Source organism: Ambystoma mexicanum, chromosome 12 (genome assembly GCF_040938575.1).
Source record: "Ambystoma mexicanum isolate Mex_15411 chromosome 12, UKY_AmexF1_1, whole genome shotgun sequence".
NCBI classification, from domain to species: Eukaryota; Metazoa; Chordata; class Amphibia; order Caudata; family Ambystomatidae; genus Ambystoma; species Ambystoma mexicanum.
This window is the reverse complement of record NC_090936.1, coordinates 536,606,462-536,678,550: the sequence shown is the minus strand read 5'-3', so window position 1 is coordinate 536,678,550 and position 72,089 is coordinate 536,606,462. Positions and strand designations below refer to the sequence as shown.

The window sequence follows — 72,089 nt, the reverse complement described above, 5'->3', positions numbered from 1 at the left end:
CTATTTGGGGGTTACATTAACCCCGAAGCATGATGGACTATATAAAGCAAACTTCCTGGCCCTATTTAAAGCTTGTGAACAGGACCTCCAACAATGGGAACAACAACAGATCTCCTAGCTGAGGAGGATCACAGTGGTGAAAATGTCGATTGTTCCCAGGCTGTTATATGCCTTTCTGTCATGACCACTGTTAGGGGGCACAAGTTGTGCCACAAGCAGGTTCCCACCAGAACCTTGAGGGCCTTAAAACCACTACAAAAGGGCTCCTGGAGCCAGTCCTGGCGCCTTTGGCACCAGGCTCATATGTAGGAAGGAAGGACTGTTCAAACTAGGTCCCATTTATGTACATGGGCCTTTAAATCCAACATGGAAGCACCCACACAGTCTAGTTCTAAGAACCAAGCCATGCGGTGTAGTGTTTTGGGTGTGGCAGGCCTAGAACTGCTTTCCCTGGTACTACTTTACCTGGGCTATATAAACCACACCTGCTGATTGGAAGGAGCGTTTCATTTCTCCTACGAACGCTCGTGCTTGCAAGGTCCATCCCTCACAGCTGCACTGCGAGCAGAGCTCTTGCAGCCCATTCTGCTTCCTGGAGGGGGCGGACCCCTTCCTGAACACGTGACACAGCACGTGACTGCCAGCCTGCACAAGTTGCCGGCACAGCCGCCCTTGCGGCGTATTTTCTGCTGATTGGAAGGAGCGTTTCATTTCTCCTACGAACGCTCGTGCTTGCAAGGTCCATCCCTCACAGCTGCACTGCGAGCAGAGCTCTTGCAGCCCATTCTGCTTCCTGGAGGGGGCGGACCCCTTCCTGAACACGTGACACAGCACGTGACTGCCAGCCTGCACAAGTTGCCGGCACAGCCGCCCTTGCGGCGTATTTTCTGCTGATTGGAAGGAGCGTTTCATTTCTCCTACGAACGCCCGTGCTTGCAAGGTCCATCCCTCACAGCTGCACTGCGAGCAGAGCTCTTGCAGCCCATTCTGCTTCCTGGAGGGGGCGGACCCCTTCCTGAACACGTGACACAGCACGTGACTGCCAGCCTGCACAAGTTGCCGGCACAGCCGCCCTTGCGGCGTATTTTCTGCTGATTGGAAGGAGCGTTTCATTTCTCCTACGAACGCTCGTGCTTGCAAGGTCCATCCCTCACAGCTGCACTGCGAGCAGAGCTCTTGCAGCCCATTCTGCTTCCTGGAGGGGGCGGACCCCTTCCTGAACACGTGACACAGCACGTGACTGCCAGCCTGCACAAGTTGCCGGCACAGCCGCCCTTGCGGCGTTAAGCCCTGGAGACTGTAAGGGCTGGAGATACTGTTTTGCTGTTTGGCTGTGATCTGTGAGTACACTGTTCTGGGCCTTCCCAAGCCAACCCAATTGAAGTTGTATTCTTACTACGAGGGTTTGGGGTGGAGAGTCGGACTCTGGCAGCTCCACAAGCCGTCGGGCGTTCCCTTCCCAGAAAATGACTATTACGCTGACACAACTCATTTACTAAAACTTTTATTTAATTGAGTGTGTAACATTGCTTTTTATTTTAATTCGCTCTTAATGCTAGGTTACATATATACTTCATAGGGTTTTTAGACAATGTACTGGTCTTTCAGAGTTTGATTTTCGCTATTTGTGCCATACTCTAACACTTGCATTTTTAAAATTTAAAAATTGCCTAGTATTTTTTGCTGTGTGTCTCTATGTCTAACTTCCCCTGACATCTAGGCTTATTTCCAGTGTATTTCTGGGTACCTTCTCTGGCATAACTCTTATTTTCTTTCTCATTCTGCCTACTGTCAGGCTGAGGTTTTATCTGAATGACACGTAAGGGACTTAGAAGTCAGACTGCTATGGAGGTCTCACCTCCTTTGTCCCCTTCGCCCATTGTCAGTATGCCCTCCATGCCATCTACAGTTATTGTGCCAGAAACCCCCATTTCTATTGCTATGGGGAGTTCTGATGATGCTCCACTTCAGGCCCATTATAACCCTCTCCTTTTAAGGGACATAGCCCAGGCCCAAATTCATTTGAGAGAGAGGTCTGAGGTTTGCAATGCTATGGGTATCACTTTACATAATACAGCTCATAATAACTGTATTTTCAATGGAATACATGACATTTCTATAGATACTCAGGAAGAACGTCTAGCTGCTACTCTTGCCTCCAATCTTTTGGTCGGGGTCAGTTTCTCAAAGACAAAAAGCAACATGGCATATGACAACAACCCTTTGCCTAATATCCCTCTTCCAATGATTGCCTCACTGAATCCTAGTATGCCCATACCCCCAGTCATGGTGGATGAATCAGAAGTTACTGTACCACAACTATTAGAGAAGAAGGACAGTGGGAGCGTTGTTATCTCTCACACTCAACCCTCTTTAGGATCCAAAGCATTACTCAGTGATATTAAGCACACATCTTCTTCTCACGTCAACCTTTCTACTAGTGTGGTGGGAACTCCCTTCTCCCCTAATGGGATCTCTTTGCCGTTCAAAACCCCTCTCCACAAGCCCCGTAACTCAATATCAAAAATAAAAATTAATCTAGGTACCCAGGGTAATCCAATCCAGGGGAAAAACATCACACATTTTTTTGGTAAGAAATCTGTTTCTAGCACTCTGGCTAAATCTCCTCACCCTCTTCCTCCAGTACATACCCCGGCCCACACTAACTTAATTAACGTAGCTAAGAAACTGGATATTGAAGATCTCTCAGTCCAGGATATTGACGATATCAGTATCATAGAATGTGCAGATAAGGCAATTGCTGATAGCCACTTGGACTCCCATTTTAACAAAACAAATAATGTAACACAACAAATTTGTGATGAATCATGGGCAGGTTCCCCTTCAGATCTCACTAACTTTATTGACGAGTATACTGAAAAACAAAACTGGTTAAAAGAAAGAGGTCTTCTTCCGGACTTCAAAACTGATCCGCCCAGTGAGTCTATTCTACATCATACCCTTAAAGATGTTGATGATAGAATTAAACTCTCCCATCCAACTATCTCTGCGTTGAATATGGTTCTGAGTTCCTTTGTGAGTCTCTATGATAACATCTGGTCAGAGGTTACATCCCATTCACGTATACTTTCTGAAATATATTCTAGGCTGGAGGGCCTAGATAGATTTGAAGATTTAGTAAAAATTATAAAAGAAGAAAATCAATTTTTGAACACTCAAGGTCTTGACCCTACCTCCTTCAATCCACCTTTGGCCCCTATACACGATTTTCATCAGGGGCCTACTGGGACCACGGCAACTACTTTAGGGGTGGTCCCCAATGCGGCCCCGGGTCTTCTGGTTCTCCAACCACTAGATCTTGATTCCCGGGGCTCTTCCTCTATGACTCCCCGAGCTGCCTTTGATGGTTTGCGAGAGGCTGACGACCCTACAGATATACTTCCCAGTGTCCCGACTGTATTCTCTACGGAAAGAGGAGAGGACAAAGTACAGGAGGATCTGCCAAGGGTATCCCTCAAACCCTCTATACAAGATCGTTCATGTGCAGGTGGGACTGCAGAGTCGGCCGTCCGTTCTAAAGGTGACCATATCGCATCCTTAGGAGAAAACATGATTATCCTAACTCCAGAAATCGCAGCAATTTCCTCTGAGCCCCCAGAGGAAAATTCCTGTCCAAAAGTCCTCCCCTGTCTAGGAAAGAAAAGGAAAATGAGCCAACAAATGAAGAAAACAAAAAATCAGAAGAATGTCAAAAAGATTACTTCGTATACTAATCAATTTTTCAAAAACCTCTTTATGGCAAACTCTTTAGTCCCTTCAACCACTGTTGCAGTTCCACAGGGGACTGATAACTCTGTTGAACCAATCCCCTCTTCCATCCATGTGACCACTCCAGATACCACCAATGCTCCACCTATTTTACCACCTGCATCTGTTTTAACGGATGCGGTGGGTATGTTGATTAATACCTCTGCTTCTATAGATGCGGGGCCAAGGACTGTTGGTACTGGTGAAATTGCAGTTTCTAGCATTCGGATAACACCTCTTACCGTACCAGCATCCACTAGTACCAACCCTGTAGCACTGCCAACTGATATTGTTGCAGCGGAGGCTATGGACTCTGCCCCAGAAGCAATTCTCCCTTCTACTTCTCTGGAGTCTATTTCTGGAAAAAGCCTGAATCATCCGGACACTTCTCTAACTACGCCGACTGTTAATATGGTTAACATTGATATGGTTAAACATTTATTTCAGTCACTACTTGTTCCCAAGATCAGCAAGGTGACAGTGTCTAATTCCAACGTAAGCTTGTCACAGGACGAGGTTCCTACTACTCGGCTCTCTCCTTCTGACCCGGCATTCTTGTCTGCTCCTGAGGAGCCCCCTGTTAATATGGACTGCATTAAGAGGGATGGAGATATGACAGATCGATCAGACAATGTCTTATCGACTCTCCCCCCTTTTAACCATGCTTCTCTTAGCATCTCAAATATGCGCATGTCTGCGGCTCGAGAAGCGGTCCCCTCTGGGTTTGACTTTGCCCATAATAAGAACGTTTCCAAATCTTGGGAAAGATTTCCACTGGGGCCAAATGTCAACCATAATAGGACTATACTAAGAGGGGCAAGGGGTTGTGATCTGGCGGCTGACCCCCTTGGTCACTTTACCAAAAAAATTACTGAGTCCTTACCTGTCTCTGCAACAACAAAAGTTCCTGGTGATGTTATACAGCTTTCCAGTCTTTGGGGCGAAGATATGCCAATCTGTTTAAATCGTGGTAACATACTTAAAATCTTTCACCAACTTCCTTCGCTTTCGCTTATCTCTAGCTATGACATAGATTGCATTTTATTCCCTTTCCATGATCGGGTAGATGTTAGTAATATTATTCTTAGATCGAAGGTAGTTTTAAACTTGATCATGGGGCATATGGAAGGGTTGAAGCAACTAGGATTTGAAGCAAAAATAGTGGACTCTTCTCAATTTGCCAAAAATAAAGGAGAGGGGGCTGAATATAGAGGTAATCTTACAATGGTCTACCATCCAGAAAGAACTCCCCCACCCCAACGGAGGCATTTTTTGCCCAAATCTAATGGAGACTCCGCGAGCTGGGCACATGTCACCGCAGGCTTATGGAAATGATTTAATTCCCGCTAAATCAGAATCCTCTTCGAAGGCCCGCCCTCTAAATAGCTTCAGTTTCTTTTCTTGGAACTCTAGAGGTAATTCCCATTTGCTCACGAACCTAGAAACGGTTGCCGTGATTAAGGCTTCGCATTGTTTTTTTCTCCAAGAAACTTGGCTACTTTCAACTCCAGTTCTTGATGGATTCGATATTTTCTCTCAATGTGCCAAACCTAGCCTGGGAGGCCGCGCATCGGGGGGACTCATTATAGGGGTAAGAACCTCCTTCGGCTCTGTTGCTAAGGAGCTTTCGGATACACCTTTTGGCTTTATGGCCTTAGAGGTGTTTTTTCCGGATTCTAATTGTTACTTTCTCTTGGTCAATGTTTACTGGCATATGGGAATCTCTCCTCTCGAATTGTTTCTGGAGAAGTTAACTGATATAATCCTTGCCTGGAGATATCTGCACCCCATGGGCAAACTCATTCTGGCGGGCGATCTAAATTCAGACTGCACTCTCTGTCTGGAATCCAATTATGATGACCTGGGCTTGGTTATGGAAGACGATCCACGTATAGGACTAAAACTTACATGGGGCCGATCTTGGAATCTGGCTTTGGATTCAATTGGCCTAACTTGTCTTAACAGCCATTATGATGCTACTAATCCTTCCTGCCCAACCTGGCGTAGATCGTCCTCATCTTCCACCTTAGACTACGTCTTTGTCGACCATTCCCTGATTCCATTTTCTTCTAATGTCGAGGTGTCCTTCAACTCATGGAGCGACCATGGTATTCTCCGGGTTCAATTTCTATGCCCCTTTTTCACCAAGCTTCTGCCGGAGGGTGGACCCACTCAGCTTTATACTGTTAGTCAAGGGACAGGGATAAGGTGGTCTCCTTTTAACATCAGTGTTCTTAATAACAAACTGATCTCTTCCCTTAACCACACCTCGCTCTGCTGGAAAATAGCAGTCTTTAACACCTCTTCTTTTGATAGTTTTCTCAATGTCTTACAGAGTAGTATTTATGGCCAGCTAAGGAAAGGAGTCTTCAAAAAATTTCACAACCATAGTTTCGACCAACAATTGGCCAATGTTAAGGCCCTTACTAAGAAACTTATTAGGGATGTTCAAGCCCTTGATATGGATTGGGCAGATAAAACAACAAAAATTAAAACCATTCGTCAAAAATACAAAAACTACTGTAAGCATAGAAAAATTACTATGATTCAAAATGACGCACAGTATATGCTTGCAGTACTAATAAAACGAGATGTGAGGGCTTTCTGGGCTTCGGTTTCCAGCCTTGATAACACATTGATGGCTGATCAGCTTAATGCAATCCCAGAGGCCAAATGGTTTGACTATTACTCTAAACTTTTTGATATTGGGGAGGAAGACTTGGCTTCCGATGCATTGATGATTTACCCATCGAAAGACGCATGGAAACCAGTTTTTGATCTGGAGACAGTGTTCTGTCTTATTTCTAAGGCTAAGAAATCTAGGGCGCCAGGCCCAAATGGCCTTACGAACAATACATTCAAAGCCGAGCCCGAGATTTGGGCCAATCTACTCTTCCTGCTTTTTCAGGACGTAGTAAATTCCGGGAAGGTCCCTATGAGTTGGCATACGGCCCATATTGTCCCAATCTTTAAGAGAGGCTTACGCTCTGAGGTAAAGAATTATAGACCGATCTCTCTTATAGACGCGGACTGTAAGCTTTTTGCTTCTCTGCTCCTCTCCCATCTTAACATATGGATTAGGGACAATCATATTCTCCCCAAATACCAAACTGGCTTCAGGGCCGGCCACTCTACCAATCTCAATGGTCTTATTATAACTGCCCTTCAGACCTCTTCTTGGGGAAAATCTGATGGTCCTTTGTATGTCGCCTCAATTGATTTATCCAATGCATTTGATCTGGTCATTAGATCCAGATTATGGGAAAAATTAACTAAATGGGGCATCCCGGCGGGCCTCCTTTCTCTCATTATGGCCCTCTATGAAAACTCGGGGGTACACATCAGGCTCGATTTGGCTGGTACTCTCTCTAGGAGGATTAGGACGCGTATCGGGGTGAGACAGGGTTGCTCGTTAGCTCCCTGTCTATTTATCCTCTATTTGGCTGATGTGGATAACTTCCTGAAAAATGCAGGCATGGTGAGTGCTAAACTTGGGGACCTGAGATTCTCATGGCTGGCATATGCCGATGACTTTCTCTTGTTCGACCAGACCAAAGTGGGCCTGCAGAGGCTCCTGTGTAAATTTGAACAGTACGCACTGCTAAATGGGCTGAAGATCAATCCTGGTAAAACACGTATCATGGAATTCTCAAAGGGGAGAACCCGAAACAACAAAGTATGGAAAATGGGGGGAACAAACATTTCTCGAGTTAACAAAATCGTCTATTTGGGCTTTTTGATCTCGGCCCAACCATCGGTGATAGAACTGAGACGATTTCTTAGACAGAAACTGCTCCCTCTCATCTCCCAATCACGTACTTTGGAGAATAAATATTGTATGTTTTCCCTCAAACCCGTGGTAGACTTTTTCAAGGGTAAGGTGACTCCAAAGTTATTGTATGGTATGGAACTCCATTATTTTACACTTCTGCCCTTCTGGGACTCTCTTGAAGGTATTTACTGGAGGAAAGTTTTAAAACTGCCCAATTCAATTCCTACTGTTGCCATTAGATATGAGTTGGGTCTGGTTTCTCTACGAGCTAGGATTCTTTGGAGGGTTCTCTCATTGTTCTCAGCCTTGCTTTCCCCTAGACCTGATACTTTATATGTTGATGTGGGCCACATGATTTTTTCCCAGACACACTCGGGCCACAACATATATCTCCATCTTTTCTCCACTCTCTGCGATAAGACCCTGATGGACATATCCTCCGACAGGGATACATTACTTACAAACCCTAACAAGGTAAAGGAGTCTCTGTTCAGCCATGATTGGAGCAACACTATCGAAAAACTTCATGGTTATTCCTCACTGAGTGATCTTCAATTTGATCATAAGAAGAGAGGTGTGATGTCCTTTATTTTGATCCAATTTCCTAATAGACACTACCGCTCTCTTCTTATAAAACTCAGATGGAACCTTCTTCCCACTCGGGAAGTCCTACGCAAAAGGAAGAAGTTTTCTGATTTGGATCCCACCTGTCGTTTCTGCAAACTTTTGGGGGTCACTGAAACTTCTCGGCATCTCATTCTTGACTGCAAGGCTTTGACCTCTTTAAGGGACAAATATCTAGGCATTTTTAATGTTATGGGGCGACGGGGTAGACAATTGGATTTGGTCACAATGTCTCTCAATCTCGAACATCAAGGTTGGTCTGGCTGTGGCGGGCTTTATCAGAGCCCTTGACCTATATGCCCCTTTGGTCTGATTTCTGCTCCTATTCTTGGAACTATGAATTTTTTACTATATGAGCACAGTGTTTTTAATATGAGCAATGTATTTCATATTTTATACCTTGTATTTATTCTATGTTATTCTCTGTAACTAGTACTTTATATTGACTTGACTAATCTTAGACAATCAAATTTCAAATCTGAAACCGGTTGATTATCTATTGTCTGTCCCTTTTTTGTAAAATTTGCAAACTTTTGCAACTTATGTAAATCTGTAATTTCGTATTTCTTTAGCGGGCATTTTCTTTTTCTTCTTTTTTCAAATGCAAATGCAAAGCAATGAATGTTTATCTTTTTTTTTTTTTTTTTTACTATTTTGTTTTTAATTATAAAGTTTGTTCTATTTGTAAAGGTTTTTTGTAAACCATATACAATAAAAAAAAAAAAATAAAAAAAAAAAAAAATAAACCACACCCTGAATGCAAAACGCGCTTCGTGTTATTCTGTAACCCGCAGCGTGACGCTCACCGTGTCCAGCTCCTGGTCCTCAGCATCTTCCTGTAATCCTGCAAGAACAAGAACAAGATTATTCTGTTTTACCTGAGAAAACACCATCCAGCACTCAGCATCTCAACTGGGCTGCAATCTGAGGAAACCGAAAGAAGAAGAAACATCACTCACCTGTGAGTACTAGCTTAAGGACTTCCGGCGAAACGCTACCACAGCTGCTTTTCGAACATTGCGACCTGCAATAATGAGAAAGGGAAAAACAATATTAGAACGCGCGCTTCCAAAACATCGAATTCCAACAGTCTTACCTGAATTCCATTGCGCTACGACACGCTTCCATCCGGAGCACCACAGCAACATCTGGAAAGGAAAAGAGACATATTCAGGTTCGCTTTCAATATTAAACAACGCACAGCTGTACTTAACTTAACGCATTCCGGCGGCCTGTTTTTCATCATGCTTTCAGCCACTCGCAGCACCACAGCGGCCTGTGAGGAGAAGAAGAAGAAAACACAGGTTAGCTTTAAAAGACAATAAAGGCGCTGCGTTTCGTGCTTTTTCTTACCTAGAAAACGTGCCTCTCCCTCAGGCACGCCAGCATCAAGACATTCGCACCTGAAAAGAAGGAGATAAAGACATTAACGTATTCCCACCATAAACAGAACAAAGACTTACAATTAACAACCCTACCTGCCTACCAGCAGATTCGGGGTCACAGCAGGCCTGGGCCCAAGGAAGGCGTACTGCACCAGTGAAGCAACTCGGGCAGCTCGCCCGCAAACGTCAAGCGCCCCTGCACAAGAAACGCAGGACGGATAGCTCACCCTACAAATAACTAAGATTCATTATTCAGCACTGGGCAACTACGCATCCAGGGTTCCAGATCTCAGAGCCTTCCAGACGCCCCCGGGGATATCAGGTGAGCGTAACACTTTCACTCTATTACGGTAAAGATTCCCTCTTGTCCCATTGCTCAGTTACAGGGAGCTTTGCTGAAATTTATATGGGGGGAGAATCCCACGCTTTAAAAGACAAACTCTCTTATGCTTACCTTGGCAGGGTGGTGTGGGTGTCCCATCATTAAAACGATATTTGTTGGCTGCCCAAATTGGGAAGTTCTTTGATTGGTTTGCCGCAAATCCGAAAACAATGGGTGCAGCTGGAGCCGAAGAGGATGAGCATTTCATTGGAAACCTTGCCGTTTCTGTCCCCCTCAGTCGAGAAAAGGGCAGTCCATTATTGAGCACCTCAAAGGCTTCCCCTAATTATTGGGAAATGGGGAAACGAATGGTGAAGATCCCGGGAGGTGTGGGACCCCAGCCCTGATTTTGGCAAACCCTGGTTTTAGTCCTGGAATGATGAAAGGTGGCTTTAGGGCATAGTAATCTCAAGGGAAACTTAGATTGGAGTTTTATACAAATTAAGAACCCCTTACATTTGAAGATATAAAACTGAATTCAACCTAGGGGAGAAAGCACGGTTTCACTACATACAAATTCGCCCATCAGATCTCTAATAGAGAGATAAGGGATGGGAGCACGAGGGAACCCAGAGGCCTAGAATTAACCTTCTCAGAAGAAGTACCTAAAATCGTACATCAAAATGGTAAAGACTCCAAGACCCAATGCAGGAGATTGAACCCTTACTGTATATGCAAAGATGAGAAGAGGACTTGGGAGTGGTTCTCCAACATGCTTTATGGGCTCATATTTGGGAAAAGATACACAAGGCTTCTTGCTTCACGAGTCTCAAGGAATGTGCATACAAAATTATTTGCCACTGGCATACATCGCTAACTAGACTTCACAGTATGAACACATGTATTCCTGATTCCTGCTGGAGGAGGTGCGGAGAAAAAGGCACAGTGGGGCATTTGTGGTGGAAATGTTAAATCTCACAGGTTTATTGGAAAGAAATTCTATTGCACATTAAAGACCTCACTGGGTTGCGCCGCAATGGGATCCAAGGGTGGTGATATTGGGTGACATGGATGAAGATATGATATGATTTGTTATTTATAACGTGCTTAATACCCAAAGGTTTCTAAGCACGGACCCAGGGATCGAACCTGTGTTGCTCTGCGTCGTCTTGCTTCCAAGGCGAGCACGTTGCCACTGAGCTATCCTCCCAAGACGACTCGGACTCACACTCGTATTGCCCCTGGGTAGGATCGAGAGCAAGGGTTGTTACCCAACTTCTCCTAGTAGCCAGAGTCATCTTAGAGCTGCTTGGAAGCAACCTTTGTGGCTCAGTGGTGGCTGAGAATGTGGTTGCTAGCAGCTATGGAGAAATGTACGGCTATCCTGAATGGCACCGTTCCAGCCTTTTGCCAGGCATGGTTCCCTGTGATTGATTTCTTACTGGACCATGAACATTTAACCCACAAACCCCAAATGTTTCGTAATTTTAATCTGTTGAGAACCTGACATTGCCAGTTGTATTATTTCCATGCTGTGACAGTGTTTTCTTTCATTTGAATGTTAAAATGTTAAATGTTAAAGATATTTGTACCGCGCACCGTCACCAATGGCGTTAGTCCCAAGCCGCTCTGGCGGATCTGCAAACGAGAAGGTGCGATGGGTTAGTAGGGTGAAGAGGAAGTAGGATAGTGGGAGGAGTGGTGTTCTGTTGGCAGCTTCAACTCGGTATACATTGGGGGCTGAGCTTTTGGTGCAGGTATCAGGGTGATGCCAGTCCTTGTGTGCTGTTGGTGCGGTTTATGTATTGTAGCAGTGTGGTGAAGTGGATGCGGATTGTGGTGCGAGAGGTGGTTGTGTTAGTTTGAGTGAGATAAGTATGTAGAAAGTTTTTAGATTTTTTGTTTAGTGGGTTAAATATCGTGCAGCTAATCACTGTATGTAGAAAGTTTTTAGCTTTTTTGTTTAGTGGGTTAAATACCGTGCAGCTAATCACTGTATGGCTGAATGCCTGGGTTTTGGGAGTGTTGCCTGGTGTGAAAACAGCTGGACTCGGGACACCGGCATAAGAGTAAGAGTGGGGGAGAGGCCCACGCCCAACTGAGCAACTGGGTATAGTAATTTACTTCACTGTGATTGAGGAATAATTGAGTAATTTAGTGCCGTCCTAAAAATGACGCTAGAATAGAGAGTCCCGCGAGGGGAGAGAGGGGCTCACAACTGACAGAGATTCGATTTTGGCACGATGCAGGAGTCAGGGTCTCCTCTGACCCTACCATCTAAGTCAGTATGTCTGCTTAGAAACATTCGGTGTGGGACTGGCCTTGATGTTGTGGAAGAGTCGACTTAGTGGTTTCGTCTTGGTCTGACTATGTGTCCGGCCTGTAGTGTCCTCCTCAGGAATCAGGAATTATCAGGAATACAGTTATACACATCGACATTCTGCTGTTCCCACAGACCCAAGGACACTAAAGAAACACTGGCTGAGACTCCAATGGGGTCTTCAGCCAATAGATGAATGTTTGCACTTGCTATATGTACTTCTCCCTCAGGGATGAAGGTTAAGAAGGCAGTGTGGACCCCTGAAGGTTTACCCTTGCATCTGGGATTCCCTTTCACATGGTCAGTAGACCCACAAGCATAACATTTACCAAATGTTTTCTGGAATGGGGGTTTCTGCTGACCTCCCTCTAGTTTGGCACCAGGGTTTCACTAGACTGACATGGTTTCCCATATGGTTTACCCTTCTTATGTTTGTGGCCCTCTTTTGGGTGAGAGGTTTTAGAATTCTCTTTGTCATCTTTCTTGTGCTGCTTCCCCTCATCCTTTTTGTGAGTGGCCCCAGAATCCTTGTGAGTAGCCCTGTTGGCAACCCACAAGACAGCAGTCTTTGCATCAATCTCATTTGAATCAGCCAAATGCTGCCTCAGCTCAGGAGAGCAGGCATCAAAAATAGCGTCCAACAAAAACAGATCTCATTCCTTCAAAGGTAGTTACTCTGTAAACCTTAACCCATTAATCTAAGTTTTTCAAACAGTCACACACCCAGGTAGCCCAGGGGTGCCATCAGTCTTTTTGAGGGTCCTAAACCTCTTAGGGTAAGTGGCAGGAGTTTTCCAGAATCTAGCTATCAAAGCTTGCTTCACATTCTCATACGCCAATCTTTCAAGTTCTCCCACCTCCATTACATCATTGGTTGCAACCTGGGGAAGCCTAGACATAAGCCAAGGAATCAACTGATTCCCTGTGGGACCTTGAATCCCATGATTGTGTTCAAAAGCACTCAACCAATCCAAAATATCAAGTTTTGCATATTACCTACTCGCTGCTTCTTTGGGCAGGCAAGGCTTCTTTGGACTGGAAAACCCAGAGGACTCTGGGATAGAAACATTTTTAAGAGACAATTCTTTCATTTCAAGAGCATGTTGCATTTCTAAATCCCCCAGTTTGATGTGCCAATGTTTTGCTTCAGCTTGAGCCTGTATTCTTTTGAATTCCAATTCAAGTCTCATTTTTTCAAAAGAGACATACTCTGCACTCCGTGATGGACCTTGTGGGTTCCAAGTGGACAAAGGTTGAGGCAAAAGGGCAGGCATAGAGGGGTTCCTATCCTAGGACTCCTCTCCCTCCACTGACTCTTCTAAGACAATAGTGTTAGACTCTGAATTATCCTCATTTTTTTAATTGCAATTGGTTTATTAAAACCTTTACAAATTCAGACTTAGATTTTGAAATACAAAAAAGAAATTAGCATATTTAAAACATAAATACAAAGTAATAAGAACATAGCATATATAACCAATATAAAACCAAACCATCACTTCCTTAGATTACTTATCATAAAAAAGGATAAAATCGGAAAAAAGAGAAAAACGTATCTATACCAATATTAGAAACCAGCATACATCGTTAGACCATCTCAGAGTTAGGGCTTCTCAGTCAATCCCACTTATTTGGGGTCAGGTGATTGAACTCACAGTTTGCATACATTCTAAAGATACCTGAAATAGGAATAGGATACCTGCTGTCTGTAAACAATCTGTAAACAATTCAACTGCTGTTACCCACTTATTACTGGCGTTTGTGATGATATAAGAAGAAAATAGTAAATACAGTTTGTTTAAAAAAAATCTGCATTGTGATTGCTTTATTTGCTGCAAGATTGTGGTTACTTGTGATTAGGATGAGAAGGTGCCGGAGCTCCGGTCCGCCTGGCAACATATCCCCGAATCATGACATCATCCAGGAGCGGTGTGCGCCGTGCTGAGAACATCTGTTATGACGTTGACCCGTTCTATAAATTAAAAGAATGTGGAGTGTGGGCACAGTGCCGGGAAAAGATATAATGACCCGTCAGACAATAGAAAGAGAAGATTGCCTGACTTTCCGATCGGAGGAACAGAGTCAGCCATAGACGAACCCTGTCGGCAAGGGGCACATGTTGGGTTCATCCGGCGGTCACGTGCACTAGAGTTAACGGTGGCTTTGCTGTTTCCCCTGCATTAGGGTTTTGTTTTCCATTTGGCAGCAATTGAAGGGACTCAATACTGTTTGTCCTGCCTAATGATTTATGGGGAAGTTGATTGTGTTTGCGCCGTGGGCAATTTTAGTGACATCAAGTGCATTTAGGGTATTATGGAGTGAACTGATTCAGTACAATGTGTTAAGGATAAGGTAAACTAACATTTATTTTTCAGTGAACACTATTTATTCTGTAAACTCACTATGCTATAACATGCTGTAGGAGAAACTGTAATTTTGAAAGTTTGGCAATGAGTGGAAGGATTGGTTGTGGACTGTTTCATAATTAATAAGTAGTTGATGTGTCATTATGGTGTAACATATATGTTATTTTTTTTAAATTTTATTTATGTTTGATTTGTATTTAATCAAAATTAGATTTTTACAAAATTAGAAGGTGCTGTCATTCAATCACAAACTGTCTTTGTGTTACATTAAAGTTCTTTCGTAAAAGTTGGTGACAAACAAAGCTGGAGTTTATCTTAGACTTCTCACAGTTCAAATTAAAGTGGCTTACGTCAAAGTTATTAGATCAAAACAAGTTGTAACTGACTCTTTTTGCAGACATGGTTAGCGTCAGATCATGATGGATTGACTCAAGGAGAATTTTATATGCTGCATAATTTTGTAGGTCACAATTAACCATTTTGTTGAATCGCCACTGATCAATTTAGACCAACATGTCGATTTGTCTATTAACACAAAGTCTGAGAAAGTGTTTTTCAAATAATGCAATCTAATCTGATGGTTCGCTGGGCACTGAAGTAGCAAATGTCAGACAGCTTCTTTTTCGGTACTTGAGTTACACAAGCGACAAAGATTAGTAGCCGCAAAGCCTCTGATGTCCAAGATTTCATTTGTAGGAAGCAAGTTGAGTCTGGCTCACAAGAGGAGATCTTGTCCTTGTTTGCTTGGGAATTTTTTGATGACGCTCTGCAGCTCATTTAATTTTTTTGTATTGGGTGGCAGATGAGCTGTCAATTTGTTTTTGTCTGCTGCTTCCAGTGTAGATATCCAACCTAGATCCTTCAGTTTTTTTGGATTCTATCTGGGTTATTGAATAAGGTGTCTTCATCGCACCCAATAGACTCCAATGCAGCGGTGTTTGAGTTTCTCCAAAGAAAGAAGTTTTTTGCATCGCGAGGCCTCTAGTTCTTGATTAATCAAGTTGTAAATAGGAGCATAGGCCATCCGACACTTTCGATAGAACATCAGATTACTAAATTTGACCATTCCTTGAAGGGAGGACAGACTTAGTTCACGCTGTATGGACGCTACTGGGGTGGAATTGGGCAAGCAGAGAACCTTTCTCCAAAATAGAGCTTCAAGTTTTGGCCAAATTTCTTGTGGAATGTTTGGCATCGCATCTGCTCCATAAATCAGTGTTGGAACCACCTTCTTTTTTGTAAAACTCTATCACTGGAACCAAAGAGAAGTGGCCACATTTTTTGTCCATAGCTTTCCCTTTAGCTGCCAGTTTGGTTGTTTTCGATCTTAAAGACGCTTGCATAGCAATTTCATTTTGCGTGCTGTCGAGCATGACTCCTAGATATTTGAATTCTTGCACTTTTTCAATGCATTTGTCATCCAGTCTAAGCGGAATCTTTTCATGTTTTTTGTTTCAGATCTCTAGAGTCATAAACTTGGTATTTTGTTCATTTATTTGTAGTTTGTTTGACTGGATGTATTAATGTAGATTATTTAGCTGACGTTGCAGACCGATTGGGGTGTGGTCAAGGAGAATAAGATCATTGGCATACAGTGGACGGGAAATTGCTGTTTTGTTTAGTTTTGGAGGAAATGCCCTTACAGCGGTTTCTGACTCCTTGAGGTCTCCCAGATATGCCAAGAAGAGCGCTGCGGCTAATGGACACCCCTGCTTCACGCCTCTTGCCGTAGGAATCAATGATGATAAAGCTCCTTGTTGATCTAGTCGCACACGCATGGTGGTGTCAGTATAAAGTGCCTTGACGGGTGCTAGAAGAGCTGGTGGACAGTCCCAAGCTTCAAGTTTGTTCCAGAGGCGGATTATGTCTACTTTGTCGAATGCCTGGGTTAAATCTATAAAGGCGATAAAGATTCGAGGTCCTCCCACTAACACCGTATTATTTAGGACATTCAACAAGAAGATGTTTGCTGCCGTTCCCATGTTCTTTTTAAAACCCATTTGAAAATGATCAACACATGGAGCTTGTTTGGCCCAGGCTTTAAATGTATCTAATAACAGCATGCCGAAAACTTTCCCTATCGAGTCCAACAAAGCAATTGGCCTCTAGTTTGTGGGTCACTCTTATCTCCTTTCTTAAAGATCGGTACAACCAATGCGGATTTCTATGAGGGTGGAATGGATTTTAGCTCTGCACATCTCTCAACTATTTTGCTAAGAAGTCTTGACCACTCTTTTGGCAGGATTTATGTTATAAATATGACAAAGCTTGCAAAGGGGTAAAAAAGTGTTGAGGAAAGGATTACATGATTGAATATAAAACTATGGTGGAAATGTAATATGTGGAAAAAAGGGTGTACAAAATACTTATTTGAAGATCACTAATAGCAACAAAGGTTGCATGGTTTTGTAAAGTGACACAGGTAACGTTGGAAAAAGGGGAGGGGCGTTACCAAATGTTCCAGGAGTTGCAGTTGAAAAGGCCACCTGGGCTGTGGGGACCGATGGGTCTTCTGCTTCCCCTATGCTTATAATGTATGTGGCTAAGACCTACATAAAGGAGCCTGCATGTACCCTGAGCCACAGACTTTCATTTACTACACTCATCAAAACACATCTTAAAAACAATACGGCAGAAAGCGCTTTAAATACAGAGGATGTGCCACCTGCAGCAGTGCTTCCACAGTGCTTACAGGTTTCTTACCCACCCTTGAATCACATATTCAGGAGTTGCAAATGGAGATTCTAAAATTCCGGAATGTCAAGCTGAAACTCTTGATTTGAATCTTTGCCTTTACGGGAGAAAGTCAAAAGAAATAGCAAAATGTATGCCGATCTTCTAAATCCTCTTATTTGCACTATAAGACAATGATGTTGATACATTTTACAGAATAAAAAAAACAATGGAGCCGGCAAGTACAGGTATGTCCAACACCCGTGCATGAGGCATCTAAAAGGAATGCTCAGTTAAGTAAATCAGGAAATTATCATAAGCCAGTGTGTCACGTAAGAACTATTGTGTAACGTAGAAATGTCCCTTCTGTGAGCTTGCATGGGCATCTCCTATCCTCTTCCTCATTTTCTCCAAATTCTTATTCTAGGAAATAAAAATAGATCTCAGAACGGCAACAGCGTTTCCAGGCATAGTTTGCATAAAAGAAGACAGTGATGCAGCAGCAAAGGACAGAACAGGTCTATCGCTTTTCTGTGACGGGAGACGTCCTGGGATTAATCCATCTGCAGATCCAGTTGTGCCAAGTGCCTCTGCCAGTAGCAGTGGAAGGATAACATGATGCTGCAGTGAGGGGGGAGTTTTCTCAAAACAGCGGAACCATTTTCTGTCAAAATGCAAGAGAGGTATGGTACACAGAACTCCAGAGCTTTCCTGGGATTAAATGGCTATAGTCTGTGATTTCTCAGTCTGACAATTATATACCATAGGGGTTTGGCGGATGCGTGTGTGTGTGTGTGTGTCTGTGTGTGTCTGTGTGTGTTTTGCACGTGAATGCAAGTGTACAAGCAGAGGCAGAGGCATGCCCACTTTTGACAGTGGCTATTTGTAAATAACTGCTCAGGTGCATACTTGGGCGTTAACCAACTTGTGTTCTGCAGTTTATTTATGTGTCGCTGTTAACATGCACGTGCGCTTCTATTTGTATGTACACACCATCTTTGAGAGTATGTCTATGTATGAATTGATTAGCTTTTTGTCCTGTTTATGTGTTTGGAGTATGCAATAAGAGATGTGCATTGTTATGCTCTGTTGCCTACAAGTCAGTGTATGCACCTCTGTGCAAGAGTGCATTTTGGTGTTTGCTTGTCTTTACTTGCACATTCGTGGAAGAAGGGCGGGGCAGTCCTGCACGGGGCTCGGATAGACCTGCCAAAAGCTTTTGACTGAATAAATACAGACCGGCTAAAGGCGAAATTGCAGGCATGGGGCATCCCTACGGTTTATTGGCGATCATAATCAGTCTCCATGAAGATACCAACCTGCGAGTCAGGCTCAAAAGCCAAGGCCATTTGTCAGCTTGCATTCAAGTCGAGAGGGGGGTAAAGCAAGGTTGCATTATTGCCCCCATGTTGTTCAATCTCTATTTAGCCGACCTTGGGAAATATCTGGCGCCCCATGCCTTAGGCCGTCCTGCCCATTGACATGGATGGCCTACGCCAATGACATAGTCCCCTTGGATGACACTGCAGTCGGCTTCAGACTATTGACAGCAATGAGCGAATGTGCACAAGAAAACAAATTCAAATTAAACCTGCTAAAGACGAAAATTGTGTCCTTTAAGAGACCCGGGAAGCTGGGCTCAAGATTTGCATGGTCCCTGGAGAGTGAGGCCCTATCCAGAACCAAAGAAGTTCAATACCTCGGGTTTAGAATACACTCATTCACTACAGTGGTATCATTAACGCCGGAACTGAGGGCAAGAGTGTTACAACTCTCTTGCCAAATGAGGAAAATGTTCATCTCGTACTGCAAATCCAATTCTTAGTTATTCCGCTGATTAAGTTCAAATTTGGGAAACTTCTGTCCCGCTTATTGTATGGCATTGAACAAGCCCTTTAGCTATGAAAATAGATTGGAATGACATTGAGGGGTTAATTTGGAAGAGGGTTTTTTTTCCCTCCCACAGTCGCTCTCAATAGCCAGTCTGAGGTACGAGCTAGGCCTCCACTCCCTACTGATGTATGCGGAGGCAGGGTCATCTCTGTATATCGATGGATTGTCTGCCCCAGAGACAAATCCAAGAGGCAGGGTAGTATGGTGGAGCGCAAGTGATAAGCGTATATGTGAAGAAGAAAGGGAAGGAGAACAACAGCAGAGAGGAATATTTCACAAGCGGGAAGATAACTTAAGGGTAATACCATGCAGAATATGTCAGGAAGTCCAAAGACAGTGTGGGCAAGAAAACAAACATGCCTATCATATTTCTATGACTCCACAGATAACCTTAAGGTTTGGCTGAGAAGAAACAGGATGCAACTGCATAAGGGTAAGAACGTCTCCTGCTCAGTCCCCCACACTGACCAGGGAGCTGTCTCTCTTCCTTCATCTGCTCTTGCTCATGTCCAGCATATCTATCTCCTCAAGTTCAGTCCGGACTCTTGGAGTTCTGATGGACTCACTTATCAACCTGACCCTTCAGATCAACAACATTGGGAAGGCAGGGTTTTCTTAATTAAAGGGATTAATGGTAAAGGGTGTCTAAGAAGCTGAGATTACTAGGCAACTATTGTCGAGCCTCTAGTGAATTACAGAACTACTGCAACTCTCTATGCACAGGACTTCACACAACCATATCAAACTTGCAGGAATCCCAGAATGGCATGGTGAGGCTGGTTCTTGCTCTCCCTAAGAAGGATCACACTACTGATAATCTTAGGTCCCAATTGCTGGCTGGTGAACATAACTGATTTATTTGCAAATTTGGAATAATGCTCCAGTGATGTTTGAGAATGTTCTCCTCATGTTTTACTGTTCCTCCGTGATACAGCGGATTCGCTCCCGAGGGTGATGGCTCTCCTAGAAGAATGTTGCAGGGGTCTCTGATTTTCCCATTAATTATTCCAAATCAAAAGCGCCTAATGTTACAGAAGACTCGACAATGGTAGCATGCTGGAGCAGGACCTTCCCCTTAATCTGGGAATGTGAGGCAATGGAATATCTGGGTGTGAAATTGACTTCCACATGTAAGGGACTATTGGCAGCCAACATTCCAGGGCTTCTGAAAGGCTTGCAGAGGGAACTCAAGAGGTGGGAGATGCAGGAGATCTCATGGTTTGCCCGCATAGAAGTCATCAAAATGACTCTTTTGCCTAGTTTCCTATATGTAGCAAGTTCCCTCCCAGTCTGGATTCCGTTACAGATGATTCATTGTTTACAAAGGGAGCTCACACACTACATTTGGGTGGGAAAGAAACCAAGGGAGTCGGGCAGATTCCTTTACCGAGCCCTGGGAATGGGAGGCCTGGGGGTTACCGAGATGGCCCGATACCTAATGGCAGCGCAATTGGCCCCTATGTTACATTGGTCCCCGCAGATTATCCATAAAGGTTGTTGTGAACTGTAACAAAGCGCCACTGACATTCTGCTGGGATGAATGGGCTTCTTAAGATCGTCAGCTCGGGGGGCAGGTGGCCCACCGCTGGATGCAACAATGCTGCTACTGGGACAAGGCATTAAGGGGTAAAAAAAATGCAAACCAGGGTCGGGCTCCCTCACCCCGATGGGGTACAATATAGATTTCGCACCAGGGAGATACCCAGAGTTTTGGGTGAACTGGTCTGGGCAAGCCTCATTACCCTGAGTGACTTATCATAGCATTTGGTTAGTTCCCAAATATGAGTTTGCAATGGTGAAATGGGTGAGGGTCCCAATTCCTGAAGGGGCATATAGCAAACAAAGGTGACATGTGGGGCCACATGTCGGATCAATGTGATTTGTCTGCGGGTAAATTACCCGCAATGGAAATGTTTGCATGCGAAATGTACGCAATACAAAATGTTCGTACATTTCCCATGCAAACATTTCCATTAAAAAATCACACAGATACAAACACACACCCTCACACACACCCTCACTCACCCCCCCAGCACGCCCACCCTCCTACTTACCTTTCCTTCAGACGCGCTGTGTCCCTGCAGCGCCGGTTCCCTCTCACTTCCGTGATCGGGAACCGGCACCGCAGGGTCCTTTTTCATTTTTTTTTTTTCTTTTGCTCCGGTGAGCTGCGGGGGTGTCCCCCGCAAGCCCTGGCACCTATACTGTATTGGATAGTGAGCGGGATGTTGCGGGGGACATCCCTGCAGCCCAAAGCTTTTTTGGTTGTTATTTTTGTTTTTTCGCTACAGTGAGCTGCAGGGGTGTCCCCCGCAACACCCCGCTCACTATTTTACTTATTTTATTTATTTTATTTGTTACACGCCCAGACCCTGGGGTATCACAGCGTGATTACAGACATCTTAGTAATTGGTCGAGGGGGCGTGGCTTGGACGGCCATGTAAAGGGTCGCACTCTGGAGGAGCTCCGTTGATCCTGTCTTGATCCTGGTGGAAAGGTGCGTCCACGGGGGCCGGCCGACGCTGGAAATCGATGTCCAGGTGTGGGAATGCCACCACCACACCCGCTGAAAGTTTGTGATGTCTGTGAGGCCCGGAAACCGAAATAAATGCGATTGACTGGGATGAGCCCTGAGTAGGCGGACAAGACAAAATGGCGGCGACACTTTAAGAACTCCGAAGGCCGTGAAGACATCTTCGCGATCACGGGCGCATGACCTACGGGTCCCCTTGTGTGGGGACCAGTACACGACGAGCTGGAGGGCCGAACAGATGTAGCTGCGACGACGAGACCGTGGGCCCGAGAGCTGGTGTGTTTTGGGAGTGTTGGGTGCCCCATGGTGTGGTGGGCCAGGCTCTGCGCCCGCACTGAGTGGCGTGATCTCCCTTCGGCGCCTGGCGGGACGGGCTCCTGCCCGACTCATGCAACAGCATGACCACGAGAGGGGTGAGACCCAAGGCCAAACAGCCCACGATGGAGGCCTACGCCAAATCCCCCTCAGGGGCGGAAGGAGGCAAGAACAAAGAGACCCCCGTGGCGGTCGCAGTGTCGCCGGGCACGATACAGGAGGTTCTGGCGGCGATTGCGGACTTAAAAGTGTCATGGGAGACCAAGTTGGGCCTTGCCATGAAAGAGCTGCAGGAAGGCGTAGACCTCAAGATCGGTGCCGTCCAGGAGGAGGTAAACCTGCTAAAACAGGATGTGAGGGCGATCTCGGAGCGCACGGGGACCACTGAGAAGGAGACGGCCACGAACACGGCAGACTGCGCTGCTCATAAGAGGGAGCTCCACGCCCTTGTGCAACGGGTGGGCAACCTGGAGGACAGAGCGGAGCAGGCGGAGGGACGCGCCAGACGCAACAATATTCCTATTGTGGGCCTACCTGAAGGAACGGAAGGATCAGACCCCACGGAATTTGTGGAATCTATGCTTCTGCAGGAGATTACTGGCGGGGTGCTGACCCAGGGGTTCGCAGTCGAGAGGGCGCATAGGGCCCTAACCAGGAGGCCGCCTCCTGGGGCCCCCCGCGGCCGGTGATCGCAAAAATTCTGAACTACCGAGATCGCGAAAAGATTCTTGAATTCTTTCGAAAAGGGGGAACGATTGACACAGGATCGGCCAGGATCACGGCCTACCCCGACTACACGCTACAAGTACCGCGGAGTCGGATGAACTTCGGGTCGGTGAAAAGGAGACTGAGAGAAGCTGGCCATCGCTATATGCTGCTCTACCCGGCCAAACTGAAAGTTTTTCACAGAAACAGATCCCTGTTCTTCGAAACACCGACTGAAGCAATGGATTGGCTGGACACGCTGGGCAGTCCACAGGAACCGGGCATCCAGACGGAGACTACAGAAGATAAGTAGCTTACGGCTGTGTCGCCTAGGGCAATAGGGCCGAGACATTGGGACTTGAATATAGTCATTTATACGGCACATGGTGCGTGTGATGTGGTTTTGACTGGCTGGCCCATTGGGCGTGCGTATCTTTGGTTACATGGCTAGGAGCTCCGGGAGGCTTCCTTTGACCCCAGTAGTAACATATCTAGTTAGTTAGGTCGCTGTTAGATCGGCGACGCCCCGCGGGGTCCTACTCCACGTATAAGGGATAAGACCAGACGCGGGTGGGCCTGAGATCCAGGGATGGAGCTGGGCTTTGGTTGGGGTGGGATGGGTTGTTTGCTGTGGTGTGTAGTTGGGAAACAGGGAAGGGGGTTGGGGATCAAGGAGGGGAGAGCCGGCGGAGAGTTAGACATAGGGAGCATTGTAGGGAGGGCGTGGTTGAGTACAGACCGAACTGATGGCATTGGATAATCTTTGCATAGCTACCTGGAATGTCCAAGGCCTCAATAGCTACCTCAAGCGGAACAAGGTAATGCTATACCTGAAAAGGATGCGGATAGATATAGCCCTGCTACAAGAGACCCACCTCACTAGGGAGAAATTGGAGGTGGTCAAGAGAAAGTGGAAGGGTAATGTGGTGGGTGCCACGTACTCGGCGTATGCTAGGGGGGTTATCACCTGGGTGGTGCCGCATGTGCCGTTCCGGGTGCTTGACTCGATAGTGGACCCGGAGGGCAGAATGGTGGCGGTAACAGGGCTCCTGGAAAACAGGGAAGTGCACATCCTCAATCTGTATGCCCCCAATCATGATACAGCAGCCTACTTTAGATCCCTCTATGGCAAACTAGGCCCCCTGGTAGGGGGTGCGATGATGTGGGGTGGGGACTTCAATTGTGTCTTGGATCCCAGAATTGACCGGTCCGCTGATACAAAAGGCAAAATGTCGCCGGCGGCCAAGGCGCTCAGGACATTGCTGGGAGACCTGGGACTGGTAGATGTGTGGAGGAAACTCCACCCCACAGATAGACAGTATTTGCACTATGCGGCACCATATGACTCATACACGAGATTGGATTATGTGTTTGGGACTGCCGAGATAGCGGGAGAAATAGTAGGGGCAGAATACAAAGCCCGAGTATTATCAGACCATTCGCCCCTGGTGGTGGAGTGGCGACACAACCCCATAGGCCTCGGGTACCTACATGGAGGCTTCGGTCGGAGGTACTGCAGGATGAGGGGTTCCGGGAGGACTTGAGGGTTGCCATTGGGGAATACTTTGAGATAAACACGGGTAGCGTGCGCTCTGTGGGAACTCTGTGGGAGGCCTTTAAGGTGGTGGTGCGTGGAGTGGCCATCTCTAAATCCAAAGGGCTTCAAGGGGGTATCGAGAGGGAGCTCCAGGACACGGAAAGGGAACTGGAGAGCCTAGCTCGTCTCGAGAACGCCACTCATGAGGACAAGACTAAGGCGAGGGACCTTCAGGTAGCGTGCAGTGCTCTTTGGGATCGACTATGCAGATTGAACCACAGGAAATACACTGAGAGGCTGCACGCTGGGGGCGACAAGCCAGGGAGACTGTTTGCTTGGCTGTACAAGAGCGAGGCCCCCGGGTGGTTATTCATGAGATCTGTGGTGAGGACGGTTGTCTTCGCAACACCCAGGACGGGGTGAACGAGGAATTCCTCAGGTTCTACAAACGTTTGTATGAGGACACTGGGGAAGACAGGAGTCAGGACATCCTGAACACACTCGAAGACATTGGTCTGCCCACCCTAGACGACTTGGATCGGGAGGAATTGGACGCCCCTGTCACTTCAGACGAGCTGGAGGTGGTGATTCGGGGCCTCCCCACGTGTAAGGCGCCTGGATCGGACGGATTGCCTAGTGAGTTTTACAAGGTATACATGCAGGAGCTGCTCCAGCCACTGCTGGCCATGTTTAACGAGGCATACGAGCAGGGAGAACTTCCGTTGTCCCTCCGTGAGGCCATGATTGTCCCATTACTGAAACCAGGTAAGCCGGCTGCTGAGTGTGGATCTTATAGACCTCTGTCCATGCTTAACCAGGACAGCAAAATACTCACGGCGGTGCTGGCCAATAGGTTGAAGAAGGTGATCGGCAAGCTGATCCACCCGGACCAAACGGGATACGTCCCAGGCAGGAATATTACTGACAACCATAGGAGGCTGCACCATGTTATCGACCATACTAAGGAAGACATGGGCGAGATGGCGGTAGTGTCGCTGGATGCGGTCAAGGCCTTCGATTCAGTGAGATGGCCTTGGCTAAAAGCGGCCCTGCAGGGATACGGCATGGGTCCTGGGTATATCAGATGGGTCCAGTTGTTATATAGCAGCCCGGTGGCGAGGGTCAAGACAGGAGCCACAGTCTCGGATGCCTGGCAACTCAGTAGGGGGACCAGGCAGGGATGCCCTTGGTCACCCATGTTATATATACTCGCGCTGGAGCCGCTGGCGATATGCCTGCGGCAACAATACGAAGAGGTGGGCATTAGCACTGCCAGCGGGATTCACTTAATATCCCTGTATGCGGACGACATGTTGCTTTACTTGCGCTATCCGGAGGAGAACCTGCAGTATGTACTGGAGGTACTGGATCATTACGCTGTCCTCTCGGGCATATCAGTGAACCCCAGGAAGTCTAGCTTGTTCCCTCTGGGCAGGTACAGGGATGTCCCGCTGGAGAGGCTGCCTGTGTTGCCAATACCATGGCGGACCGTCACGTTCAGGTACCTGGGGGTAGATATCTACCACCAGATTGAGGCGGTACACAAGCACAACACAGAGAGAGCCATAGAGGGGGTCAGGAACAGCATGGCATTTTGGTCTAGATTGCCCCTGTCCATGATGGGGAGGGCGGCCTTGCTTAAAATGGTGGTCCTTCCCAGACTCTTGCACTTCTTTGTGAACGTCCCGTATTTGATCCCCAAGAACCTATTTGTGCGACTTCATAGTATGTGTAGGGGCTTCGTGTGGGGTAACTCCAGGAATAGGGTGGCCCTGTGGAAGCTCCAGAACCCGTGTGAGAAGGGGGGTATAGGCCTGTCCAACTTCGAACTATACTATCTGGCGGGGCAGCTGTTGTATGTGGCCAGGTGGTTGTCTGATGAAGATTCGGCGGAATCTAGGTTGCTGCGGGAGGACATGGCCCCATACTTCCTAAAAGAGGTGGTGTGGCTACAACGGGACAAACTGACGGGAAGAGGGCGGCTTTTGAGGTTGGGATGGGAGGTCTGGCACAGAACGTGGAAATTGATGGGGGAGTCAGAACCGCTCTCTCAGCAGGCCCCGTTGGTGGCACTGTGCGGAAACGACTCCCAACTGTTTCAGTCTGTCCGTAGACATTGGGAGCCGGTGGGCCTGGCCACGCTCGGGGACATATGGCAGGAAGGGGAGGCGTTGGACTTCCAAAGGTTGCAGGATGAGACGGGGGTGCATAGAGGCCAATATATCACCTATGCCAGGCTTGTGAAACGAGTAAGAGAGAGATGGCCGGAGACGGCACTGGCAGATGACCCCGATGCCTCCCTTGAAACTATGTATGATGTCTCAGAGGGCGGGCATGAAATATCACGGATATACAAACTCCTTAGAGCGAAGGCTGGGAAAGAGTTGCTCCAACTGAGGCATGAATGGGAGGAGGAGATGGGTGGACTTATGACAGAGGGTCAGTGGGAGAGGGTCCTGAAATGCACGGCTCCAACAACTCCAGCTGTACATCACTCACAGGGCCTACTTGACTCCCCAGAAGATCGCAAGGTTTGGAGGCTCGATCACTCAAAAATGCCCCAGGTGTGGGGAGGTGGATGCAGGGTTGCTACATATGTTTTGGGCCTGCCCGCAAGTGTGCAGATTTTGGGAGGAGGTTAAGATGAAGCTCGCAGGTGGGGGAGTGGTGTTGGACGTGGGATCGGCTTGGTCGTGTATGCTTGGGATCTTCCCCAGGCCCAGACACTTTAGGCACCTGACAAGATGAGGGACCTGGCATATGTTCTGGCCAAACGCAGGATTGCCATGAACTGGAAAGCGGCCAGCAGGCCGAGAGTGGAACTATGGTGGGCGGACCTCGTGAGGTGGGCGGAGGCGGAATCCGTGGTGTGGTTTGAAGCGGTCACTAGAGGGGGCGAGGAGGAGATAGGGCCCTTGCTGGCCTGGCGACAATTGGTGGCCTCTATGACCAACCCACAACAGGGTTTAGATGAATCTGAGAATTCGGATGATGGGCATACGGACAATGCTCCACCCGACGGTGCCCCGTCTGATGATACAAGGGAGCCGGCTCTGGCTTGATGGGGGGGGTGGGGGGGGTTTCGTATTTTTTTGTGTTTTTGTTACGTAATATGGTGCTTCGATGACGACATGTTGTAACAGACGTATTGTGTTGTGTGCTGTTTGGTTTTTAAAAACATTTAAAATCAATAAAATATTTAAAAAAAAAAAAAATCTTAGTAATTGGTCATACAATAGAGAAACATGCGGAATGTAACAGTAGGCAGGCCATACAGGTTCAGCAAAAAACATAGTTACAGTTTGGGCAAGTAATCAGTCTACTAGATCAGGAAAGACCAGGTACTAGTATTGGTTAAATAACCAAGTTTTCAGTTGCTTTTTGAAGCCGGGAATGAGGTCTCTTTTTTGATGTTGGTGGGTGGGGAGTTCCAGTGTTTGAGAGCTAGAACTTGGAAACTTCTGCCACCTGCTCTAGTCTTGTTGTACCGGGGTGACACTAGGAATCGATTTTCGTTAGATCTTAGTGTTCTGGTAGTTTCTTTTTTCTGTACTGCATTATTAAGGTAGATTGGTGCTTTTTTTGTAAGACGTGTGCACAATACAGAGTTTTAAAGATTATTCTGGCTTCTATGGGTAACCAGTGTTGATCTATCCTAATCTTAGATATGCGCTTTGTTTTGCATGAGTTGCAATTTGCTGAGGTTGGCCTTTGAGATCCCTAGCAGTAGTACATTGCAATAGTCCAATTTGGATAATACCAACACTCTAGCTAACGTAGGCAATTGGTTGGGGTCAGGAATTGGCGACTGAACGCTATTAGTTTGGATGTGTATGCGTTGGAGGAGGAGAGGGTACTGATGTATTTGGTCATTGTGAGGTTGGCATCTAAGTACACACCTAATGTTTTAAGTTGCTTGAGAACTGGGATCAGGGAGCCGTCTATGTTGATAGTGGAGTAGTCCGGGTGAAGGGTGACTATTTTGATTTGCGATCCCAAAATAAGAATTTCAGTTTTCTCATCATTGAGACAGAGGCTGTTTAAGGCCATCCAGCCTTGGATGATCGTGTATATTTTGTTGATGACCGGGGTGTCCTGGTCGTAGTTGCCTGAGATGGGTATGAGGATCTGGGTGTCATCTGCAAAGTTGGTGTAGATGACACCCATATGGTCTAGGGCCGAGAAGAGGAGCTTTGTGTGTGCATTATAAAGTGTGGGGAAAGGCAAGAGCCCTGGGGTACTCCCATGGGCACTAGTATGTGATCAGCAGCTTCCTTACCTATGGCCACTCTGGAAGTGCGTTCTGCCAGGCAAGATTTCACCCACATTGTGGAATCATTAGAGAAGTTAACGTCATTGGCTAAGGAGGTGCATAGGTTATCATGATCCACAAGATCAAATGCTGCAGAGAGGTCTAACAGCAGTAGGATGCAGAGTTTGCCTGAATCTCTGATCATGTCCATCTGGATTTTGAGGTCCAGGAGGGCCATTTCCGTGCTTTGGTTGGGCCTAAAACCTGATTGTCTAGTTCCTAACAGTTGGTTCTGTTCTAGATATACTTGAATTTGTGTGTATGCTATTTTATCAATGAGTTTGAGTAGGAAAGGGACCGTAGTTATTGGTTGGTAATTAGTGGGTACTGTGGGGTCCAGTGTTGGTTTTTTAAGGAGTGGGGTGACCCAACCTTTTTTGATACTGGCTGGGACTATGTTAGTATTAAAAGAGGAGTTGACAAATTTGGTAATGATAGGGGTGAGTGTGCTTGTGCATGCTTTATCTAGTTCTGCTGGGACACTATCACCTTTGCAGTTGGAGGCTTTGAGTTTAGTGAGAGTGTTGAGTACTAGTTCTTGTGAGACTGGGGTGAAGTGGAAGGGTGGCTTAGATTTTTCGAGAGAGGTTGGTGAGGAGTTGGTGGTAATGGTGTTTCTATCTGCTAGAAGCAGTCTTTTAGTAGTAATTTTGTTTTGTAACAGAGTGATTTTGGCAGTGCGTCTTGAATGGTGGTGCACCATTCTTTAATAGCCTTATCCGAAGTAGTGATGGGCGCGGGGTTTTCTAATTCTCTAAGGATAGAGAAAAGTTCTTTGGCATCAGATGAGGTATATCGTTTATACGTGTATTGTATGCATTAGGTTTTTGGGATATTATAGCTGTTTTATATATTTTGTTTGCATCTTTGAAGGCTTTGGCGGAGTTGGGTGTGGGAAGTTTATTGTTGGCATGTACAAGTGAGCGTTTGGTTCTTCTTAGGGAGGCTAGTTCTTCGTTGAACCAGAAATGGGTCCTTTTGTCCGTGCGGCAAGTTTTAGTAGTACTAGGTGCTACTTCATCAATGGTAAGGGTGAGGCAATTGTGGTAGTAATCTGCATTGATATTAGGATCATCGCTAGTGACTCGGTTGGATACAAGATTTTTGTTAAGAGTGGAGGTGAAGTTCTCAACAGTGAGCTGTCTGGGATTTCTGGTTTCAATGGTATCCATTTTTTTGGGTTTGGGGGGTGGGGTTCATCACTCATAAAGGTAAATTTTATACAGTGATGGTCCGTCCACCCAATGGGGGTGATAGATTCAATGGTTAGTCTGGTGTTTAGAGATAGAATCCAATCCAGAATTCTGCCCTTGATATCGGTGGGTTCATTAACCATTTGGGTAAAATTCATATCTTTGAGAGCTGATTGTAGGATTGCAGCTTTGTGGTCTTGGATGTCATTATATCCTAGGTTCAAGTCTCCAAGGATAATGCATTTTGTATTACATTTGATGATGGGTGCGAGTAGTAGAGGGATGTCTGTTTCCGGGTGACTATTTGAGCTGGGAGTTCTATATATCACTATGATATTGATAGTGGTTTTCTCGTTTATAGCAAGCTTAGCTAACATAAGTTCATAGCCTGAGATATCTTCAATGGAAATTGTCCTGAGTCGTAAGTTAATCCTGGCTATGATAGCTACGCCTCCACCTGTGGCATGCGTTCTATCAGTTCTTAAAATGTTGTAGTCGGGTGGTATAGCCAAAGCTAGTAAAGGACCTGACGCTTGATGAAGCCAAGCATCAGTGATTATCAAGAGATCCAGATTTTGTTCAATGATAAGATTGTGGATTTCGATAGTGTGGGCTCCTAGAGATCGGGCTTTGATAAGGGCACTTTTGATGCTGGAGGGTAACTCAGGCTGAACTACTGTTGCATTATTGGGTGATTGGGGTTGAACGTCCTTGGGTGTTCTGTTAGGGGACTGGGCGGTAGGTGACATTTGTTTTTTTATATGTCCAGGGTCATTGGACTTAGATGGTTTGGGCGTCCTGATAGGAAGGGGGTGGTGAGAGCAAGGCAGTTTGGTGCGTGATCTTAGGTGAGATGTTCTGACACTGCCAACAATGGGGTTGGTATTGGGGTCTACTGAGCACCTGGGGGTGGACGAGTGATTGGGTGCATGGTCAATGCTGGTTGCAAAAGGTGGAGTGGATGGCAGAAACGAAGTTGGGCAGTGTATGGGGTGGTGTCTAGGGCATGCTAGCCTAGAAAGACCATTTCTGACAATCAATAGGTGGTTTCCTGTGCAGGGAGTGCTTTCTGGGACAACACAATATGGGAACATGGTGATAAGTAGCCAAGCTAACATCACTATGTTCAAAATGCGGTGAGCCTGTGATGAAGTGTGTGTATGGCTGTATTTGGTATTCATAGACACACATACAGTATACTATTCAGGCATGGTATGGCGGGGTGGGCTAAGAACAATATACCATCAGTAATCTAAAATAGCATGGTAGGCTACATGCAATGTGTTAACAGCAGCACAAATATCAGGGTAGGCTAAATGCAATGTGTTAATAGCAGAACAAATATCAGGGTAGGCTAAATGCAATGTGTTAACAGCAGCACAAAGATCAGGGCAGGCTAAATGCAATGTGTTAACAGCAGTACAAATATCAGGGCAGGCTAAATGCAATGTGTTAACAGCAGCACAAATATCAGGGTAGGCTAAATGCAATGTGTTAACAGCAGCACAAATATCAGGGCAGGCTAAATGCAATGTCTTAACAGCAGTACCAATATCAGGGAAGGCTAAATGCAATATGTTAACAGTACCTCAAGAAGGTGGGGTATGCTAGATGCAGCATGTTAATCGGAGCACAACAGAGGTCAGGTGAACCGAATGCAGTATAGTTGCAATACTGATTTGGTTAAGTGGATGGGTCAGCAATTAGACTGCCGGAAGCCATTAGAAGATAGTCATTTTACTTTGATTGTTTTGTTCGAGTTCAGGAGCGCATAGTGGAACAAGACATGGCATGGCGATCGTAAATGGTAGTAGTTAGCAATGGAGGACAGACGCTTTTGTACTAAGTCGTACGTGCCTATAAGAGACTGAGGGGGACAATGTGCCAGGTATAGGCTGCAAGCATGTGTGTGCAGAGCAGAGATACTTTGATTTGGCGTACTTACAATAGAGCGTGGAGCAGTACATCAGGGGAACAGCGCGACCGTCCGCGGCCCGGCTTCCGCCTTCCATCAATCAAGAACTGCGTGGCACTATTTTCAAAATTTGCTTCATTTGAAAGTGTGAAGGCCCGTCGCGGCCATTACACACATTGCATCAACCAAAGGTTGTGGATCCGAAGACGAGGAAACACAATCTAGGCTGAATGGAGCAGGAAAACTGCTCCGATTGCACTTGGACAGTGCTTTCCTGCTTGAATTCGGTAAAAGCAGGCTCTATTAGGCAAAGCGCTCCTCATCTCACTGGGTTCAGCGGGCGGATGGGGCGGCAGGAAGTGTAGGGGAGAGAAGGCTCCTACCCTCTCCTCCCGGCTGCTGGGCTGTGTAATGCTTTGAGCAGTGACCCTGATCTGTGCTTCTTGATCACCGCCTGTACTGCCCAGTACCTGGACATGCAGAGTCAGTGACCGGACACCTGTACCATATTCCAGCTTCTAAATGGCTTGTTGTTCAAAGTAAACGGGATCAATCCCACTTCAGTAGGCTTGTAGGCAATTCCATAGCCTACTATCAGAGGCCCTGTGACTATACTATACTATACTGTATACTATAGTGAGCGGGGTGTTGCGGGAGCCCCCAGCTTTTTTTTGTTTTGTTCTGGCATGGAGCCGGGGAGTGTCCCCCGCTCATTGTAGTGAGCGGGGATTGGGGGGACACGCCCCCAGCCCCATACCAACCCCTCCAAAACACCTAAAGACATACCACGAAGAGTTCGAACCTTTGGTAGTTAGAACTTTGTGTTGTGTGTTTTAGGTCTTTTGGTGGGGTTGGTAATTTTTATTCGGACATTTCATCCGATACCCACATGTCAATATACGTATATCATAAACCATACTCAATAGCCTGTCGTGTACCTCAAAGTGGATAAAGCAGAATATATAGCTGACTCAATCATGCATTAGTTTATGGCAGGCAGAATAGTCGTATTAAGAGGTTCCTTGATTCGTCCCAATGAGTCTGCATTTTTGATTGGGGACCTTGATTTATCTTCTGATTAAGACACCATCAAAAGTGTTATATTGGGATTTTTATGCTACTTATTGTCCTTGCATATGGACAACATAGTCCTTTGGTATCTAAATCTGGCCCAACGATCTTCCTCAGAGCAGTGGGTCACCGGATCAGTAAATGGTTCATCTGTAGGCTGTGGCATTGAAGAATCCAATATCTTTCGCTGGAGGTACAGAAAGCTTACTAGTACATCTGATTCCACACGTTTGGAGGACTGCCAATTTGAGTGGCTTATGATAATTTTAGGCGGATCAGGCAAGCCATGTTTTAGGCCCATTTTCTTAAACATCTGTCTAAATTCTGTTAATTCGCTATCTCTCGAGAATTATCTGTGGAGATATGCCCCTGATAAGGAGAGGGTAATGTTTCCCTCAAGGAGTGTCTGTCTGGTATGTTGATGCCTCAGCAGTCATTTGATGAATGGCCTAGGACCACCTCATCAGTTGTTTCCATGGAACTGATTCACTGGGCAAACTTGAGCTCTAAAGGTGGGTTGTACGTTTTGAAAAGCATTGGTATCCAAGATTCCATGCACTTTGTAGCATCACTGCCCTCAGATTTTTAGGCCAGAATGAAAAAACAAATATTATTCACCTTGCTTCTCTCTTCTGTAAGGTGCAGTTCCAGTTCCCGTACCCTTGATTCGGGATGTTCCAAGACTTCCACTCTTTTCCAAATTGAGCAAGTGGTCCACACTTTCAGATATCACCTTGCCATAGATTTCATTATACAGCAAACCTACCTAATAGCATCATGAATGTTTAGTGTGCTTTTTTTCCAAACCCGGAATCTCTAGTTTATCTTTGTCCATGGAAAAAATGTAGGTTTTGTTTACTGAAAGATCCATTAGCATTTGACTGATATCACTTTGGTGTTGACTGTGTGGCGAACGTACATCCCGAGTGTCTGGTCGTGATGATTGAATCAATTTGTGCGTGATATCATAGTGAACAGTATTTTAAAAATAATTCAATGTCAGCATTTTACTTGCTGCCTGAACTAGTTTTCCAAGCTAGCAATGGAACAATCAGGGGAGGTCACGCCTACTTGATGTTAGTAAGCTGACTGGTTTGACTGAGTGGAATTATTTTCTCACACCCATATGACGCAGTGGCCCAAATAGTAGTTACAAGAGGATTGCGTTGAATGTAGGTCAATGTTCTGAGCTACCTGAGGGTTAATGTCCAAGCTAGAAAGGGTAATTGGGGGTCGGCCTGCATTTAACGTGTGTATAATGTTCATGTAATGCAGTATAGAGTGGATAATCGGCCAACTAAGAGGGCTCAAGAATTTCAGGTTGCAGAAGTTACTATTGCAGACTAGTCACTATTGCTGCATCCCTAAAGCAGTGCAGTATGCAATTAATTCCTATTTGGTTTGTCTTTCAAGCGGTCTCTTCAGGCCCTCCTGGAGGAGAGGGCTCTGTTTCAGGCTCTTAAATCATTATTCAGCCCCTCAGGTAGCAAATTTGGTATGCACCTTGTGCCGTGCACGGCAATATCTTTCTGGCAGTTTGCTGCTTCAGGTTATTATGCTCAACTACTCCTTCATTATTCCTGGTTGGTCCAAATCACCTGTTCGCCCCTCATCTCTCTTTTACTGGCATAGACAAGAGCCCATGCTGAATCCTGTCCGTTACTTCCAGTGCCCACTTTTATAATGTCTCTTCTGGGTAATATTTTAACGTAATTAGCACAGGTGAGGGATTCCTATATCAACGGTCCAAAGTGCAGAATAGCCAGCTCCACAAATGCAGCGATAACGAGATAATTCACTTTGGAGTTTAGGCAGGGCTGAAACAGTTCCAAATTTACCTCTGTAGTTCTCTGGTCATTTTGCCTTCAATGGGACAGGGGAATGTACTCTGTTGGTGGGGTAGAGTTTATACTATGTGGCACACATTACAAGATACATTCTTCTCCAGGTGATTACTAGACTTTCCCTCAGTCTTTCCCCATGATTAAATTGGGCTGCATCACATATTTATACCTTAAAAGGATTATCTAGAGAGGAGCTCCCAGATCAAACCTCATTTTGTAGGTAGCTGGCCATGCCCTTCCATCATCTTTCTCTCCACCCCAGGGATTTTATTGAATAGCTCTTGGGTTCGCCTCTCTGGAAAAAATGCATACTTTGGTATCACTACCACAAACCACACAGAACCATACTGGAACACATGATTCAGGTATTTCTGGCCTGCACTCTTCAACAATTCATGTTTCATATTTGCCTCTCCCTCTATTCCTTGTCTCCACTAACACCCCAACCATTCCTCTTTTCTTTCAGATTTACATGCAGCAAGGCTGCTAAAATGGCAGAGGTGCTCTATACAAGACCATCTTACATTACCTTACATGTGCCCAGCTGAATGATGCAGTCTTGCAGGTAGGCAGAAAGGGGTGTTTATTCAGCACTAAGAAGCAGGCAATACAAAGCACTATAAAATGTATATGTACTGTAAGGGTGCAGAAGTACGAATCTGACACAGTGGTGGCATGGTGACTGGCAAAGACGTGTATTAGATGAAAATAAAGGAGGAAAACCCTAACTATCCCAATCACTAAGAGGGGTTCTTAATGGTGGTGGGAACTTTAAAACCCGACATCCTTGTGGAAATGGAGGCAGCTGTGGAAGTTGGCTACCAATTGCTGGGCGCAGGCAGCGATTAGGCCAGCTGAGCGCTCAAGAGCCAAGAAAGCATGCAGAGTTTATGCAGCGGTAAGCAGAGCTGATAGACGCTGGAGGCCGGTGGCAGACTGAAAGAAGGAGCATGGCGTGACCAAGCAAAGTGGTCGAGCAAGTCCTGAGCTGCAGGAGGAGCATCGCCAGGTGAGTGGAGGCACAGAGATCCACCTGGGACAAGAAGTGAGGTACTGCAGGGGAAGCAGAGTACCTGTGGCGGCCGAGGATGTCGCAACAAAGCTGTGAGCTCCGACCAGTGAGTGAACCAAGACAGGGGAACACCGGGTTGGCAGGCGAATATGTAAGGCAGGCAACAGACATTGATTTAAATGGAATCATGCATTTCTGCAAATGCTGAATGAAGTGAAAGTAAATATAAGCACTTATAAATGCCAAACGAAGTGAAAGCCAAGTACTTTTGAATACCGAAAAAAGTGAAAGCAAATCTAAGAATACCGAAAGAAGTGAAAGCAAAGTACTTTTGGATGTCCAACAAAGTTAAATCAATTAGAAACACTTTTGAATACTGAGCAGAGGGAAAGCAAGTTTTGAGCAATCTTGAATATTAAACAGAGTAAAAAAGTTTGGGAATCTGCCTAAATACAGAGCACTACAGTATAAGAGAAAACAGACATGGGCAAAATCCAAAAGGAGAATTAAAGGAACTGCATGTTATGAACACACATTGACAAGAGCCAGGAGAATGTAAAAAAGTGTAACAGGTGTGTGATCAGCCAAGCCACTGTGCGGTGTCTGAAGAGTGTTAAACAGGTGGAAACACCACAGAGTACTGTCAAGTTGATGCAGTGCTATAGTGTTGATGGGTGTTGATGGAAAAGCAGCAAAGAAGGTGGACCAGTTGTGTGGCATGTAATGGGTGGACCATGGGGTCCAACATCTACGCCTAGACTGAGTGCAACCCCTGATGGAAAAGCCAACGAAAGTACCTAAGGTGAAGCAGTGGCGCAGTGTTGATGGAAAAGCAGACAAAAAGGGGCATCGGTTGCGTGCCCTGTAATGAATGACAACTGCACCTAGACCGGGTGCACCCCAGTATGGAAAAAGCACTGAAAGCACCCATGAAGAAGCCTGTGTTTATACTACAATAAATGTTTGGGTGAATTTGAAGCTAAGGAACTGAACTGCCTATGTGAACTAGTGAAAAGTACCAATAGTTTAGGAGCTGGGAAGTGTCCCAAGGAATTGTGTTGTTTTGAAAAAGCAGGAAGAATTTAACTCTTTGGGAAAGGAACCTCTATGAGGGTTATTCCGAGTAGGGCGGTAAGGGTTAACGGTCACCGGTAACGAGACCGGTGCCGTTAAACCCTTACCGCCCTATTCCGAGTTCCCTTTGTGGGTTGGTACTTAACGCCTGCTTTTTGCAGGCGTTAAAAAACCAACGCGCAAAGGGACCTAGGAGCTAATTACGGCACCGTAATTTACGGTGCCGTAATTAGCGCCTTCCCCATTCCCATTGAGCCCTATGGGGCAAAAATGGGAATGGGGAAGGGCCCATGGTGAATGGGGAATTACCGCCCCCGCCAACCTTGGAATGGGGCGGTAATTCCGCCATTCACCATGGGGGAGTCGGAAATATAACATAATAGCGCCTTGGTTAACGCCAGGGTCGGAATGAGGCCCTATGTCTTGTGAATTGGTTTGAATTTGGGTAAGGTGGAGCTGTTTACAGGCCCAGAGCTGGAAGAAGCTCTGAACTTTACTTTGAACACTATTCATTTTGATGCCGACATCCCTACACATTGTATACAGTTAGACGTGAGGGCAAGTATAGGTTTTGGACACAGACAGACATTTGCTTTGGACTTCCTGACACAGACTATCCTTCATTTTCCTTAGGTAGGGAAATCCCACCTTAGCATAGCAAGTTAGGCATTACTCCATCCTGCATATTGAGTTAATACAACTTTGTAGACAAAACCTAACCTATTGGCTGTATCTGCTTCGTGTTGCCTTCACACTTCTTCCCCTGGTTTTTCATAGCTTTCGTTAGGCACAGCCAACCTGGTTTACTACTCTGCCGGGTACTCTGACTGGAGAAAGGGTGATGATCTTTCTTCTTTTTTATGGATGGGGGTCCCAGCCTCACCTTTCTTGTGTGGCTTTCTTTCTTGTTAGACCTGGTTCACTCTACTGCCAAGTACTATTGTACGATCCAAGGTATGACAACATCTCTCAGCCTTGTTTAGGGTCCCAGACACTGTATTCTTGCCTTTCTTGTGGTGGCGGGTCCCAGACTTGCCTCTCTTGTGTGGCTGTCTCTTTTGATAGACTTGGTTCACTGTCTTGTAAAGTGCTATTGTGCGGCCCAAGATATGACAACTTCTCTCCTCTTTTGTTAGGGTCCCAGACTCTGTATTCTTGGTTTGCTCTTGGGCTCTCCACCAGCTTCTTGGGTCCTGGGTTTCCCATGGCATCTGCGATCACCTGTGTGTCTTCCCCAACTCTCAAGGTCTCCCTTCGGATTGCAGCAGTCCCACAGCAGCAACCTTCCTTCGAGTAGCATGGTTATCCCTTATCGTGCTGTCCCCTTGTGAGGAACGGCTGTAGCTTCTCTTGGTGGGACTGTTGAATGGTTCTCCCACTCAAGGCCAGACCCGGTCCTTCTCGCTGCCTTCTTGGCATCCTGGTCTGCTTTCTTTCCTCCTGGGCCGTGCTGGCTCTTGCGGCTCCTCCAGGAAGAATCGGACAACTTTTACAATCCTTCTTTCCTTTTTGTATTATAAAGTGTCCACACTGAATAGAATGTGTGCCTTGGTTCCTCAATGTGCTCCTTATTCCTCTTCAGATCTTCTTTGTCCCATTGTTGTCATAATTACTCTCTACTAGGTTAGGTGGGTTCTTCTTCGTCTGTTTCTTCATATACTCCATATGGGTAGTCCCTACACTTCCTCATCTCAGTATATGTATTATGAGAATGGGGTCCTCTACTCTGCAGAAATATATAGAAGTATTGGAAATTACAGAGGTGGGTGCTGGATAGGGGGATGAGGGAGATGTTATGTTATGTTATGTTATTAAATTTCTATAGCGCTACAAGCCCTGAGGCATCCAAGCGCTCCATCACAAGCAGAGAGGTCAGTGAGGACAACCGAAGATGTAGGTTAGATGAAAAGTTCTGTCTTCAAGAGTTTCTGGAAAGCCAGGTGATTGCTCTCTGTACGGAGCCCTAACGGTAGATTATTCCAGGCCTTAGCCACGAGCACCGGGAAAGAACGTCCATTTCCACGGGCTTTCTTAGTCCTTGGCACCTGCAGACTTAGAGTCGTTGTAGAGCGCAGATTTCTTGCCGGTTGATATATCATGATTTTGTCCTTCAAATAATTAGGGACTGTTCCATAGATGCATTTATGACCTAACGTCAATAATTTAAAGGAAATCCTGGCTGATACTGGGAGCCAATGTAGCTCCCTTTTCGTGTTAGAGGTGGGTTCATGCCTCTTCATACCGTATATTATACGGTTTATAGTCATAATGTCGAAAAAAAAATGTCGACAGACAAAAATGTCGAAAAAAAAATGTCGACAGACAAAAATGTCGACATCCTATACTTATAATGGAAAAAGTCATTTTTTCGAAAAAAAAATGTCGACATTTTTTTTTTTGACATTATGACTATAAACCCTTAAAACTATCAACACCTCACCCAACACCCCCCTGCCACCCCCCCCCCACACCCCCCAACCACCCTTTCACCCCTCATACTCAACACATACCAATTATTTATTTATTTATTTATTTATTTATTTATTTATTTATTCAATAATTAAATAAATAAAAATTGTATTTACTATGGGGGGGTCCCCCCCCCAACCCCCCCTCACCCAACACCCCCCTGCCGCCCCCCCACACCCCCCAACCACCCTTTCACCCCTCATACTCAACACATACCAATTATTTATTTATTTATTTATTTATTTATTCAATAATTAAATAAATAAAAATTGTATTTACTATGGGGGGGTCCCCCCCCAACCCCCCCTCACCCAACACCCCCCTGCCACCCCCCCACACCCCCCCAACCACCCCTCATACTCAACACATCATATATATATATTTATTTATTTATTTATGCATACACTAAATTAATGTCGAAAAAATATCGAATAATGTCGACATTTTTGTTTGTCGACATTATTGTTTTTCGACATTAATTTGTCGACATTTTGACTGTCGACATTATTGATGTCGACATTATGACTGCACACCATATTATACGTACGGAGGCATTTTGGATTTTCTGCAATTGCTGTACGTCTTCTCTACTAGCCCCCCCCCCAACAGAGCATTGCAATAGTCAAGTCGTGGCAAGATAACGGCTCTGACCAGTTTGGCTCGGTTGTTTTCAGAGAGAAGAGGGGCGACCTGCCTCAATACTCGTAGATGATATTGGGTATTTTTTACTATAGCATCCACGTGTACGCCTGCATCCAAGGAAGCCTCCATATAAACACCTAATGTTTTTACCTTGCCAACAACTTCAATAAAGCTATCATCAACCTGAAAGCCAGTGAAAGCCTTAGCTAGTCCCTCTCTCGGTTTATTGGGCCCGTAGATCATTAGTTCCGTCTTTCCTGCATTTAGGCATAGCCAGTTTGTGGTCATCCAGTCTTTTATTACACTGTATAACTTATTTAATTTGAGTTGGTCTGCTTGATGGTCACCTGAAAGTTCCATTGACAACTGGAAGTCATCTGCATAATTGGTGAAAAAATAACCCAACTTCTCCAATTCTCTGCATAGAGGGGCAATATAAATGTTAAAGAGCAAGGGCGACAGACAAGCTCCTTGTGGAACGCCACAAAGGATAGTCTCTACTTCCGAGAAGGCCTCGCCCCAATGCACCCTGGAACTTCTACTCTATAAAAAAGATCTCACCCAGTTAACAGTTTCAATGGCCAAGCCGCCGGTATCCCACAGTTTATGTAGTAGAATCTTATGATCTAAAAGGTCAAAAGCAGCACTGAGATCAAGTAATATTAGCAGGCCTAATCTGCCTTTCTCAATTAGTGATAGCATCTGCGTCTGGAGATCGACCAAGGCGCTCTCTGTGCCATGGAAGCGGCGGAAACCCGATTGCCTCTTGTGCAACCTTCCCGTGTTTTCAATATATGATTGAAGTTGAGAGGTAGCAACCTTATCTACCAGTTTTAGAAAGAAAAGAGTGTTGGTAATTGGACGATAGTTAGCAGCATCTTTAGGATCCAAGCCAGCTTTTTTTAGAAGGGGGGTAACAGCCACTGATTTAATGGCTTGTGGAACTGTACAATGCCTGAAAGAGGCGTTTACAAATCTGCACAAAAATGGTGCAAAGATGTTTTGATGATCTAATATGATTTTCGATGGAATCAAGTCTCCTGGACAACTGGTAGGATTCATAACTCTCATGATGTTTTCAATCTCTGCCAATGTGATTTCAGGGAATTTAAAACCAGTATCCATTGATTTTTGCTCCTCTTCTTGTGGTTCAGTGTGATTGATCATATGGTTAAAATTTACCTCTTGAGTTAAAGTAGGGTTTATCTCAAGGGTTTGTTGAGGTAATTGCCTCCGAATTTTATCTTGGGCGCATGTAAGTTTATCAGAGAAGGCTTTTTGTGTTCTAACACAGTCCTCTTTAGTGGGGATAATTGAGTGATTTTAAACTTCCGGTTTTTCCCAGGACCTAAAAAGGCGAAAAAGTTCCTTGGTGTCATTATCAGCTGAAGCTATTTGATCATTGTAATAAGTCCGCTTTGCTTCCGCAATGGCGTCTTTGTATGTTTTGGCATGGGTTTTCCAGATAACTCTGTTTGCCAAATTTAGATAGGAATGGAGGATGGAAATACTTAGTTCTTCATTCATAATAGTCACTGGTCCCATAGGATGTTTCCCTCCCCATGAGATGCTCCCGCTGAGTACCACCCCTAGGGGGACTATAGGGTTGCAGCCTCACCTCCGTGGCCTCATTGGAAGAGGCTCCCCCCATAGGAGGAATGACAATACCCAGGGATTTGTCTCAGAATATATAATGAAAAACAGACCGAAGAACACACTGTGTCCTAGACAACACTCTGATTCCCCAATCATTGCTCCATGATGCCGTGAAATTTTAAAAAGGCATGTTTATTAGCATCTTACAGATTCAAAAAGGTTGCCGCATAAACGATGTGTTGCACACCAATGATGTCCTTGGTCACAATCAAAAGAGTACTGCCATCATTCATGTTTAAATACTTTTCTACTGAGCTTTTAAAAGTGTCCTTTTCTCCTTTCTCTCATTTTACCATTAGTATAGGAAAAAGCCTATAATACAAACACATAAGAGTGGAACTGACAGCGGCCATGTTGTAATCCAGAGAACATGCAATTTGGTATCCACAAATAGTTACAAGGATATCAAAATCCTATTATAACTTGCCTCAAAACAAATTGAACACTTGATATCAACCATAGGCCATATTTGGGGATTGGTAAAACAATATTGAAAGCTGCCAATAGTCAGCTGTCTAAAGTGCAAATATAGTGCAATTCTTTCAAGCAAAAGCATGGCAATACTTCCTCCAAAGTGCAATTGTGGCATAGTCATTACAGAAAACTAATCCATATGTATATGGTAAAAGGTCAACAAGTAGCACCAGAACTATCATCAATAGGGTCTGAAAATGGGGTCACCCCCTACCATGTAACCGAATAAAAAATGCACAACAGAATGAGATTAATTCTAATGAGCATCACATGTAGCGGTACTCAGCTGGTACATCAATAGTCATGATCTGCCCTTCCAGATTAAGACAAACAGTTGTTGCTGGTATACAATGCTTCAAAAACAGGTCTATAGAATATCACTCCAATAATAGTGCATGATGTGTCTTAGTGTCCGAAAGTGTGTGTATGTCATCTCCAATTCATAGCGCAAATTGTTATGTATATAGGGGATCTAAAAATGCATAGAGGTAATTCAAAATTAAAAGTGGTATTTATGCTTCCCAAAATCAGGAGCTACTTGAAGAGCTACTAGAGGGATGGATATGGGACTTAAAAAAGGGTGCTTTGATTTTACCTAACCAGCTGTAATTAACACTTGCTCACCTCTGTCTTTTGTTTGGATTATAACCTCATCCAGGGTACACAAGAGCCTGCAAGAGGTAGGAGATATTGCAATCTCAAATATATCGCTTCCAAATGTTCTGTAACGAATCGCGGGAATTCGTCCCTTCTCCCCAAGTGGGAGTCCCATCCAGTGAGGCTAGTGTGAGGAGTCAGAAATGGGAGATGGACAGGTAAGTTGAGTTTTCTCACAAGTAGCCATTTTATTAAATAATAAGGGCGAGACAAACACCTATCTTTCCCTAACCTAACAAGGATTTCCCTACCTATCAAACTAATACTAAAGGAAAAATGACCTAATGTACAAAGATATCTGTCCCTCACACTAATACATACAACAAAATCATGCAGGAATTATTTGGCAGTTTCAACTTCATAAAATAATATTCAAGAATACAACTTATAAACATGAATTCTTGTGACCAGGGCTGAAACCCCTTCCCCTGGATCAGTTCGATGTTTCCAAAGCAAAGTTCAGTTTCAGAAAAGTTATTTTCTCTAGTTAAGTCCCACTCCAAAGAGGATAGACAGTTCTTTTCATCCAATATGTCCTGCACTTGGCAAATAAGGTTTCTCCCTCTTAAAAGAATTGTTGAAGTTTTCACTACCTTCTGCTTAGGAAACAAAAAAAGACTATGGGGGGTCATTACGAGGTTGGAGGTAAGTAACAGTCCTTACCGGCATGGAGCAAATACCATGTCTGTGTAGTAAAGAGCCCGCTTATAGAGGGCTATTACGAGTTCGCGTGCACGAGCTTTGCGCCATGCCGGTAACAACATTATCCGAAAAATGGCCCTTAGCAGCATCATGGAAAGCGCAGACTGCACTACCGGCATCAATGGATACGGCATTAGCGGGCACCGCTATCAGCGGTGACTGCTAATAGCGGTGACCGTAAATAAGTGGAACCGAAAATAGCGTCATCGCACAGGAACGGGAAAGAGCACGGCAGCCATCTTGAAAAACACAATCCATTGCCATCCTCACCACACAGGATCTGGATCCTTTTTCTGACTACAGAATCCACCCACAGCACCAGCATCATGCCCAAGGCAGTAAAGAAAGGCGCTTCCCAGCAGCGCAAAGAGCGCTTCAATGAGGATGAACTCACTATGCTGGCGAGACACTTGCAGACAATGCAGAGGTTTTTTTTGCAAACAGCCTCAAGAGGGAGGCACAGATAAAGAAAGTATGTGCCGTAGGCAACACCCCCACACCATCAAGGATGTCCGCAAGTGATGAGACGACCTGCACCTGAGGGTCAGGTAGATTCTGTCTGCAAACCTGAGCCAGGCCATGACTACTTGCGGTGGTTCTAGCTCACCCGTAAAGCTAAGCCGGTCGGAGGAGATCTGCACCAGCACAATTGGCATCGAGGCCATAGAAGGTGTGGGCGAGATGGAGGGTGGCGCCACCTCATCGGCGGATGGAGGTGAGTGTCCTAAGAAAACACTGTAATGCAAAGTATGATGATAGTCCACTAATTTGTCCGTCCAAAGAGGCAATGCATGGCCCAATACATACACATTGACACATCCCTGCCTAGATGCCGTCCGCAGTACAGACACATGCACATGCATGCAGCATGGCAATGCCATACCTGACGCACACCACACAAATATGAAAATGGCATAAGTCACACTGCACGCAGTGCACAACAGAAATGCATGTGACATGGCATACGCCAGCTCCAACATGAGTGACCCTGACGGATGCCTGCATGTTCCACCCATATAGCAAGCAACGTGAGCATCAAAACTTCACTGCCTAATCCCCTTTAATGTTTAGAAGAGCAATGATACCAATGTATACATGATGCTTGTCAAACCATCACTTATGCTGTCCCTCTCTTGGTCCCCCACAGGCTCAGATCCTGACAGTGTGGCCCGGGACACACCCCCACAGGCACCCGGAAGAGGGCCAGGGGTGAAGGCAACAGGCCTTTCACATCGAAAGCCCAGCCAAGCCACAACAGGCACTGAAGTAGCTAACAGCACCAGATGTCACGGCACTGGTGCTGCTAAGGCCCATTACCACAGTCCCCACAACACCTGAGTCACCAGCACTGGAGACAGTTGGCGATGGGGCACATTCAGCAGGGAACAGCTCTGTTGGGGAGGCAGCAACTACGGCACCCCAGACAGAGGATGATGTGCAGGGCCAGGTGTGTGTTCCTGACGAGGATGACTCCTCGGACCTTCCTGCAACACCTAGTCCGCCCCATCCCCTCAGGTCACACCTGTCTACTCCTACCATGACACCACACTGGAGGAGTCTTGAGGGGAGGCTGAACAAGGGAGCATGAGTCCCACCAAGGAGCCACATGTATTTGGGGATGTCACACATGCACCCTCCACATCCACTGGTGTACAGGCGGGGGTGCATCAGATAGGACACGCAGTGCAGCGCCAGGAGGAGCTCACAGCCCTAGTGAGGCAGTTTGTTGTAGACAGTGCCCAGGCAAGGCAGGAGGGGTGCGACAACACTGCTTCCCTGTGGCAGGCCATTGAGGCAAGCACCAGAAGAATCTGTGAGGAGGTGTGTGCACTGAGGCAGGTCCTCTCCCGCATTGCGGATTCCATGGAGACTGAGCGTCCGGCCCCCAGACTGGAGCAAGCGGCCACCCCTTCTTCATCAAGCTACACCCAAACCAGCCCCCTACGCAGGTCAGCGCGCACCTTGCGCCGATCAGACATGGTGCCACCAGGTGCAGGAAGTGGAAGGAATAAGAAGGGGCAGCCGGATGAAGGCAATGGATGCAGACACATGAAGCATTTGCTTGGACACCATGTGTGGGGGAGTTGTGGGGGAGGGGGAGGTGGGAGAGGGTGTGTGGGGGAGATGTGGCGAGAGGGGGAAGGGGAGAGAGTGTGTGGGGGAGTTGTGGGGGGAGCGGAAGGGGGAGAGGGTGTGTGAGGTGGAGGGTTTGAGCACTTAATTCTATTGGACATTTAAATACACCTGTTGTGTAAAAATAATCTTGAGTGGACATTCCTTATTGCATCTATTGATGTGCATTCTGTCCCACTTCCATGTCACCCTCTGCACCCATGTGTGTCAGAAATATTGTGCAATCACTGACTGACGCTCAGCACGTCCCTCCTGTGCATCGGCACCGTGATGATGTGCGCCCACATCTTCTTCATTCCCTTCATCACCACCACTGGTTGCAGTTCAATGTCAGGGGACAGGGGCACGTTCCGTCGGATACACATGTTGTGCAGCATGACACATGCCATGATGATATTGGCCACCTTCTCATGCCTGTAGAGGAGTGCCCCACCCGACCGGCTAAGGCAGCGAAACCGTGCCTTCAACAGGCCAAAGGTCTGCTCGATGACCACACAGGTACGGGTATGGGAACGATTGTAGTCCTCCTCATGCCTGTTCTGTGGATTTCGGACAGGGGTGAGGAGCCACGGCTTCAAGGGATAGCCACTATCACCTGCATGAGCGGAAATTAAAGGTATATGTTAGTCGATTTGTGATGGACAGCTGTACTTGTCACACATGCCTTCAGAGAATTGATGGTCACATGCACATGTCCCTGGTTGTATGCACACATTTATCATGCCCTCAATGTGTTCTGTGCCATGGACTTATGGTGTGAGCTGCATCTTCAAGATGACACACGGTATACACTGCCTTGATGTTGCTAATGCATTGTGGACGCATACCGCTCTGTTTGTTTTGCATATGTAATGTGTAGTGTTCTGTATGATTTTCTGACTGGCAGCGTTGGCAGTAATCTCTGCATTATTTGCCATTCAGCGCTGATTATTCCCATGGTGACATGCTGCACTTCTGTAGTGGTGGCAGCCCTGTGACAAGCAGTGGATTCACTTGGTGGTTTTGTTCAGTGCACTCCCATGGATGCTTGTCCTGTGTGGTGATTTGCTGCAGACATTTACATTGTGTATACTCACAGCATGTTGCTGGATTGTGTTACGCAGGGTGGGGTACGATGATGGGTGGTGCACGTGTTGTGGGATGTGGGGTGGTTTTAAGTTTGGCATGTTGTGATAGGTGTGCCGTTTACTTCTTCGCTATGGGATTTGGTTGTCATGTTCATTTTAGGATGCTTTGTGGCACAATGTTTCGGGATGTGCACATCGTGCTTTCACATCAACAATGACACCATGGTGGTGTGTGCATCTAACCCCCCATTTCACTGCCATGTGCCTGTCATGCAACTTACCAAGCAGCCAGGCACGTCGTCCTGCATGTCGCTCCATGTAGCGTGGAGTTCCGCAGCACCATTGAGTCATGAGTTGATCCGGGATATCGGGCAAAACAATGTGTGATGATCTTGCTGGCGTCACATACCATCTGCACATTGATGGAGTGGTATTGCTTGCGATTGGGGTAGGCCATCTCCATGGCATGCGAGACCACCAACGTCACGTGGGTGCAGTCGAGGGAAGAAAAAAATACAATTCGGCATGCCTGCCAGTGCATGGAAGCCAACTTTTGTATAAAAAATCTACTGGGGAGTCCGTGGTAGGGATATATAGTCCCTTGTGTGCTTTAGGAGGGCATCCAGCACTTGGTTCAGCATGCGAGAAAATATGGGGTGTGATATGCCATGCATGTGCCCCACTGTGTGCTGGTAGGTGCCTGTGGCAAGGAAGTGGAGCACCGACACTACCTTGAGTAGAGGGGGGATGGCGGTGCGTATTTCAATGAGGCTGACAATGTCGTTGTGTATCATGTCCACAATGGTGGTGATGGTGTCCCGGTCCAGACAGTACAGGGTGTGGATCTGCTCAAGGGTTAGGTTGAATGGACTGGCTCTGATGCGAGGTACTGGGGGTTGCCTGTGTGGTACCACTGGCTGCGCTAGTGGGGCATGCTGGGCCTGTCTCACCCTCCTTCTCATCCTGCGTCTCCTCTGTGGTGCCTGCTGTTGTTGTTGTTGTTGCTGGTGTAGCAATGCAAGCATGTCCTCCAGCCCCAGTATTGCTACTACTAGTGGTATCATTTTGGTGTGGGAAGGGGTGTGGTGTGTGGGTGGGCTCCTTTGTGCTGGACAAGACTCCACCTGTGCTGATTGTGTGCACCTGTGGCAGTTGGGAACACTGCACATAGCAGTTTCCGGTTGCTTCGCGATGCCGGTATTGCTGGCATGCTGGTATCCTGTATTAGTGCCTTCATGATGCCGGTATGTGCATGTCCGCCTGATTTATGATGTCCTCCTGTTAGCGGCATCCCAGTATTGCCGGTCTGAAGGGCCGCGTGCCCGCGCCCTTTCTACTATTAGTGGCACCGTTATTAGCGGTGCCTCAAATACCGGGTTCTTGGGTCGGAATAGCCCGGAGCGGTATGCGATGCCGGTAATCCTTTACCGGCATCGTTTTTCCATTACCTCCAACCTTGTAATGGCCCCCTATCTCTTCATACATCAAGTTGAAAGGTTTTCTTCTTCAAAAGCAACACCTTATTCAGAATGGTTCATTCAGAAAGTTATACTTTAGTCAGGATGGTTATACAACAGTTTATCAAAACACAGTAGTGAAATTGGCCCTTCTTTTCCACCACACCCTTCGAGCACATTCACAGTACATCAAATCATCTTCTTCCTGGTCCACTCACCTGCCAGGACTAACCACTAGATGTACCTTTCCTGGTTTAGTTGCTTGCCATGATAAAACTCTTACTACTACAATTTGTTCTTCATGGTGTGGCTTGTTCCAAAATGTCCACACTTAATTCCTCAATGGGGAATGGTGAACCATCAAGTATTTTGAGTTGCAACACAATTGGTTTACAACTTCTTCCACAAACATACAGCACAAAAGGACAATGATTCTTGCATTGATCTGTTTGCCAATGGCAATGCAGTTTACAGTACTCTCCCACTTGTACCTTTCTACAAGAAGGACTTTTCTCCTGCAATCTCTGATTTCTTTCTACACAACGTATTGGCTGCTGCCCATTTGTTGAATATCCTTCTTTAGGAAAACTGTATCCCCTTGATTTTATTAGTGTCCCTCTTTGGCTTTGGTAATGCGAGTTACAATATTCCCCTTTGGATATTTCCCTTCTTGTTAGTTGTATTCACTTTGCTGGAATAATGCCCCCTCTTGGCTTGGGCAATGAGGGTTGCAATGTTCTCCTATTTCATATCGCCCTCTTGGGAGATTATTCACTTTGTTTCAATTTAAAGGTTCGATATTCAAAAGGTATTTTTCTACAGAGCGGTGTACCTCGGAGCACCCCTGCGGCCACCTATGTCAGGCCGACGCACCGATATGTCATGGCGTCTCCTTCTGACTCGCTTCTTCTGCTTCTTTGCTCTTTTTACAGCTTCGGTCAACCTTTTGCTGCTCGCGTAAGCTGTCAGTGGGGCTTACACGGTTCTACACGCGCTCCAGTGGAAATGTCACACCGAAACGAGATGCAGGACACAGAGAGCTTCTGTCTCCTGTGAGACAGCTGGCCTTGCACCACTTCCCGCTGCACATCCTCTGCATACTTCAGGCACCCGACCTCCACCACGTTCTCTACACGGCGTCCCCCTATCAGGAAAGTGGCAGCGCTGACCTCTGCTTCTTCCCGCTGCTTCTGCTGCTTCTCTCAGGCCCACACCTGAAAGGCACTTGAATATTTAAAGGTCCTGCTCGGGTGTCGGTCAAACCACTTGACCGCTCACTACAGTTTGGTAACTCTGGACCCCTTTTCCTCCTCTCAGTACTAAGAGAGCATTATGGGACTCTGTTCTTAGTTGTTTTAACATCAAAATCTTCAATTTTACAATACGCTATTAAGACTGTGGGATCGTTAGGGAAATTGTTCAGAGGGTACTCCCATTTTTCCTTACCCAAGTCGCTTGCAATTTCATCCTCCAGCAGAACACCACCCCCAGGGCCAGGATTAGGTAGCAGCTGCCTTTCTCTGGCTACATGAGAAGTGTTTCAGGTCAGGTTCTTTGGGGTGATCACCACTGATTAATCACATTAGCGAGGTGAGCCTGCTCTACAATACCCTCCATGGGGTGGAGGCAAGTGGGAACTCACTGGGAGAGACTCCCCCTTTAGGGACAAGGACTCCTGTTCCCATGTGGAACTCCCGAGAGGTATTTCCAAAATAACATCTTCAAACTTCTATGATGCCAAAATATGTGAAGAGAAAACCAGTATCTGTTATCGCCAACAAGAAATAGAAAGCCTCCTTCTAAGTTCATATTCCACTGGGACGAAGAAGAGGACGTATGGAGGAGAAGAGAATCCATAAGAGAAAGAGAAAAAGGGACACAGGTTTACACATGGGAAACCCCACGGCTACGTCACTCCAAAAAGGGGGGTTTCAAAAGGGCTCAAACACCAACTTCAGTGAGAAGCAGAGGCCAGGCGGACAGCGTCCTGCAGGTGTGAGAGACTGAGAAGTGACAGCCATGCTACATTCAGTAGCGAGGAGACCAGAAGAAGTGGAGCTGGACACATGGCATCCTGAAGCAGAGAGAGAGAGAGAGGAAGAGCCCAAGACTGGTGGCGTGACCACAAGAGATTTGTAGTGCACCCAGGGTCCTTGCAACAACGCTGATACCATTCTGCCATGACAGAACCGGACAAACCGGTATATGAAATACCATATAGCCCTCCAAGACAAACTGACAGAGGAGGATGTAGTGTTCTAGTCTCCCTCAGGTCACCGAGTCAGGTGGCCTGAGGCTGAATGTAAAAAGCGGGTACATGACTGCAGCTGTAATGGGAGTGTTCAAGGCGCGAATACATTTAGTTACATGCTGACCCCATACTGTGTGGATGTGCCTTATTGTGCTCTGCTACGCCGCGCCCAGCAAGTGTGCGACGCCCTGTGAGCTAACAATGGCAATGAGGCGGTAACCCACTGCCTTCCACTCCGGGTCCCACAGTGCTGCTAGCTTTCCGCCCTGGCATCCCTGGACAGCTATTGAGGGCCTGTGGGAGCTCGAAGAGGTGGGGCCTCGCTGACTGAGCCGTTTGGTTCAGTGCAGGAGGACTAAAGGAGCCTGAATGCCCAACGTCTGAGAGCCCGGCACCACAGACCCGAGGTAAGCTCTGCCCTGCCAGCTCGCCATGAAAGGGGTGCACCAGAGAGATGTCTGAGTGGCATCCTGCACCCCTGGAGAACACAGCACTTGCTGAAGCACAGTTAGAGTCCAGCAGCTGCCACCACGATCATTGCACAATGAGTGCCCAGTCCCCAGATCAAGGCCCAGCAGCCCCTGAACAACAGAGACCTCAAGGGAGGGACGCGTTCCCCTTTCCATCTTTACTCCCTCCCTCCCTATCGCCTGCTAACCTCTTCTCTCTTTCTCTCTGCCTCACTCCTCCATCTCTCCCCTAACTCTGTTCAGCTTTTGCTGACTGGTCACCTGGCTCACCCCACCATTTTTTGCACTTGCCTCTGAGCCTCTGAGCCTCTGCACTATGCTCAGCACTACCGCACTTTCAGCTTCCGTTCCATGAGAGGGGTAACCTCTTTGCACTTAACCCAGGGCCCTGCTGGACTGGGCGCACTTGTTCCCCTTGCCCCCTTCCTTGCACTTCAGTCTGTAGACTTGCATTACCTGAATTTAATAGGACTACTAAATTCTGTATCCCCTCCCTAATCTGGTTGTGCCTGAAACACTTCATGCAATTGCAATAGGAGAAACGCCGCCAAGCCCAGTACGCTAGTTACTTTTTTGTTAGATCATTCGTAATCCTCAAAGCCTAAGAATGACTACTGTATTCCTTTGCTCCCTTCCCGCCTTGAAGCGCTGTGTAGCACTTCACTTGTGGATAAGCGCTATACAAATAAACATTTACAAATTACTCCCCTTCGAAACCTCAGACTCCACAAGCTTAGGCCCACAGTGGTCCTGTTGGATGAAGGTACTTGGTGCCTACCTCAATGTAATAGTTACTCAGGATGATAAGCACATCATTGGGCTCCTCACCGTTACGGCAGGCTCTGAAGTGCGCAACATTATTTTTGAACTCCCGGAAGACGTAGAATATAAGTATGATGAACTCAAGAACATATTGAACAAACACTTTGCCATCCACAAGAATGTCAACTAAGAGAGGCATGTGTTCCACACCACGAGACAAATCCCAGGCGAGAGCATGGACAAATTTGTGACATGCCTCCGGTCGAAGGTAAAACCCTGTGAGTTTCATTGTTACACCAACAATTAGGCTATCAAATCGCGAATCATTCCCAAATGTGAATCTATTCCCCTAAAAAAGAAGCTACTGCAGGTGCCACACTCACTAGCAGAGATTCTGGTCCTAGCAACGACTTCCAGATTTCATCATTAAGCAAAGTCCACATATCGTCAGCGCCGACCATCAAGGCCATAGACAAGCTCATTGCGCAGTCTCATGCGCCCCTGGATATTAGATCGGAGAAGCGCCAGCACTTCCGGTGCGGTTATGACCTCCCGCACGAGGGGCCTTGCCCAGCCATCGGCCAAATTTGTTCAGCCTGAGGCATCGAAGACCACTTCTGCATCATGTGCAGGAATCCCAAGTCATCAAGAGACTACTGAGTGGAACCAAGGACACACCGACCCAAATCCCCACCATGTTACCACCACGGAGAAAGGCCCAACCACTCAGAACGGCGAAACAACGGGGGCAGACGCCATACCTGACCAAGGCACTTACCTCCCCTGGAAGGCCACCGGAAAGGGAGAAGACAAAACCATCACCTATGTACAAAAGCACCCTCCATGAGTGGATTAGAGTCTCAATCCAGCAAGGAACAGAGGACGAGGGTTACTTATATGCTCTGGGCCACCCAACGGCATTGGAACTCAGCCCCAAGCTGCCTATAACCCTACAAGGAAAGGGGTTCAGCTTCCTCGTCGACTCAGGCGCCACAATCCACGCAATGCCAGAAGATAATATCGTAAACTCGAGTGACCCCCAAAGCTGCAGAAAGCCAGCGTGGACAAAAACGCATACAGAGCCAAGCAACCTCTCCATTGCTTAGGGTCCTTTACAACCGTCTGCCGCCACAAAGACAAACAAGACTGCATCCTCATCCACATCCTAGACACAGAAGTATCCAGTGGCTGCATCTTAAGCTTCAAGTCGGCCATGCAGATGGGCCTCATCCATATTCTATGCCAAATGATGGCGGACAAGTACATCTCGCCTATGGCAAAAACAACCACCAACTTCCCCAACCTCTTCAAAGGCTTGGGAAAATGGAAGGGATGGAAAATCAAACTACATATAAAGGAAACCGTAACGCCCATAGCCCAGCACTACAGAGGAATTCCTTTTAATATCCAATACCTCGTCGAAAAGGAGCTGCTCGCTCCGGTGGAAGACGACATAATTGAACCAGCATCATGCCATGAGTCTCTCCAGTAGTACCTGTGCTGAAGAAAGGCCCAGAAGGGCACATAAGACTGTATCGACATGCGTGCCCCAAATCAAGCCATACTAAGGGAACACCACCAGTCCCCGCACATCACAGACATGATGCACCTCCTCAACGGGGCAAAGATCTTCTCCCACCTGGACCTCAATAAAGGATACCACCAAATAGAGCTGAGCAAAGAGTCCCGGTACATCACCACTTTTAACACTATCCTGGGATTTTTCGCTACAAGCGACTGAACTTGGGCATATCTTTTCCAGCAGAGATATTTCAGAAGATCTGCAAGATAATCTGCCACATCTCACAATGCATAAAAAACAGCAAGAGGCTCACAACGCCATGCTGATGAAAGTGTACTCCACACTCAACGAAGCCCGACTCATACTGAACAAGGAAAAGTGTGCATTTAAAGGCATACTCTAGTAAAAAAATGTATTTCAAAAATAGATAGGCCACATTAAAAAAAAAAATCGCATCCTCCGTTTTAAAACTTCCTATGTAAAATTTTGAGCTATTCAAGCTCAAAATTCGAAAAAGCAAGCACAGGTGGGCCGCCATTTTGTGAAATGGAGGCCCTCCTGTGCTGGCTTTTGCTTTTGCTGCACTAATGAAGGAAAAGCCAGCCAGCTGTAGTAAACAAAGTCTACCGCTGGGTGGCTTTCCCTTCATTAGTGCCGGGACTCGGAGGACGCGGACCGGAGACCAGAGCAGGAAAGCTGCAGCTGAATCTCGGTAAGTGCTATTTTTTTTACAAAAAATGAGCACTAGCTGCGGTTTTCTTTCTAAGTTTTCCGGGCTGGAGGAGCCCGGAAAACTTAGAAATAAAACCGCAGCTTTAAAAACGTTGTATTTATGGTTGCGGTCGCTTTTGAAGCGACCGCAAACATAAATACAACGTTGTTGTGTTGGAAAACGCTGCGGTTTTTCGTTCCAAGTTTCTCAGGCTCCTCCGGCTCAGAGGAGCATGAGAAACTTGGAAAGAAAAACCGCAGCGTTTTCCAACACAACCGCGTGTGTTTCTGCCTGCTGTGGCTATCACTGTGGGTCTCCGGTGGAGCACCGGAGACCCAAAGTGAAAGCCACAGCAGGCAGAAACACACGCGGTTATGTATACATGCCGCATAGTGTTTCTACCTGCAGCTGATTTCCCATTTGGGGCTCTCGGGGAGCCCGAGAGCCCCAAATGGGAAATCAGCTGCAGGTAGAAACACTACGCGGTTGTGTTTACATGCCACGTAGTGTTTCTACCTGCAGCTGATTTCCCATTTAATCACAACAGGATCAGCCAGGCACATTGTGGTTATTGGAGCTGAGCTGAGCACGGGCTCGGCCAACCACAGTGAGGTTTGGGCTATTTCAACTTTCTTAATGGTGCTCGCTTTAACTTTTACATACGTATTGTTTTCTTTTGAACGGCATGGCACATACATAGGGGACCCTCCTAACAAAGGTGCAGTGGGGCCGGGTGAAAACCCGGACTGTACTATTAAGTATTTTCTTTTTCAAATAATCATGTGCCTTGCAATGCCACTTAAGGGGGGGGGCAATGAGTTAAAATTGCACTTAACCATATTCGTGCTGAAATTAGACCAACATTTTTTCTTCTTCTAGCTACCATTCACCATCAGATTAACCACTTTTAAAATCTTATATTCTTCCTCATACATTCTGCTCAACTCGCATAATTAGCAACTATGGTGAGTTTTCTGAAATCCCCATCTTATAGGGACTGGGTTGGTCTGGCCGTTATCCGATGCACCTCCCAGAGGGTGCTTGAGGATGTCTTGCGTTTCCCCATAAGACTGTGTAGACTCTATCCCCAAGAATCCCCCCAAGCCGTATACTGTCAATGACAAAGCAAGCAGGGTATTTGGCAAGGAGTTTGCCTGCCTTCTGAATGGAAGCAGTGGTCCCTGGAAAAGGAAAGGAACTTGAAAGCAATTTCGTAGAGGTCCTCGAGCCCGCGATTCTTGCTAGGGACTCACACTACCAAATGGCCTGAAACCAGCTAACCGGGTCCAGGAGTGGAACTTCCACGTTTTAAAGAAGCGTGGAACTCTCTGTGGAAAAATGCAGAGCAGGACACAAAGTCAGAAGAAACTAATAACTTTTACCATCTGAATGCCTGAATGATCCAAGGACCTTGCACAGTCTGCTGATCGGCAGTCCACAAACAAGAGATCAAATGGAAAGCAAGCTTTATGGCTCCAGTTCCTCCTAATGTTACTAAATCACGTGATTATCTAGTGCAGACCCTGTGCAAATAATAAGGTAACAAAGACAATTTGGATTTTAAACAACGCTAACAAATCTTAAGAAGGGATTTAGAAAGGCAATGAGAATAACCAGTTGGAAAGTGTCTTCAAAGAACCTTCCCAAGCCCAGGTATATTAAAGGATTGGGGAGGAGAACCATGGCACAGTCAGATGTGCAGCACACAATTCCCTTGATACAAGGGAAACTGAAGATGTGATATCCTTCTGGAAGAAGGCAGAGTCTTGTGTGGGGGATCAGGAGTAAGACTCGGAGACAGTGGCATTTTCAGTGATTATTAAAGACTTTTATTATCAAAAGAAACATAGGGGTTGGAGAAATCCTACCTATCCCTAACTCTATGAGAGGTTTCCCTGCCTCAACAAAACTAAGAAACGTCTGTGTCAGGATGTCTAAATCAAAAGAGTTCACTGTCTTGTGTCCAAAAATCCTAAACTGAACCTCACACACTAAACTCAATATAATGTAAAATGGAAATGTCCTTGAGATAAACACCAACAGCTTCCTTCCAAAGTTCCAAACAAAGTCTTGAAAGTGTTGAACAGAAAAAGTAAACAAGGATCCATCAGAGGATATGGGTCCTTCACTTCCCCTAGAGTATTTCTGGTTATTCATCATGTCACTTGCATATTTCACAATCCCCAAGAAGGATGGTTTCTCCCTTGGGTTTTCTCTGCTTTCCATGATTTCTGGGAGTCGGAGGAGGGGGGAAATTCACCAATCCCTGGTTTACTCTCCTACCAGGGGTTTTACTTTGCTACTTGGGTGTGGGTTCCAGACTCACTGAATGCCTGGTTTACTCTCCTGCCAGGGCTTTGAAGCCCTTTCAATATAGAAGTGCAACTGCCAGGTTCGTTCTCTTCACTTGCATTTGCTTTTTTCTGTATCCAGGCAATTATAATTTTTGTATTTCAGGCCACTGAATCTTCACCAATTATGCTTAATGTCCCAATTCACTTGTGTGGGCTTCGGCTTGTAGCCAACAACAAGAAGATAGTCACCTTTGTGACCAAGGCGACGAGAGACATCAGGAAAGGTTCATAGTATTAATTTAGAAAAAAACGTTTCGACAAACAAAAGTGTCAAAAACAAAGTTTTGAGAAACAAAGCTGTGACAGCCTATATTTAACATGCAAAGTGCATTTCTTTCGAAACCATTCCGTCGACAATAGTCATGGACTGGTTTCAATTGAAATGCACTTTTACATGTTAAAAGTAGCATTTCAATGCTTTTTTTTGTTGTAACTTTGCAACGTTAGATGCAGCTGTCCAGTGCTGAAATTACAGCACTGTACAGCTCCATGTAACGTTTCAAATTTACAAAAAAAAAATTAAAATGGCAATATACACTAAAACTTTGAAACGTTACATGGAGCTGTCCAGTTCTGTAATTTCAGCACTGGACAGCTCCATGTAACGTTTCAAGGTTTTAGTGAATATTGGGGGGGTTCTCTACCACCCTCAAACCCCACGCCACACTCCCACCCCCAACCCTAACCCACGCCCGAACCTATGTCACCAGCACTTTCAAATTGTTTTCAAAGAAATTGTCATTCGAAAGAATGGCATTTCGACAAAACAAATGCGAAAGTTTGCCATTCAAATATTTTACGTTTGAAAAAATGAGAGGACACCATCAGGAAAGGTGTGGACCGCGCCTGGAGATGGTGTCAAGTTAAGCTCTTGGACCTGGCCAAGCCATTGGCCAAAATAATGGATTTGGCTGAGAAGGCCAAAGATACAGGGACACCAGCGGATGCCCAGGTGCTTGGTAACTGGGCGCAAAGCGTAGTCTGCCTCCTAGGCAATGCCAACTGCGCCCTTTCCTCGGAGAGAAGGAGAGGAGTGTTATTAAAAATAGACGGTAAGCTCAACGATCTGGCCTCCAGGGCTACTGTTAGGAGAAGCTTTTGCAAAAGAGATGGCGCAATTTGTCGGGACTTACTTGGTGTTAGAGAAGACCCAGAGCTCCATTAGAAAAATATTTCCAGGGCAAGTTTTTGCCGGGACAGGACGCCACCGGGGTCGGTCGTCCGGTCGGTACAACTTTCAACGCAGACCCCAAGGGCTGCAAGCCCAGTATTGGGAGGGAATACAACACTACTCGTTCTTCCCGACGAGAACAAGATTTCCCACAGGTCGTAGAGGAAGAGGTTCCTACAGATAGCTGAGTGTCGCTGGCGGTGAGTACAGCATGCAAGCAGGTAGGAGGGAGAACCCTCTGCTTCTTGAGCGAATGGCAAGCTTTGTTGAGCAATGCATGGGTGCTCCAAGCGGTAGCGGGACTACAGTTAGAATTTGTCGGCGACCCCATACAGAGAGCAGAACCTCAACCGATAAACATGCCGCAAGAAGAGGTAGCACTGTTGCAAAGCAAACTGTTCAAGCTAGTCAAAAAGAATGCGATAGAGCGCGATACTCATGGGGGAGCGGGATTCCTCAGCAACATGTTCCTGGTGCACATGGTGAAAAAGATAAGGCCGGTAATAAATCTAGAGAACTTAAACGAATGGCTTGCATGCACCCATTTCATGATGGAGGGTATTCACATGCTCCGAAACCACCTACGTACTGGAGACTGGCTAGCACGGCTAGATCTCAAAGATGCATACCTCACGATACCGATAGCGACATTGCATCAGAGATTTCTTCGCTTCCAGTGGAACAGAGAAATATGGCGCTTCACGTGTCTCCCATTCGGCCTAGCATCCGCTCCTTGGACCTTTACCAAAGTAATGAGACCCATAGCCACAGCCATAAGGGAAAGAGGAATATGAATAATCATTTATCTAGACAACATTCTAGTGTTGGGCCCAGACAACGTAACGCTCAGCAAGAATGCACATTGGGTTTTCAACCTGTTATCTTCGCTGGACTTTATAGTCAACCTAGACAAGTCTCAGCTTCAACCAGTTCAGAGGATAGAGTTCTTGGGTTTCACGATAGATACCACAAAGGCAGTTCTCGAGCTTCCGGGGCACACAGTGAGAGCAATCAAGAAGGAGCTGAGAGCAGTCATAGCGAAGAAAACTATTTCGCTTCGCAGTCTAGCCAGGATAGTGGGACTGCTTGCAGCCTCTATTCAAGCGATCTTTCCGGGGCATCTAAATTACCGAGCCCTTAAGAGGCTCAAGAAGAGACACTTGCAAGGAGGGGTAGGCTACCATCAACTTGTGACCCTAGATCAGGAAGCGCTTACCGAACTTCATTGGTGGCTTCAGAATATGGAAGCTTGGAATGGCTGAGCGATTTTCTGCAATGTTCCAGACTTAGTGATAGAGTCTGACACAAGCAGATGAGGCTGGGGAGCCAGATGTGGCCAAGCAGAGACAGGAAGGAAATGGTCAGAAGAAGAATAAAAATTACAAATAAACTGTCTCAAACTCCTAGCAGGTTCTTTCGCAATACGTGCTTTCACCAAAGACAAAGTCAGATGTTGTGTCCTACTCAAGATGGACAACATTTCACCCGTACGTTACATAAACAAGCTATGGGGGACCAGATCCAGGATGTTAGCAAAGCTAGCTAAAGATTTTTGGCACCATTGCCTTCAACACCAGATTGCAGTAGCAGCAGAGTACTTAACGGGGACACAGAACAGGGTGGCAGGCTGGAATTCACGGTATCTTTTAGACTCCAGCGACTGGAAGCTACACCCTGAAATATCCAGACAGTCGCAGGAAATTTGGCATCCCCTAGACACCAATCTATTTGCATCCAGCCTGAACGCGCAGACGCACAAGTACTTCAGTTGGAGGATAGACCCGGGAGCAGCGGGGACAGATGCCTTTTTGCACCTATGGAACGGAGCAGTGCGCTATGCCTTCCCGAGGTTCATCATGCTCACGAGAGCCCTAGCGAAATCCTGCAGAGAGGAAGCGGAGCTAGTGATGATACTACAGTTTTGGAAGTCCCAGGCCTGGTTTCCAGTAGCGGTGGAACTTTCTTCAGATTTCCAGAGGATTATTCCTCATCAGCAGGACCTTCTTTTCAGCCCAACCGGCCTGCCTCACCCGTTGATAGAAGCGTGCACGCTACACTTGTTCGCCTGCAGGGTTTCAGGAAGCGATGGGAATTGCCAGGTATTTTGCAACTCGCTGCAGACTGTATCAGAGACTCCTGGGCGCCTGCTACCATTCGGAGCTATGGCGCCGCATGGGAACGTTGGACCCAATGGTGCGCAGAGCATGGTCTGGATCCCGTTTCAGCCCCTGTAGGTCACGTTCTCAACTTTATAGCAGATAGGTTTCAAGACAGCTGCGCCTATAGAACGCTAGGGGTCTACAGATAAGCAGTGTCAGCATGACACAATAAAGTGAAAGGGGGTCCAGTGGGGGAACACCCCGCAGTCGTGCGACTTCTCAAAGGGATAAAGCTGAAAAGACCGCCTGAACCTAAATACACAGTGTTATGGGACATCTGGGACGTATTCCACCTCTTTCTCAGACGGCCAGAGAATAATAGCCTTTCTCGTTCACAACTTTCATGGAAGCTAGCGATGCTGCTATGCTTAGCAGCATGTCAGGGAGTGTCCGATGTCAAGGTGCTAGAGTTAGACAGGAAGATATTTTATCCAGAATGTGTGGGATTTTGCATAGCAAAGAGAACGAAGAGCGATTCAAGAATCATTTCGTACCCTTACTTCACGGAGAATAAGAAAATACGCGTAGCTCAATGCATAAAGGATTATGAGGAGGCGTCAGCTCATCTTAGACCACAATGTGTAACACAACTGCTTATAGCGCGTAGGAAGCCCCTTCACGCCATAGCCACAGCAACTATTGCTAGGTGGGTTAGAGAGGTGATGCAGTGGGCTGGTATAGACTTGTACTTGTTTGGCGCGCATTCAGCTAGGGGAGCGATGGCTTCTCGAGCTTTTCCGGCAGATGTGCCATTACAAGACATAATTAAATCAGCAGATTGGTTTTTTGAGTCAACTTTTAAGACATTTTATTTCAAACCTCTATCAGAAATAACTAATAGGGTGGTAGCGAGCTTTGAACAAGCATAATGCTCGCCTCCTGTCTTGGCATAGAATGAATATTGCCAGGGCTTACAGCGCAGGTAGTCTTGATTCTATTAAAGACATGGAGGCGAGCATTATATGCCACCCAGAATGGCAAAAGTCTTGATGTATAGCATGTAAAGGCATACTGTGTAAGAGCATTAGCGCATTCCCACCCTCATAGTTTCTTCTCCATTCCTCGCAGGAGACGACTAGAAAATGACTTGAGAAAGCTTGAAGAATCGAGGATTTGAAGCATGATGTTTCACGTTGTCCCGTTGGACCAGAGAGACCTTGGCATCGAGGGATGGAAGTTCCGGATGTTGGAATGGTTCTCTTAGAGCAAGTTTGACGTTCAGAGTGAAAGTACATTTATTCGCAAAGAAAGAGGAAGGGAAATAGGACTAAGGACTCCTGTACTTCACAAAGGCTCCTGATAGGTAGAAAGGGAGGAGCCCGAGGACTACCAGAGTCTAGAGGATCATGGCCCTCGTAGTGCCTGTGGAAAGATTTTCTTGAACTTTTAAACCTTGGATTTACCTTTTACCCAGAGTGCTGGAGTAAAACAGAGAAATGCCCAGTTTAAATGTTCAATGTTTTTAGGTTCTGATGTTGCAGCAATTAAGAAAGATAAAGCATAATGCTTGCCTCATTGTCTTTAATAGAATCAAGACTACCTGTGCTGTAAGCCTCAGCAATCTTCATTGTCTTTGCCAATGTTGTTCTTTGACCAGAAGGAGGCCAGTTAATTTTGATTGAACTGCATATCAATTGAGTTTTGCGTTATAATAACCACAATTATTCCCAAAATACAACTCTGAGAATCAGAACTTCCCTAACAAACATTCAACAATTTCAAATCACTGAATCTTTCATGATTTATGTGGGAGTGTCTTCTGTTATTTTATCCAAATTCCATTTTGCCCCAGGTTTCCTTGGAACATACCTTATTTTTAGAACAGTGAGAGACACTGGATCGTAAGAGGCTAGTGGCATTTGCAGCTCCTACAGTGTTTATCTGGAGAACCTGACAAAATATAAACAATTACAATAATAGTTAAATTCGACAGGAATACAGTACTACTGAGATGTCACAAATGAGTTTCATAACAAAAACTGCTGTTTGGAATTGCATTTAAAACATGGCATGGTATACTTCATTTTAAAATGGTGTCCGAGAGGGTGGATTATTCTCAACTGAGGCAAATAATAATGTGGCTTAATCTAGTAAAATATTATATTTTGAGCTCTTGTGTTCAGCAGGGGAAGGGGACGCATTCGGCACTTGGAGAAGAGAGATTCATAGCAGTGCAGCCTTGTGATCCTGGGAAAAACCCATAGAAATTCAGCTCTTGTGTTCTATGAGGAGGAAATTAAATAAATACATATAATAATATATTGGGTGATAACTATGCCTGTTGCAGTGCATCCTTGTGGTCTTCGGGAAGGATAATATTTTAGACTCTTTTGTTTCCTAGGGAGTAAAGTAAAGCAATCAGCAAATGGAGGAAAAGGGATTCAGTGAAGTGTAGCTTTGAGACAAGGGGCAGACAGTACATTCCCAGACCTTCTGTTCCAGTCATACAGCAAAAATCAATCAGCACAACAGTCAGTACTGGGGTTAAAGGGATTTATTAAAGTACAGTCATGTGATCTTGGGGAAACAGTACATCTGAAACTCCTCTGTTTCAAACAAGGGAAGGAATGAAAGTACTCAGCACTGGAAAGTGAATGTATTATAGCAGAGCAGACTTGTGATCTTGGGAAAACAGTATATTTTGAGTTAGTGTGCAGCATTATTAAACATGACACACAACTAACACTATGCAAGACTATTGTTTTTTGTATAGGGATTCCTGTTCAAGCTCACCCACCAACTCCAACAGCCCATCGTGGAAATGGGGCCTAGCTTCTTCTACCATCCCCGGGGCCCTGATAGGGTAGGGTATTGCCTTGGGCAGGCTCAAGAGACTTGCACCCTGGCAGAGGCAGGTTTCTAAGACTTATTCTGCCCCAGCTTTCTCCTCAGTCTGTAACTTAAAATGTCTCACAACAGCTCTTAGCCCACACTGATTCTAATAACTGAAAATCAGATTTTAAGTTGCTGATAGTGTGACGAATAAGTGGATGGAGTTCCTTCTCCCCTAGGGGGAGTCCTTTGCCATGTGGCCAGGGCGGTGCATCCACAGAATACTCACCATGGGGGTGATCACTTGTGAGAGGAAACACCTTTTGGAATTAGGGATGACCATTCACTGAGAAAGCAGTATAATCCTGCGTTATCTCAAACCCCCTCTTTAGCAAAGACCAACCCTTTTTTCCTATCTTCAGATAGGGCCAACATCTTTTGTTGTACAGTCAGTCAGCTTAATGCCTCCGACCTGACTCGAATACCAGGGGACACTATTGCTTTTCCATATAAAGAATACCCAAGCACTGTCAAGATGTCTAGGAGGATGCAGATCACTCCAGAGAACCGGAGTGAACGGTCTAGTCTTCCACAATATTTGATTGGACCAGAGAAACCCAACAGGAAAGCGAGGGAGTTAAAATCCCTGTCAGCTGGGAGAGGGGGAGAGAGAGAGCTACCCTCAGAGGAGGAAAGTCGAGAGTAACTGGCTGCCGAAGACCGACTGTGAGAACCGTACCAGCAAGCCCAGTAGAGAAGGGGAAGACGCCAAGTATGGAGCATGGAGGTACGCCACTGGTAATCCAAGTAGAAAGAACGGTGCAAGCAAGTACCCAAATCCACCTACGGGCATCCGCCGAACCTGAGAGCTGCAACGGGAAGTGGAGCCACTCCAAGAAGGACGACAGACGTAGCGTAGTGATGAACGGCAAAACCAAGTCTCCATGTCCTGTAGAAGGGCCCTGTTTGTCGGGAGACGCGGACCACGAGAAAAGGTACATGGGCATACTGAGAAGGGATGGACGTCCAGGGAAGTCGGTGGAGAAGTACAGAGAGAATTTTAAAAGGGTCGGGACCCTGAAAGCAGTGTGCTAGTCTGGGGCATGCACCCCCATGAGAAAAAGAGGACAAGAGCGTCGTCTGGGACCCTAAAGAGTGTCAAGACATTTAAAAAGGGCACACGTACTTCACAGGAGAGTAAATCAAGTCAGCCTGTTGCCCCATTGCAAGTCTGGAACCCGCACCTATATGAAAGCACAAGTCTGAGACCCTAACTAAAAGAGAAATATAATTGTATTCTTGGCTGGAGAGTAAACGAAGCTGTCCCGATTCAGAACTGCGAGTTTGGGACCCGCACCCATATGAAAGCACAAGAAAAAGAGTGTCTGGGACCCCAAGCACAAGAGAGATAGAATCCTTTGCTTGGCAGGAGAGTGAACCAAGCTGTCACGATTCAAAACTCTGAGTCTGGAACCTGCACCCATATGAGAACCAGATGATAAGAGGGTCTGAGACCCTGAGAGCCAACGAGATAAAGAGAGATGGTTTATATGCTTGGCAGGAGAGTACACTAAGCTGGCACACTACTCTGTGGCGAATCATAGACATGCATACTGATGAGAGCCAAAGGCTAAGGTGAACTTTATCTGACAGACTGTTGTGACCTTGCAAGAAAGCCACCTAAAGGAGACAACCTCCTAGTTAAGTAGAAAATGGCGGAATCCAGTGGAAAGGAGACATTTGTGGATATTACAATCTTGTTTCTTTTTGAAGGGAACATTTTCTTTTTTTTAAAAAAAACCACCAGAAACATTTGGAACTTTTTGTTGGCAAAGAACCTTGCTACACTATTTCCTTAGTTGAGATAATATCCTTGCAGTTTCAGGTTAAGTGTGTTAGGGTCAATAGTAGGGTTTTTTTAACACAACAGTGACTATTTGTTTGACATCCTGATGTTTTCATTGCAAGTTCACAACAGTCTCTCAGATAAAGTTCACCTTAGCCTTTGGCTCTCATCAGTATATGGTACCCTCTATAAAATGAATCTGTAACCCATGTGGGGAGAAGAATGTTGAAAGGAATTCCAGGTCTTTAGTTTGCCATGAAGAAGAGAGACCCATTGAAGAACAGCAACAGAGGGTTGATTATAACATGTTGAGTGATCTTTCTAATGTACGAACTCTCTCCATATCTTCCATCAGCAGCATTCACGCTGAACCCAGATTCTCACACACGCAACCGAATTATGGTAGTTACCCAACTTCTTGACCAGGGCACTCCTTTTTAAGAGCTGGAGACTGTAACACACCAGAGTATCCTTTTTAAGAGCTAGAGAATGTAACACACGATAGTATGTCACCTTATAGTTAACTTCCCCAAAATATAGCCTAGGGAACCACAGAGGAGAAGGAGAAGCCTCTGCAGAAATGGGCAGGGAACATTGTGAGGTTCTGGTGAATGGGTATGTGTGCAGCCCACCCAGATCCACAGAGGACCCTTTTTATGGGTATCCCGGATTCCCCTGGGAAACAACCCAAGAGGTGGAGAAAGACCCTGAGGCTCCTCTAAGTTTCTCTCCTGTATCTCCCCAGCAAAGTGAGATTCCTCTACAAACCTCAGAATCAATGGGGAACCCTCTCAAGATAAATCCCCAGAAAGAATAAGGTCCCTTTCCCAAACCTTCCGCCCACAGACCTATTCAAAACATATATAGTTGGGGGAAAAGGAGGGGGAAAGTGTGACGTCAGAAACCACCCCACCACTCACAGGGTCTTAAATTGGCGAAGAGAATTCCCTGAGAGTCTCAAACCAAAAAATATAGAATCACCTAAAAGTTGACATGTTATGCAGCCAGACAGCCCCCTTAAAGCCAAATCAAGAAGGCCAGAGAGTACAGGTAACTTATCCTCAGGAATAGAAAGGGAAAAAGAACAAAGGTAAAAATCAATACCTTTGGCCAGGAAATAACACCACATATAAAGTCCCTGCCACCCTCCTAGGTAAGCAAATATGGCCCAATCTGGATAGTGGGAGTAAGCGATCAGCCATAAAATTAGAGCTACTTCCACAGGGTTGGAAAAGGTTCAAAGAAGAAAGAGTGGTTTGTGTCCATGGCCATATAGAAAAAAAAACACAGGCCCAATGATGGGAGAAGAAATACAGTTGAAGGTAGCAGTGATCCCCAAACTACCAGCACAATTGGTTGTAGGCAGTAACGTCCCACACTTTCACCAGTGGATGACTCAAATTGCTGAGATACAAAAGGGAAACGGTCTCACCCCGACTAGAGAATTTCTTCGAGAAACATCAAAGACCCCAGCATTTTCTTTAGATGGCGAAGCAACAATCATAAGGGGGCAGGTATGTGACAAATCTTTGGATGCATCCCTTCTCTTCCATTCCCATGTGGCCAAGGCAGTGAGTCCACAGTACAATAGCCCAGCTGGAGGTGGCACACAAAGGGAGGATCATATGGGAGTGGAAACACCTTATGGGATTAGGGACAGCCATTCGCAGAGAAGACGGTATAATCCCACGTTATCTAAAACCCAATCTTTACCAAAGACCAACCGTTCTTTCCTATCTTCAGATACGGCCAACATCTTTTGTTGTACACTCAGTCACCCTAATACCTCAAACCTGACTAGAATACCAGGGGACACTATTGCTTTTCCATATAAAGAATATCCTGGCACTGTGAAGATATCAAGGAGGATGCAGATCGCTCCAGAGAACTGGAGTGAATGGTCTAGTCTTCCACAATATTTGATTGAACCAGAGAAACCCTACAGGGAAGTGCAGGAGTTCAAATCGCTGGCAGCTGGGACACAGCGAGAGAGGTATCCTTCAAGGAGGAAAGTTGAGTACAGCTGGCCCCCGACGATGACCGTAAGAACCACACCGGCAAGCCTTGTAGGGAAGAAGAAGACGCCAAGCACAGAGACAGAGGTACACCGCTAGTAGTCCATGAAGAAAGGACGGTGCGAGGAAGTACCCAAATCCACCTCCAGGCCTCCCCTGAACCAGAGAGCTGCAGCGTGGAGCGGAGATGCTCCAAGAAGAATGCTGATGGCAGCAAAGCGTTGAACTGCGAAACCAAGTCTCCATGTGCTGCCAGTTCCTCGCAGAAGGGCCCCGTTCTTCAGGACATGTGAACCAAAAGAAAAGGTATCTGGGCATCCCGAGGATGGTTGGAGGTCCGGGGAAGAAGTACAGAGAGCATTTGAGAAGGGTCAGGGACCCTGCAAACCAGCGGGCAAGTCTCAGACAGGCACCCCCATGAGAAACAGAGGACAAGAGGGTCATCTGGGACCCTAAAGAGTGTCAAGACATTTAAAAGGGGCACACATACTTGGCAGGAGAGGAAACCAAGTTGTGCTGTTGTCGCATTGCTAGTCTGGGACCCACACTCATATGAAAGCATGAGAATAAGAGGGTCTGGGACCCGCAAGCACAAGAGGGATAGAATCCTATGCTTTGCAGGAGAGTGAACCAAACTGTCATGACACAGAGCTGCGAATCTGTGACCCACACTCATATGAGATTCTGAGAGCAAAGGAGATAAAGAGAGAAGGTTTATATGATTGGCAAGAGAGTACACCAAGTTAGCACACTACTGAGTGGAGAGTTGGTGACACGCATACTGATGAGAGCCAAAGGCTAAAGTGAACTTTATCTTTAGCATTTGTGAATTAGCAAGAAAGCCACATAAGGAGATGTCCTCGTAGTTAGTTAAGTGGAAGAAGGTGGAATCCAGGGAAAAGGACCCATTCCCTGGATATTCCAACCTTGTTTATTTTTTGTTTATTCCAACCTTGTTTATTTTTTTAGAGAACGTTTGCTTTGTTCTTAAAACCACCAGAGACATTTGGAACTTTTTGTCGGCAAATAACTTTTTTTACACTATTTCTGTAGTAGATCTAACATCCTTGCACATTAGATTCAGGTTAAGAGTGTGAGGGTCAGTAGTAGGGTTTTTTGGACACAACAGTGACTATTTGTTTGACATCCTGATGCTTTCATTAGTTTTCTTTGAAGCAGGAAAACCCATCTTAGCTTTCAGAACTGACAGGTAGTTTTCCAACCTTCCTTTTGTGTTGAATAAAAGTTTGACCAAAACCTGTCACCTCTGTGTCCGTGCTTTACTTCTGCATCCTTACAATAGCTACTTGCCATTGAGGAATTCTAGGATTGGAGGCCGTGTTAACAGCATTTATGTTCTGTTGACCATAGAGTTCAAGTAGTATTCTCTAACATATATTAATTAGTCTGTGTTTTCATCATGTTTCTATGAAACACTGCACATTTTTATAAGAAAAAGCTATGTTTGTATTAAAATGTAATTTAAATTAAAGATTGAGCAGTAATGTCCACAGGTTGATCTAATAGGGCCTCCTTTTCCAATAATAAAAAAAAGTCCAGTGCATCAACACCAGCATAGAAAGGGGCCTTAAGAAGAGTCTGAAAATGTGGCTGTTTTGGTTCTGTCCTGATATTCAAGGGAAAGATATTCGACTGCTCAAGTCTCCATACAGGAAAACGACACCTATCCAGAGTAAAACAACATACTCTAGGGATGGGCAAAAGATATTTGGAGACTCTTAGTGTTGTGGAATGGAAGAACTCTGGTATTTGGGAGGAAGCACTGAGAGACATTTTTGTTATAGATTTATTCTTCCAACACGTTATTGATATTTCAGGTTATCACAAGAACAAGAAAGGTGGTGGTTAAAGGTGGTGGTTAAAGGGGGTGGGTAAGGGTAGGGGAGCGGGTCGGTAGAGGGGTGTTAATAGGGGTATGGGTGGATCTTCCAATAAAAGAAATAAAAGGCCACTGAGTAACTGCCACTAGTAAATTACCACTATGAAATCATGTAGGACTATCTTAATTACCAATATTTTGCCAAACCAACAAAGCTATAGCCTGTTCCACCTGGCCAAATTGGATTTGGTTGAGTTAAGGTTGGGGTAGTTGCCATTGTGCAAGTGTAAAAAAGTGAAGGTTATGTGTATCACTAAATAGTTTATTGATTTTTCACCCCATTTTTGGGAAATAGGGAGTTGCAACATTTCTTTTAGCTTGGTTGGTAGCGAAAGATTCAATATTGTAGATGTAAGAGCATTGGCCTTAAAGCCAGATTTTGTTCCAAAATAGTTAATTTCCGACACCACCACTTGCAAATGTGTTTCCGGGTCTGTCTGTGATAAGATGATGTCATCCACCAAAGGACATATTTTGTGAGACGTATTCCCTATTTGAATGCCCACAACTGAATCATTTCATCTTAACTTTCTGTCCAAGGGCTCCTTAGCGAGTTCGAATTGAAGAGTGGAGTGAAGGGACCGCTGACGAAATCCCCTTCTCTTTAGTAAGAAGCTAGCCGTTAGGTTGCCATCGATGCTAATTCTGTCACTGTAATTTGTGTAGTTGACCAGTATCATATTTTTATTGCCATGGCCATCCCTGTACAGCACTACACTTAAGTATGCCCAGTCAACCCTATCAAATGTTTTCGCTGCATCTAAAAGCAGGAGCAGGGCTGGACTGAGCATCCTTTTCACTTTCTCAACAAGATACAGGGCAGGTGAAATATTGTCAAAGGTGCTTCCTGCTACAAAGAAGTCTGCCTAGTGGAGATTCTCAAGATATGGCATTATACCTTTTGTTCTGTTAGTAATAATGTGGGTATACATTTAAGCATCTAGGTTTATTTATTTATTTGTGCATTTGTAAAGCGTGCAAAACCGGACAGGCATCATGGTCCTAAGCTTAAGGAGGGGTAGGAAGGATAGGGGGAGAAAGCAGTGATGAGGGGAAAGGAAGGGAAACGTTACAATGATAATGTTCATGTGGAGCACCCAATGGAACGGGGTGATCAGAGTTGAATGGTATAAGGACACCATCAGCTGTTTCCTGAAGGGACATTAGTGAGGCTCGGATCACAGGTAGGTGGGAAGGTTGTTTCAAAGGCGAGCAGCTGTGACTGGGAAGCTGGAGCCTCCTGCTCTGCTGCGTTTAAAGCAAGGGGTAGTTATTAGATTACAGTAGGGTGATCTTGTGGGCCTAGAAGACTTTGTTTTGGTAATCCTCTGAAAGAGGTAGATGGGTGCAGTGTTGGACAGGCAACGGTGTGTAATGGATAGGAATTTAAAGTTGATCCTCTCCTCTTTGATAGGTAGCCAGTGTGCCGCATTTCGATGGGTTGAGACATGATCTTGTTTCGATAGGCCCAGTGCAGCACAGATGGCATTGTTCGGGATGCATTCGACCTTGAGGAGATTGCGTTCTGAGGTGGCAGCAAAGAGGGAGTTGCAGTAGTCCAACCAGGAGCCGATTACCGCTCTGGCAATGGTCATGCAGTCCACTGGGGAGAGGAGGTGCCTGGAGGTGATCCGAATTTTGATGGTCTATGCTGTCGAGGATGCAATGGCGTTAACTTGGCAAGTCATGCTGAGGCTCACTTCAAGGTAGACCCTGAGTGTTTTAACTGATGTGGAAACTGGGATGGTGCAAGCGTCAATGGTGCAGGAGTGGAAGGCAGGGTTGAGTTTGGCAAGACGAGGAGGGCCAACAAGCAGGATTTCCGTTTCTTGTCATTTAAACAGAGCTGATGTCAGGCCATCCAGGCTTGGATAGTGTCATAAATGGTATTGGTGGAGCTGGAGAATAGGTAATACATTCCTGAGAGGGGGATACTGATCTGGGTGTCATCAGCATAGTTGGTGAAGGAGATGCCCAGAGCCAAGGAGTTTGAAAAGGGGTTTAGTATAAATGTTGTAGAGAGTGGGGGATACGCAGGAACCTTGGGGGACACCATAGGAAATTTGGGTGGGGTGAGCTGCGGCATTACCAGCATACACCCGGACTGTTCTATCTGCAAGGAATGATGCTACCCAAGTGGGGGCCTCAGGTGAGAAGAACAAGTTACTTACAAACTAGTAACGTTCTTTCGACTAGATGTTCCTCCAACGTATTCCTCAGCTATGACATGTAATGTCTGCAGCACAGCTGTGGACATTACATGTTATAGATGAGGAATACGTTGGAGGACACAATCCATTCGAAATTGGCTGCTGTGATGAGGTGGAGGCAGAGGGTTTGGTGGTTGACCAGGCCGAAGGCTGCCGAAAGATCGAGGAGAAGGAGAAGTCACGAATGTCATCTAGTTGGTTTTTCAGGTCAAGAAGAGCAGATTCAGTGCTGTGACCTGGTCTGAAGCCCCATTGACGTGGGCTGAGGATGCTGTATTGTTCCAGATAAGCTTGTATTTGAGTGTAAGCTGCGCGGTTGAGTATTTCCAGGAGAAAAGGGACAGTGGTGCTAGGCCTGTAGTTGGTTGGGATGGTAGGGTGGGGAGTAGCTTTCTTGATGGGCAGGGGGTGGGAGACCCATGCTTCTTTGAGGTTAGATGGGATAGAACAGTTCGAAAAAGAGGTGTTGACGAACGCTGTAATGATAGGAGTAAGGGGTGAGGTGCAATCTTTTACAATAGGTGCAGGGCATGGCATCACCCTGACAGCGTGACGGTTTCAGCTGGCAATATGGTTGGCAATTCTGAATTCGGTGACAGCCTTGAAACTGAAGGCAGTATCAGGAGGAAGATGTAACGGCTGAGTGTTGGGTGTGGGAGGTGGTGACTTGGTAAGGATGGTAATACGTTTCTTCTCAATTTTAGACTGGAGAAAGGCGGTTTTGTTTGAAAGTACATTTTGAATGTTCTGACACCAAGAGTTGTCTTTAGTGTAGGTGGTGGTCGGAAGGACGGCAGGTTCAAGCTCACGTAGGATGTAGAATAGCTCACAAGATTGGGATTTAAAATTGAAGATTCTTGTTGACAACGAAGTCCCTTTGGCAGTAAGGATGTCTTGCTTGTATTCCTTAGAGAGGTCAAGGAAGGCTTTTTTGTTGGCGCCTGACGGGATGTTGTGCCAGGCCATTTCAAGGGAGCACTTCTGAACTCTTAGAGTCTGGAGATTTCGAGTGTACTAAGGATTCAGGTGTAAGAAAGGTTTTGCTCTCCGAGATTTGAGAGGGGAATTGGCGTCTAAGGCTGACAGGATGGCTGTGTTGTAGGTGTTGATCAGGTCAGCCAGGGAGAACGGCAGGGCGGATGTGTAGAGGGAGATGTCGGCTATAAATAAATAACCAATTACAATATTAGAACAGGAAGGATCTTATCTTTGGTGAGATTGCGAGAGGATCTAAAGATGATAGGAATTATGGGGTGGTTTTTGGCGCTTGGGGAAAGGAAGTGTGAAGGAGTTGGTTGTCAGGAACGTGCAACGCTCTTAACATACCCTACCTGTGTCATTACATCGCAGGCCCCACTGCCTCGTTTTCCTTGCACCAGCGATATCTCCTTCCTGCAACGCTGGAGGTTGCCCTGGCAACATTGGGGACGCACCCGTAGGAGAAGGCGCTGGGCCTCAGTGCGTACCGTTACCAAGGGAACCAGATGCAAGTGCGGTCAGGTGGCGCTTCGTGCCCCCGCCTCTTGTTCTCCATAAAACTTGGCTGGACACAAACGTTACCACTTCAGATCAAAATTGCAACTCTACTGCCTTGTTGTTCTGTTCCTTGCTGTTATCCGGTCACAGACTCCATCTCCGCACAGTCCTGACTCAGCTGATATCAGGTTGGCGACCTTGCTTTGGAAATCGACCTTGCCTGCCTCACGCTCTTGCTCTTTTGCTGCACGGACAACGCTGACTTTCTGCAACGTGCCTTTTCGACTCTGCCTGCCTGCCGTTCGGTTCTTTTGCTGCCCGCACACCACCAACCTACCTTTGCTCAACAGACTGCCTCGGATCTTCCTTTGCTTCCTCACAAATTTAGTGCACAAGACTAGAAATGCTCTGCAGCATATCCATATGCACCTCCCCAGCCGTTTAGAGCACCCTTGTGCCGCCAGGGAACCAGGTTCCTTTAACAATACTTACTTCCCCTCCTTCTCCGTTACTCGTTGTCTCCCACCAGGATTCCTGGATTACTTTGGCCTTTCACCTCACGCATTCCCATTCTATTA

The 72,089-nt window shown here is 46.1% G+C and overlaps 1 long non-coding RNA gene across 1 annotated transcript; it reads left to right on the top strand.

The window, feature by feature from the left end:
* Nucleotides 1-17,693: 17,693 nt before the first annotated feature.
* On the top strand, nucleotides 17,694-60,542 carry LOC138512996 (uncharacterized). The gene is made up of 2 exons (XR_011281650.1): nucleotides 17,694-17,913; nucleotides 60,361-60,542. It is a non-coding gene; the product is annotated as an uncharacterized lncRNA (long non-coding RNA).
* The last annotated feature ends 11,547 nt before the right edge of the window (nucleotides 60,543-72,089 follow it).